Source organism: Symphodus melops, assembly GCF_947650265.1.
Source record: "Symphodus melops genome assembly, chromosome: 2".
Taxonomy (NCBI): domain Eukaryota; kingdom Metazoa; phylum Chordata; class Actinopteri; order Labriformes; family Labridae; genus Symphodus; species Symphodus melops.
This window is the reverse complement of record NC_136692.1, coordinates 16,530,990-16,592,029: the sequence shown is the minus strand read 5'-3', so window position 1 is coordinate 16,592,029 and position 61,040 is coordinate 16,530,990. Positions and strand designations below refer to the sequence as shown.

Sequence of the window (61,040 nt, the reverse complement as noted above, 5' to 3'; positions counted from 1 at the left end):
AGTGCTGAGTAAGACGTATTGCTGCATCGCACGGCACTATTTCGGGTTTTTCGGCCTTAATCCGACGGAGAGAAGCAGGATGATCAGAGCTTAACATTTTGAAATGTATCCACTCACAGGGAATCATATAGCAACTTGTCATGCGATGGAAACAGTTCACAGTTCGGCTAAAAAGCTGAGCGTGGCCGGGGGGTTCATTTGCTAACCTCACTGATTGAATGTCACTCCAAGGAGTCAGACAGCTTTTCACAGTGGAGCACACTGCTGGAGGCGGTTCACCCTGAGCCCAGCTCTGACCACACACACAACGCACCAACAAGACTGAACACCGACGACAAGGTTTCACGTGAGAATGGTCGCCTCCATTGCTAGAGCTGTCCCGGTTTTTTTTAAACGATTCATTTTTTCGATTAATCTAACGACTATTTGTCTTCGGTCATCGATTATTTCCCATCACTTGATGTCAATGTCAGTAGTCACACAATATGTTCTGCTGCCATCCTGACACAGAGCTTCAGGATGTTTTTTTGTCTTGGGATATTCGTTCATTGGTGTCATACTCGTGTGGTCCGTCGTCTGTAAACAATCACTGGACGGCTTAAGAGTAAAAAACTCTTTGAACACTTTTGAAGACTGCAGGTTTTTTTGGCTTCTTGTTGCTCTTTGGTGCTCGTGCTGCTATCGCACGATATCGCCATCGCTGTTGTGTTCTTCTTCTTCCACTGAAAAATATAGCGTCTTTGGCGACTAGCTTTCTGGTGCATTACCGCCTCCCCTGGACTGGAGGGTGAGACAATCGAGTTGTTTGAGACAACGCGTTGGCGCAAAAATTTTAAGTTGATGAATTTACGTCGACGCGTTGTCCCAGCTCTATCCATGGCGAAAAAAAATTTAAAATAAAATAATTGAAACACTACTCTTCGATGAAAAGGCCGAACATAATATATAATGCAAATCGGGCAATATGGCAAAAAAAAAAAAAAAAAAAAAAGATCAGAACACTTTTTTTTGCTACATTGACCCATATTCAAAATATGAAGAAAAAAAATAAAATAAAAAATAGTCCTGATAATAATCCCTCCAGAAGACACGGGAGGATTAGTTAGATGCCTTTTGAGGTAAAGTTTGGACTGCACTAGAGCCGACTATCACACATCTATTTATTTAAATAAAAGATAAGTCAAACAAGTTCAAAGAAGGCTGATACAGTTGAATTTGAAATCTGTGGTTCTCTCTGGCTTGAAGGCATGCTCGGGACGTCAACGCTTTTTCTCTTCTGTCCTCCAGACGTCACTTGGTTACACGGTATGGTTCAGCTAATTATCTCTGCAAACTGACTGCTGTATTCGTGCTAACTTCTGCTTTGTCAAAGGGTCCGCTACGCTAACTCTTATCACGATCCTCAATGGACTTTATGAATATTGCCGAGCCGTGCTCCTAAACATTATTCAACCATAAAAAAACAGTCATTCATCAAAAGTAACTTCTCCACCTACAGCTGCGAGAAATAATAAAAAGATTAAAGTTATAATATTGACGCATATAAAAGCAACCCCAAAACGATGGCGCTCAGATCTTCCAAAGAGATGCCAACATTCAACCATCAGTTTTTGGGCATACGAGGTGAAAATCAACTGGCCAACTAAGCATGACAGAAAAAAGCTGACTTGTGAACCCCACATACAGGCAGGATGTGATGACGTGAGATGTAAAAAATAAATAAATAAATAAAACTCCTCATATGCTAGCTTCCTCAGGTTTGGAAGATGCCGTCTCCCTTTTTAGCAAACCTTTTAAAGATAGTGGACGTGGTGTGGAGCCGGGGTCTGCAGTGTGCGTGCTCTGCAAACCTTCCCTGCTTGTTAATAAAGGTTGGTTGAAAAAAAAAGAAGCCAGCTTAAGCAGTCCTGAGCTCCAGCCTTACGCCTACGTAAGGGCACCACTGAGAATTAAAGGGCCATCAGCATTTCATCATAATTAATTTTAAAGTTTATAGCAACTAATTAATTTGGACAGAATTGGCCATAACAAGTAGAGCAGTGGGCCGAGGAAGAGAGGAACGCTTTTAACAATCCCAGCGCTGCACTTTGCATAAAAAAGGGTTTACATTTTCATTTCAATGTTTCCAGTTGGAAACGATGGATTAGTTTCTACAAAAAAAAGAAAGAAGATGATTTCATTGAGCACCCTGGGGCTCAGCATCATCTTGGTGAGAAGAGGACACTTGAAATTAGCCACAAGCTAATCTTTTTTGGTGTGTGTTCATTTTTTTTAAACCGCCTCTGTAATGTTATTAAGATGAACTAATTGGGCAATCAAAACAATTAGACTGCAGAATCATGATTGGATTGGGGAGCAACTTGTACAATTTGATCTTTAGAGCATCTCTGTCGCATCAGAGTATCGGAACAGGTTTCATTTTCTGCTCATTCAGGTCAAATCAATCCTGTTTGGACATAACTACGTCAGTGTTTGCTCAGGTTATTTGGGCCTTCTAGACACTTTGTCTTGACAGTTGGTGTTTATGTGAAGAAATCAATGGCTCTACTTCAAAATCATCATTATTCAACTCAAGTGGCGGGGAGGGATGATTCTTCTTGTAGTTTTGGATCTAATCCAGGGTTCATTTGCTCCTGCTTTAATGAGTGTGTTACGACGCTAATGTTCTTCATAAGGGCTTCTATCTTATCAAAACAGGTGACAGTACCTGTGTGTGTTTGCTGACAGAGCAGCAGGATTAAGATTCAAAACGGCTGGTGTTTGTGTTTGACCCCTGGTGAGACTGGAGAAAACCCTTGAGTACTAAAAAACATGTTGCATACACACACACACAGCCTAAAGCGTGCAATCGAGCAGACACGTGGAGGGGGGGGGGGGGGGGGGGGCGACTTCAAGGTGTAAATATGTGCAGTGATAAATGATAAATTATTGGCAGAAGTGACAAAGTCTTTCCCACATTAAAAAAAAGAAAAGAAAAGCAAAGCAGTGCACCAATGTCCCATGTGCTAATACCCATCCTGGTACATTCATGAGTCCTGATGTAAAACACAGCAGCACTGGGACTTTCAACGACAGTTAACTCTGAATACCTGTAATCAACGTTACAGTAATTGAGCTTTGTCTAGATTAATCAAGCCGCTAGCCAAGAATCCCAAAAGCAACCCAGAAGAGACTCTTATTCACAGGAAACACCATACATGGAAACACACAGCAAAATATAAAAAATACAAAATAGGTTGAAATTAGCTCACAGACAAATGTGAAGCTAAATGTTGACCCACGGGTTGAAGCCAGATGATAGGTGAACCAGTAATGTTCAACATAAAGACGGAGTTTCCCTCAGTTCGCTTATATGCAGTTAAGTTGAGCGACAGTTATAGCATGATGACTGCTGTCATCGTCCCAGCATGCTAGCATCAGAGAAGATCAGCTTCAATAACAGAGGTACAGTGTGTCCAGTTCTGCAAAGCTAAAAGCCCCATGTGAGCTTTTACTATGAGACATTCTTACAGTCGACCTTGCTTACATGTTAGCAGGCTGAAAGTTGCCTGTCCAAAACATAGACAAAAGCTGTGTACATTTCGTACTCCCTCCATACGCTTTACGTCTGGAGTAAATGTGATGCATGTAGGCGTCTGCGTGACTTCTGCCACGCTGTACATTGGTCAGAGTATGCCAGAGTAAATTCATACGCAGCAACATTATTTTCAGTTACACAAAGACACTTCACATCCAGACTAACACGCCTGGGGAGTAGGCCCAACTTTGACAAATTCAACTTTGCACAATGTCGAACTAGCACGTTTAACATGTGTTTGAAAGTACGGTTTTAGTCGGAACAATGCAAAATATCGTCTTTGACTATAATCTAAACATGTATGTCCATGTCTGTCAATGTACTAACTCTGTCCTTAACCAGGCTGGACTGACATGGCAACTCCTGCAACACACCTAACCTGGCTGAGGGAAGATTATGTTAATAGTTTCAGATTAAATTTGGCTTTCGTAATGCCACCTCTTCACTCACTATTTCTCTGACGAGGAGTTGTAACAACTTGTTCTAACATAAGGTGAGAAAGCCAACTGCACAAACGTTAAACTCCACATGGTGTGGCTGAGCAGCAAACATGCTTCAAATGTAACTTACATACTTTAGATCATTCACACAGGGAAGAATGATGAAGACACAGCATCTACAAACCACTGTGGGTTACATCTGATGCATGGTGAAGATTTCATGTCCATATTATAAGAAAACTTTGTGGTTTGAATGTTATCTTTTATCAAATGGACAGTGACAGTGATTGACACAAACACAGTTCCTGTAAGTTGAAATCGTGTGTATCATGGTGAATAAATAGTATAAGTCCATAAATGCTGCTTATTACAGTAAACAGATAAAAGGTAAGTGTTGAATGTTGTTCTGTTTTTCCTAATATAAGAGCTGATTATCTCCAGTATTGTCTTTTCCGTTCAATAGCACTTCAAGGGTCAGTGCCTTGCTCAAAGGCTCCTTGGCAGTGCTCGAGAAGTGGTCCAGACCTAGTACCATATTTTGATCCACATCAGGACTTGAACCGGCGAACCTCCGAAAGTTCCAAACCCAAGTCCCTACAGATTGAGCTTTTGACGCCTTCTTTTTGTTGATAAAGAGTAAAAAGAAACAACAGTGTTTCTCTCTCATAGTGAAGTGGATGCCTGATTTGTGTTTAATACACTGTGGAGCACTGGGATGACTTCCAAGTGCATCCTATCCGTCACCTTTCACTCCTCAGGGCAGAGGTCACAACAACTTCCCGGAAACATAAAAGGGGCATTAATTCACACCACTTGACCCTTGCCCTGCAGGGCCCCATTATATGACCTGAGCTCTGACTTAAAGCTACACTGTCTGTCTGTGCACTCAGACTTTTACAAATCACCTCTAGAGACACAAACTCTCATTTATCTTATGGAGAGACAAACCAAAAATGCTCCAGCTAGCACACAAGTACCTTAAGTAACGTGATCATTGCAGGCAGCTTGCAGTCATATCATCAATCAAAATCAACTGTTTGTATCGATGCCAACACAGGCTTGAGATATCAACATCTGAATCAGATTCAGTTTCCTGGTTTAGAGAGGTTAAAGGTGGCCCGTTAGCAACTAGCAAGCTAAAGCTAAGGCTAGCATCGAGTAAAACACTTTAACTTAACATTTAACGCTAACATGCCTTTGCATCACATTTTATTAACACCTGCCTCGCATGGCTCTAAGTTTACGACATATTTGAGGCTTAAAAAAAACACAGTTATGGGCACCAAATTGTGGCTATGGAGTAGCCTCCCTGGAGCTCAAACTTCAAAAAGGAAATGTTATTAATACACGTTCATTATACATTAATTATTCTCACATGAAAGTCGAGCAGAGCCGACCTCAAGCCTCCGGAAGACGCCGAAAAAAAAGAAAGAAAGAAGAGCCGGTCAGAAGCGGGACAGCAAGGCAGTGAGACCGGGCAGCGCTGTCTATGCCCCGCCGTGTGCCAGCCTCGATGCCCGGCAGGATTTGGGAGTCCTCGGATGGCCCGGGCCGGTGTGTGCGTGCTTTCCGCGAAGGGAGGGAGGGAAGGAAAGGAGGGAAGGAGCGGGGCGGGCAGCAGCGGTAAAGAAACAAAAAAAAAATGTGTGAGCCAGATTCCCCCTCCAAACACGCACACACGTTTGTCGTCCGAGAAGACACGGAATCTGACTGCCACAAAAATAGTAGAGGAGATGAAATATTTAGTAATTTCGCTCTCTTCCCCTTCTTCCTCTTCCAGCGCAGTGTGTTGTCCGTTTACACCGAGTTCCCTCCTCCTCAGACGGCCAAATGGCAGCTACCGATTCGGGGACAAACACGCGTCGTTGCCCCTTTTTCAAAATGTCGCTTCTGATAAATGACAGTGAATCAATTATTAAAACCCCAATCGAAAAAAAGAAGGATCCAGGAATCCACACGTGCCACAGTCACTTGTCTAAACTCCGTATTTCATCTTTAGCAGAGTGGAACCGAGGGCGAGACTGGCCCTCCATCTTTACCCGACATCAACAGGTCATCCCGGGACACAAATGCGCTGCAACTGTGGGCGAGACAGACGGATGGATACGGTATGGCGAGGCGAGGAGAGAGAGTAGAGGGGGCTGTCTGTAAAATCTTAACCCGTTTACGTACGGGGTATTAGGTTTTATGGCGAATCAATGGCTGCTTAAAGTTATTAAATGCATTAAGTTTTTTTGTTTTTTTTACCCGAGAAAGTTCAGGAATGCGGGCGAATGAAAAAGAGGACTCGTTAGTTCACTAACCGGGGGGAAAGGGGGGGGGGCAACAGCCCACGGCGGAGAGTGAGTGAAGCCGGTGAAGTGGTTAAAGTTTGGTCTGTCCCAATGAGCCCATCCCCCACAGTCACTAGCACAACTTTACCACCCCATCCCCTTAAAAAAACACAACAACATTAAAAAAAAAAAACAATAGCTACAACCCCTGCAGACCATACAGCACAGTTTATGAAGGTACCCCGCCACACACGCGAGCGCGCATGCAGGGACAGTTTGGGGTCTCGGACAACTTGCCGACTTGTCTCAACGGCCGAGCCCGAACCGTTGTCCTCGTTGACCCGCCGTGCTCAACTTACCCCCTCGGCTGTATTCCGCTGGAAAGTGTTTCAATGGAGGACCAGCGTTGACTAAGCGGTCGAGTGTCTCCCTCCGCCTCGCTACCAGCAGTCCTTCATTGTGACTGGTTGTATGTACGCTGTGTGTGTGTGTGTGTGTGTGTGTGTGTGTGTGTGTGTGTGTGTGTGTGTGTGAACCAGCAGCTATAGAGCACGCACACAATTCATGCATACAAGTACAATTGCACGTGCACGCACTCACACATGCAAGGCGATGAGAGAGGAGATGAGCGCGGAGCTATCGAGGAGGGGGGCATCGTAGACTGTAAAGGGGGGGGGGGGGGGGGGGGACGCAGTGGAGCCAGAGCGGGGATTTTTTTTTGTTACTCTCCCAGGGGTTGCAGACAGATCGCAGAGCTACCGATCGGCTCGACAGACAGACAGGTAGACAGACATATCTTATAATACACAGACATGTGGGGACAGTAGGGTGGCAGCATGCATCGCATTAACACTTTTGCCATTAGGCTATACTGAAATTTACAATTCACTTTAAGTAGACTGCAGTTAGGGTATCAGAAATATTTAAAGTAAGATTAGTAACATATAGGTCTGCTTTCTGTGAGACTATATAAAATAATATTTTGTTATAGTCATTTTTATTCAAAGCATGCACTGATGCACATAGGGCCTTTTTTTTAACCTGTTGTGTTTGTCCACTGCTATGGGGAACTACGGGCTATTCATTTAAATTTTACATTAACATGAGTGAAATGTGACTTGCATGGTTAGTCTTTGTGTCCCTATAAATAAGGTTATATGTCAAATGTTCAAATTGATCTCAGCATTTCTAAAAAAAAAAGACAAACAATTGTTTGGCAAATGGCAGAAAAGTTTACTTTTGTGTGTAAGTGGAATGACTGTTAGGCTATTTTGTCCAGTCAAACCAGTGGGGAGATAACTAAAATTGACGTTATTTTGATTTTTTTGTTAGGCTTTATTTTCCGCATTGTTTCAATCTCCCTTAAAATACGCTTTAGATTTTATTTTTTATTTTTATGGCGAGCTTGTCTAATGTAAGGAGGAGGCGAAAAGGCTGCAACTAAATATGTAGACTATTACAACTGGAAGTAATCACATTACTAGCCTACTGAAGAAGTAACGGGATTACTGTTCGATTGAGCCCACGCGCCGCTGCAGGCAGGTAGACAGGCAGCGCGTCCCCAGTCGACCCGTCCGTCTGAGCCCCACCCACTCGACCCACTCACTCTACTCACCGACTTGTCTTCTCCCTTGAGTGGTGAACCGACTTTATCTGTAACGACACCCTCACGGTCAGTCGATCCCAGGTGCCTCCGGTGTGATCCCTGTGTCTGAAGCGCGTGATCGTGCGTCTAGACTCCGGGCAGGTGAGCCCTCCGGGCCCTCAAGGCGTTGCGCAAAGTGAATACTAAACAGGATGAGACTGCATTCAGGCACGGCACTGCGCTCCCCGCTCCCTCTCCTTGTCATGCCAAATACTATTAACTCTATAATTCTCCTGTGTCAGATGTATAGCGCCACGCTCTCTGGGCATTTATTGTCACAGCGCCCCCATCCAGATGTTCAGGCGCGTGTGCATACAGTAAGCCTCCAGGCTGCAGGCACTTTCTGTCTCTCCATCCACAGTATCCATGCCCCATATCATATGAACAGGGTGCAAACCACTGAATAAAACAGTGGCAAGGTGCAGGATATGAGAGCTTGTGTGAAATAGTGTATATTGTGTTTTAATGTAGGTCATGCATTTATGACAGATGTATTATTTGTGAGGTAGTGGCAGAATTCTGCACATAAAGAAGCACCACCGTTTAAGTCCTCACAAGTAGGCACCGGGATTAAGCCACAAGACCCTGAATACCCACCTTCAAGTAATTTCTGTCCATTAGATAGCTCATGTAATATTTGTTATGAAGTCTATGCCATGATTGTTTTTATTACAGAAGGCACAAAGAGTTGCTTTATGTCAGCCTTTAAGCCAACCCCATTTTTTGTCATAACAAACTAAGCCCAAAGAAGTCTGGGATCAGTTTGCAAGCAGAATTTAAAATGTTTATTTTTCATAGTTCTCAGTGAACATGCAAAGATGTTGGGACCCTTGGCTGTAATAGCCACAGTTATTAACTATAAGTGAAATAAAGGGTTATAATCAGGACAAAAAAGTCCCTTTAAAGATTGCCATAACTTCAAAAAAATTGATTTGTTTTGACCGCCTGAAGGCAAAAATGAGCTGCTGGACCCTCATCAGTTGCTAATACCTTCCGTTCCTTATGTAACCTAAAGTTCTCCAATATTTCTGGGGCACAGATTCCCTGAGTGATAAATTGATTATAGGCTTAATTCTTATTACTTTCAAGGATGCAAGGCGAATGGCCAAACCAGTCCAATATTAGACCCGTGAGATAGAGAGCTTGGATACTGTTATGCTAATGAAATTATAATCTATTTTTAGATTAGTTTAGCATTTTGACATGTATACCTTTAAGGTGATAGATAGACAGACGGACGGACGGACGGATGGATGGATAGATAGATAGATAGATAGATAGATAGATAGATAGATAGATAGATAGATAGATAGATAGATAGATAGATATAGGCGTGTGTGTGTATATATATGTATATATATATATATATATATATAACCTTTCCTAAAGATGCACATTTTAGAACATCCTTTTAAGAGAGTGAACTGAAAAGGTTGAAATGAACCTGTATGTACACATACACTGTATTGCTCAGCTGTGTGACCTGCATTGACACTGTTTTCTCTAAGGCATTTCAGCTTCGAACATTGTGGTCCTGTTACTTTTGTTAATCCTATAGGCTATGTTTAGCCTTTTCACCAGAATGCACGGTGAGATTATATCACATTATTCATGGAGGCACACTCATGTGTATTCCAGTCTCCTCACATGTTCAGTGTGGGGGGAAAAGTAGGCCATCAGTGCGTGTTTATGTACGTGTGTGTGTGTGTGTGTGTGTGTGTCTGTGTGTGTGTGTGTGTGTGTGCATGCAGCGGCTGACTGATCGACCCTCTCACTCTTGTCCTTACATTGCACCGTTTCCCTGACAGTACACTCAATTCTCCGGGAGGGGAGGGGATTTGCATTTCACCTCACAGGCTTCCGTAGAAACTCTCCAAACATGGCTGCTCCCATGTGTTAACATGAGAGTTAGCTGGATTTAGAGTACACTAACACTGGCTTCATCAGCGAGGACACAGTTAGCACACGATCAACAGGATCGCCTGTATTAATAAACATAAACCTTTGAAGAAAATCCGTGTGGCTTACTGTTGCTGTCACAGGTAAGTGTTTTTAAAGTGTGCAGCTATTACAGCAAAGCAGCTAATAACATTTAAGTGATGTATGTGACGTTAAAAAATGATCTAGCTTCTTTTTTTTGATCAAATATCAGCAGTTTTCACTCCACTTTAAAGTAGCTGTGTTTACACTGAAACTTCATGTTTAAAGAAACGAGGCTGATAGTACTAAAGATAAACCCAAGGATTGACTTGTTTTATTTAACCAAGAACAAAAGCACTTATTGAATGTCTGATTGTCATGAACTAAAACACACACCATTTGTTTGAGATAGAACAAAATAAACGATAATTATGTTTATTGAAATGTTAATTTAGCTGCTTTCTTATTCAGCTATCAATGACATGATTAGCATTAATTAGTCGTGTTTTAAGGCCTTTTTTAAAATACAGGCTATCACATCTATTTCAGAAATGATCTGTATGTTGTATGGTAGCCTTGGCTCCTAATTTTGGTATTTAAGGTAGCTAGATAATATTTACAGTCTTTGTTTTTATCTGAGGAGGGGGTTAGAAACTAAAATAATGAATCAACACACATCTGCAGAGAAATGAGACCCCATACTTTACTTTAATTTGGTTTTACTATTTATAAGTTTGTTTGAATAAAAAAGCCAAAGAAATACTTACAAAAAATAATATCTGGGATGCGATGAGAGCAAGTTCATATTCATCTTCAAACTACATTATATTAATTTAGGAATATATCAGTATTTGGCCTAATAACCCTGATTTTTGATTATAGCTTGAATGTAGTCTCTTAATTTTGTCCACAGCTGTGTTCAATACTGATTTACCATTAAATGTTTTTATTAAAATGAGGCTACAAATGTCAAGAACTGAATGTTTTTTTGCCTCAAAAACAGAGTTTTTATTTAATCTGTGCATCACAGTCAAAGTCATTTTGACTCTTCAGAAAGATGGTTTTACTTTTTTTTTTACTTTGCAGCATTCAAACCTTCTCTTTGTCTTTTCCAGACTGTGTATCTTTATGCTGGTGAGGACAGCTTGGCTGTTCCCCTTCTACATATCCCGTCATCTTCATCCTCTCCGCACCCATTTGGCCACACAGACGTTTGGTGGCAGCTTAGGCAGAGCTGCTGCTGCCAGCAGGGGGCTGAGATCCATGGAGCCCCTTAAAACTGCTCAGGACCCTGACTCTCCCACCATCAAACCCCCTCCTCACACACCTGACGACTCCTCAGGCCAAGTTGAGACCCCTGCGTCAACGCACGCGCCAGCCGAGACGGAGAAGACACTTCATGAGGGGCTGTTACCTGGGGAGACGGTGGTGAAGGAGGGCAAGGCGTCCATATTGTTTCCCAGCGCTAACGAGGTGTTTTACAATCCTGTCCAAGAATTTAACAGAGATCTGACGTAAGTTTAAACTCCTGCGGCTTCCACCTTTAACCTTGAGACATGGATGTTCTTTAAACTAATTCAAGATAATGTGAGGTAGCGTAAGACACCTTTTGAAGAATGCGGAATTATCTAACAGAAAGAATAAAGTACAGGTTGTTTTTAATGTATTAATCAGAAAACATTTTGAAGACATTGTTATGATATTTAAGAACATGAAAGGTTGTTTAAATAAATCACACATACCCCTACTGATAGTCTAAATGAATGGTTTGGAACCAAACTTTAGTTTCCTTCAATCAGTATGAAAGTGTAGTTCAATTGTATTGAAATACTGAATGTAGTTTAACAAGGATAAAAGCAGAGATGCCAGTTGTATGAGGGCACATACGAACCACTAGGCTACTGGCAAGCATAGATGACTCTCTGCTTCTAACACAAGACTCGGCATGAGAATATTGACATGGTGGTGTTAAGATGAAGGCAGATGTAAAAGTAAGCCGTGTTAGTTATCTGGTTATTATCTGTTGGATACAGTACCTTCATTTTTCCCTCGTTTCCCTGCTTGCAGATGTGCTGTGATCACAGAGTTTGCCAGAGACGTCATGACTCAGCGTGGGGTGAAGGTGGAGGTGCCCGGAGAGAGGGAGAGAGTGGTGGTCTCTCTGTCAGAGGAGACCAACGAGGCCGAGGTCGCCACGGAGCAGAAGAACGGGGCAGAGGAGCCAACTGTTACTGCCACAGTTGGGGAGAAATGTGAGGTCGGTTTCAACGGTTTTACATCCGACTTGAAATTCACCGATTATGACTTACCTTTGATTACGACGAGAGACTGCTGAGGTCACTGATACATGTTCAGAATGTGTATATGCAGATTAGTCAGATCAGGAGCAGTCTCGTTTTCTTGTTTAGCTTATATTTCATTATTATTTTTGATCTACCTGTAATTTATTTACACAGATGTAACGATAAAGTCACAGAATACTGCCTCATTACTACAACTACTTCTTGATGGCATAATTATGTACAATGACTTAGATTCCATTAAAGGGTTAAAAACCGCAGGAAAGTAAAGATGCTTCAGTGTTGGTATGGATGATGGTCTGGTTCTAATGAAACTATTAATACACAGAGAGCTGCATTTTACGTTTTACACTTTGTTGGTTTCTCAGCTCACAAGTCAGCACAAAGGATGAGGGGGGGGAGGAGGATGTTTTATTGATTTTTATAAAGGGACCATTTTTTTAATTTAACATTTTAAAGGAAACCATTCTTGGCAGAAGAGAAGTTGCACTCGGACACAGACAGGGTTCAGGTTTTTGTCCCAACAGTTGGAGTTTCATAGTCTAAAAAAAAGCCCCCAAAAAACACTGAGATGAGTGTGAAGTTGTTTGTATGAGTCAGTCACTGATGAGTCTGCTGGTTTTCCAGTACTGTGCTCACAATCCCCCCCCCCCCCCGCGCTTGTAATTTCCCGTCGAAATGGAAATGAGTGAATTAATATTTTGCTTTAACTAAAAAACCCTTCATGCAGCTTAAAGATTGTGTCTCTCTCTCTCTCTCTCTCTCCCCCTCTCTCTCCCTCCTGTTCCAGCGTGGACTGCGTGTGCTGGAGGGTCTAGCCGCGTCTGGATTGCGCTCGGTGCGTTTCGCTCTGGAAGTCCCCGGCCTGCAGAGCGTCACCGCCAATGACTTCTCCACCAAGGCGGCAGCGCTGATCGCCAGGAACGCTCAGTACAACGGAGTCAGCCACCTGCTGCAGGCCAGCTGCAGAGACGCCAGGTAACAGCCGTCTGAGAGTTGAGAGGAGACCCCCGTCGTTTGTCTGCTTCGCTGCTCTGCTGTCCTCCTCTTGCTTCTCCCAGGTCCATCGCTCTCCAGCCTTCCACCTTTTCTCCTCTTGCTTCAGTTGCTTCTCTCCTGTGTCTTTGCTTTTGTGTCCTTTTCTTCCTGACGTGTCCTTATTCTTTTCTCTATCTGCCTTGTCCTCATTTTTCTCTTCATCTATCGCTTCACTTGATTCTCCTCCTCCTTCTTCTTTCAAATGATCTGCTCTCTTTTTTTGTGCAACCTGCTATACATTCTACACTTTTTATCTTAGTTATCTGTCTTCTTCCAGTGATCATGGATGTGTGGATTTTTCCACTCTTCTTCTTTTTTTTTTTTAAATGCTCTTTTTTCTTCAGTATGCTGATGTATGAGATGCGAGGGAAGAAGGAGCGCTATGATGTCATCGATCTGGATCCCTATGGCAGCCCGTCTGTCTTCTTGGATGCGGCGGTGCAGGCTGTCAGTGAGGGAGGTGTGTAGTTCGGTCTGTCTGTCATTCATGCAGCTGTTTTCTCCACGTGTCAATCCTCAGTCTCTCTGTCTGTTTTGGGTTTGAAACAGTTTGATAATCCGCTGCTGTACTTTTTGTATTTTTATAGAGAATTAAGACAGCTGCTTTTATTATTATTAGAATAAAAAATGAACAAATGGTGGCAGTACAGGCTGAATTATTACTGATATTTGGACTATCTTTAATGTTATTTTACCTATGACAAGTACAGGCAGGGATTTTTAAAGATTCAGAAACTATGTTTAACATTAAAATTAGTAACATAGCAGATTGCTGTGTTTGATGATGGTGGAGGAAATGTTCTATTTTTTTTTACAGTCTGGAAACATTTAAAGGCCTGACTCACTAAGAATTGGATTTGCGGCCTCATTAAACCAACGTCTGTTTATTCTTTTGTTTACTTGTCATTTGTCAGGTTGTTCTTTTTGTCAGAATGTTGCTCAGTGGTAAAAAAAAAAAAAAAAAAAGAATGATTGATTTTTTTTGCTTCAGTTGCAGAAGAAATCAGTGTTACAGGTGGATCAGAAAAGGGGCAGATATTGTTCTTAAAGTTGTTACTCCACATATACTGTACCATTTGAGTTTTTTTTAATATTACAAACTGTTACTTTTTGAATCTGTTCTGGTTTTAAAACAACTCTAGCCAGGTGCAACCAAACCATTCAATTCAATCGTATTTTAAAATCGACCTAACCCATGTTTTAAATGTAGTCCTTGTATTTCCAGGGCTTCTCTTTAGTCAGTGTGCTGACTCTCTCTCTCTCTCTCTCTCTCTCTCTCGCGCCCGCCCTGTTTCAGGTCTGTTGTGTATAACATGCACAGACATGGCTGTGATGGCAGGAAACAGTGGAGAGACCTGCTACAGCAAATATGGCTCAGTGTCCGTCAAAGCCAAATATTGTCATGAGATGGTGAGAACGCACACATGCACACACACTAATCCTTGTCTTCATCCTTGTTGATTCTTGTACTTCGTGTGTGGCTGGATCATATACAGTAAACTTTCATGGACTGTAAGTAGTTAAACGGAAGTTTCGTGTGTCTGTATATTTGTATACACAGTAAGAAAAGTTTTCCCTAAAGGTAGAAATACAGCTGGCTTCTTTAATGTTGAAATATGAGTACTACAGATCCCAGAATTCTTTGGGGCAACAAACATTCCTGCATCAGCAACTTTGTCAGCAATCCAACAAAAATAAAATACTCTCTTCACAGCTTGACAAATATATTCTGTTAAAACAAAAAAAATCTGCAAAAAAAAAAAAAAGCACAAACAACTCCAAGGAGTATCAAAGTACAATAATTGAAAATAAACACTTAGTATATTTCCAAAGTTATCCTCTTGAGCATACATAAAACTTTTTTTTTTTGTCCAGAACTTTAAAGATTAGGTGATGCAGTGAATATTATGTTTGCCTCCTGTTCACTTTTGTGAACGTGTGCATCTCTTTCCTCTCTCCCTGCAGGCTCTCCGTATCATCCTGCACAGCGTGGACCAGAGGGCGGCCGTTTACCAGAGATACATCCAGCCTCTGCTGTCCGTCAGCGTCGACTTTTATATCAGGGTGTTTGTGCGAGTCTTTACAGGACAGGCCAAAGTGAAAAACTCAGCCAGGTATATACACACGCACACGCACGCACACACACGCATACATAAAATATATACTATCTCCAGCAGCGGGTGATATATGAGGAAAGCTGAATGAACTAAAACTAGGTCGTTACAGCAAAAATGCTGGAAAAATAATAGCAGCAGCAGCAGACGACATTTTGTGCTCATGTCATTCGATGTGCTGCATTGTCTAAGACTGTGCAAAGTGCAAACGTGTTACACATGAAGTGGTCTGGTGTTTGCATTCGAAATGTTGCACAATAGATGCCTTTTTATGTGTAGTGTGATGAGCTGGAGGGGCTCATCTTTTTATTTGTGGATTATTAAAAACATTTAAAAGAAGAAAAAAAAACCCAGAAGGTTCTCGCATTTCAAAATTCTGTTAATTCAAATTCAATTAAGAGACTGTTTCATAGTATTTGGCTTCATATTTCTTTATTTTACTTTCAAACTGACAGGATGCAGACTTACTGTCTATGTATGCAAACAGCATCATGTGCTTTTAATCATATGTGGATCTCTACCAAATGTCCCACCTTTAACATGTCTTTTTGTCTTGTATCGCAGTAAACAGGCTCTTGTGTACAACTGCGTGGGCTGTGGGACTTTCCACTTACAGAGAATGGGCACGAGAAGAGTCGATGGAAAACAGTAAGAGAGTCCGCAAGTGTCTTCATTTGAAAGAAAAACGTGCAAAACAGAACGGGTGACTTCCAGAACACAAGTTCATCTGCAGACCACGACTACTTTCAGTTTGAACATGCTAAATTAAGGTTAGCGTCAGTGTGTTAGCATAGCAGCATAATGGAACTGTTTGCATGTTGAAGTTAGCATGAAGCTCAGTGTGATGTCACGTGATGTCTCCTCCGTGGCTGCAGACTTCAGGTATTTGAGACAGATGAGCTGCGTGAGCTCACTGTTGCTAATGTTGAACCGTCTTTGATTTCAGTGTCAAGTATTCGGCTGCTGTCGGCCCCCCGGTGGGACCAGAGTGTGAGCACTGTGGGCAGAGACATCAAGTGAGACACAAACACACACACACACACACACACACACACACACACACACACGCACACACTCCTGTATTCTAACTGAATCAACAGAGAGAATATACAGCACTGTTTAAAAAAAAAAAAAAAGATATATTGTCAATAAACACAAACAAAGGTTGTAGCTGAAAGCATACATTTCTTCACTCGTGCACTCTCTAGAAAACTTCCACACAGCCTTTCCCTCAAGTCTTCCTCAGCTGCTTTGTCAGATTCTGCTGCATTCACACATTCGCTCATTCTGACCACACAGACATTTTACACACATTCTGGTTGACTCCAAAAGACATGAAGGGGGACAACAGGTAATCGATTCAGTCTTTTATTTTCTTGACATTTACATTTTCATATTTTTTTTCCTCAGAATGTTGCATTTTAAAGCTTTCTTGTTGTCTGTAGCCTCGTCTCCACCAAGCGGCCCGGTATGGATCAGTACGGTTTGGTTCGGTGATCCTGTTTGCGTTTCCACAGCCAATTATATTTGGTAGGCGGCGTGTAAGCCGGATGCTGATAGCTGTGTCAGCTACGTAATAGTGTGACATTAAAGCAGCCACAGTGTACACCACTAATAAATTCAACAAAGAAGAAAAACGGTAAAGAAAGACTAACATCCAGCAATTCATCTACTTTGTTATTGCAGTGTTTCTCCTGAATTTAGCAGCGGCGGTGTGCTGCTCCTGAAATATGAGCGTGTATTGGCATGTTGTTTCAGAGAAGGCTGTGTGCCGTGAGGAGAAATACAACCAAAAAAAACCAATCGGCTGTTAAACACGGCCTGGTTGTGTTTGTCTTTTAATGCCGCTGTCGTACAGACCAATCAACGGACTGCAGTGTTTAGCTCCACCTTTTAGGGTCGGATCAGTATCGTCCCAAATACACTCTGTCACAGTGGATTCCCAGATTTCAGCTGCACCTTTCTCTTGTATTTAAGACGTTCCAGACTAAAGATAATGATAGAAATAAACCGGGGTAGTAGTGGCTCTGATTCGTGCCCGTACATTATGTCTTAAATGGTTTCAGTGCTGTTTGTTTCGTGTTAACTGGTGCTTGTATTGTCGATATCATTTGTTGTGTGGAAGAATTAACCATCAGACCAGTGAGTTTCCCTGCTGGCGATTGATAAAGTTTTCTTTATCTTTTCTGTTTGTGTAGAACTGAGTTTGCAAACATGTTGAGTACACAATCTGACGCTTGTGTCTGTTCCTCCTGTAGCTGGGGGGTCCCATGTGGGCAGGTCCTCTCCACGACTTGGCGTTTGTCCAGAAGGTTCTGTCAGCTGTGTCGGGGAACCCATCCAGATTTGGGACGTCCAAACGTATTGAGGGCATGCTCAGCATGGTGACTGAGGTATCCATTTCTCTCTTTACATCCAGAACTCAGGGATGTCATTCTTTCTGATCAATCTGGAATTCAGATTTTTTTTTTTTCTACATCAAAATGTTCATCTACTTTCTACAAGATGGTCCATCTATGTTTGTTAACAGCTTCCAAAGTACCATTTTTGAATGATTTTTTTTATCCCTTTACAATCGCCTTCCAAGATGGATAATCTAAGAGAAAATGCCCTCTCGCTCTCGAACCCTTGAATTGGTGTTGCGAGTCATGTTCGTATGATCAGGTGACCAGAGAGAGAGAGATGGCTATTTTCTCATTTGCTATTCAAATCCCTTAGAGCTCTTTTTTTCCCTCACCTTTTCATCATGTTGTCATGTGGATGCAGTAACGTCACACTGTGTGAACATAGGATGGATTTTTATTTCCTCCCAGAGTGACTCATTTTGACACTTTGACTCACTGTTTGTTTCAGGAGCTGGAAGATGTTCCTCTTTATTACTCAGTGGGCAGTCTGAGCAGCACAATACACTGCACTACTCCACCTCTGCTGCAGTTCAGGTAAACACACACACACACACACACACACGCACACACACACTTGTAGAAGTAAGTAGTTGCACCTCATTAGTCCTCCAAGTTGGTCATCCATGTAGTCCAAAGGCTCGGCTAGTTTGCTTGGGTTGGTGCCGTCAATCAAAGCTAGCTATTAAATTGGGCTAATTATGCTAATAGGCTAATACAACTTCTTGTGATGACATTCATATTTTCAGGGAGTTTCAACTGTTTTCCCATAAACAACATGACACAGACCTAGCAAACAATAACACATTTACAAACAGGCATCTTTACAAATGTAGGCAACTTAACATTCTTTAACGACTCTTAAAGCAAAATCTACTTCATTAACAATTGTTACCAACCTGACAAATAAAAACAAGCTAACAAACATCAATCACATTGTCACAAATGTAACTCAACAGAAATGAAGTTTTTTGGACTTATCTTTTAGTCAGTAATTAAATCAGTAGTTTAAATGAGTAGATGAAAGTCTTATCAGATCTGAAATCCTTCTGAATGAATCTTCTCTCTATCTCTCTCTCTCTCTCTCTCTCTCTCTCCCTCCCTCCCTCCCTCCCCCTCTCTCCCTCCCTCCCTCCCTAGGTCTGCTCTTCTTCATGCAGGTTACAGGGTTTCCCTCTCTCACGCCTGTCAGAGTGCCATCAAGACAGACGCTCCTCCTGCAGCCATCTGGGACATCATGAGATGCTGGGTAAGTGTGACGGTGCGGCTCCTTCACCGACTGCAGGCAGCGCACACGCCAAACTTTTCCCTCCTTCAGCGGCGTTCCTAATCACTCAGTAAATCGTACCATCATCTTCCTTTCCCTCTCCGTTTAACAGCACTACCGAGGGTGCACACACGAGAGCGCTCCACTTCATCCCACAGACAGTTTCTGGCTGTCTTCTTCTTTCACTTCAGTCCGGATCTGTTGACAGAATGGAGCCACAGCTCAAACTGCTTTCTTTAGTGCTCATGCTCACATGTTTGTTTCAAGTTCATGTGGAACGTTTGCCTTTTTGGCATCCTTTGTTGTGTTTATATTATAAATGGTGTTTTTTTTCCCCTGCTCACTTTTGTAAAAACACATTCCACTGCAACAGCACCATATGAGGCCAGACACAATCCTTTACAGCATGTGCTGGGTTGTTTTTTTTTTTGGATGTTTGAAAGAGAACCCCGCCACAGTAAACGGAAATGAAAGATGGTCTGAATGAGTCGAGAGTCACTGTTCATGTTAATGTTGAATGATGAGACTTCATTTCTGCTCGCCATATTGTTCGTCTGCTTTAGGAGAAGTTGAACCCTGTGAAGAGGGAGAAGCTGTCGCAGACGAGCCCCGCCTTCAAGATCCTCTCCTCTGAGCCCAGGTGAGACCTGAGAACATGTAGCACCTGGAGCCGTTCATTTCTTCTTCTTTTTTTCCCACCCAGGCTTCCTTACTCCAGGTCCCATTTAAACTCTTATTTGATGACATTTTAGATCACACAGCCCTTATGTCGTCTTCATTTGCTTTGTCAGAAATGATACAGCGTCTTAGTCCAGTTTATAGCCTCTGTATGTTCTATAGGGTTAGGGTCTTCTTTATCGCATGCTTTTAAGTTTTACAGTCTGGTCCCATGTAGAGTCAAATACACAATAAAGCAGAACATGCTTAAGGGTGTGTCGACCTTGTTTAAGGTGGCGCACCTTATTCCTCAGTAAGTTTTGGACCCTAAATTCACTCTGAGGAGCTTCCTGGTTCGTTTTCAGTACTGAGCTTGTATTTTCAAGGTTTTTAAAAACAAAACAAAAATCAGTTCAACTATGGCTGTTTTTTTTTTTACTATTTGAAAAGTCCAAACAACGTGGTATAGACTGATCAGTGCTATAAAGACTCGACTGAGGAAACTTCCATGTGTCATGACACAGAGAGTTAATCCCTGAAACAGCTGTAGTAGAAATGAAAACTACATCATTGAGAAAGTTTAAAGAAGTGAAAACAAGGAAAATGGTTTAACTGATGTGAAGGATTGGAGGAACTAAATGCTGAAGCTGGAATCAGTGCATAAAATGACAACAATGAACTTATTAGAAAGGCTTTGTCTAGATTGATAAAGTGTTAGGAGTAGTTCATTTACATCATTCAACACTGTTACAGAGATTTGCTTTAAATTGAGTTTTTTTCCCTAAATATATGCTGTTATTGTTATTCTTTTGTTTGTATTTTTTATTAGTCATCATTTTACTTTTTGTGATGACTAAGTCATTTTCTGTAAACCAGAAATAGTCACTACTCTTTGACAGCTTCAGAGAAATACCAGTGATTTGATCACACGAGTGTTTCACACACACGCCTTCATGATCGACTAACGAACAGATAAGTCTCTCTGTTATTGTCTGGTGTTTGTGTATCAAATGCTCAACCACAAAAACGGTAAACAAGTCAGGAGATGACAGCCGAAACATTTCTGCAAGTTTAAACGTTTTTGAAAAGTTCTGCAAATAAATTTTCACTCGCAGAGAATTTCTAAATCTTTAAAATTCTGTCTGGCAGCTTTGTGAAGCAGCTTTACTGCTTTGCTTTAGAGAAGAGGATCTTCCTCTTTGACGAAAAGGTCCATGCAGGGTCATTTCAGTGATAGTGAGAGAAAAAAGAAAAAGTTGATGTACATTTTTTTATTTGTGTTTGTAGCCTACAAGCCTGTTTCACTGTGAGAGAGGACGCCAACCCTCAGTCTCGTAAACGGCACCTGACCCGGTTCCAGGAGAACCCTCAGGCCTTCTGGGGACCTAAAGCTCGTGCCAAAGCAGGGTAACTCTCACGCGTCTGTTCTTTCAGGACGCACACACATAAACAAACGTACGGAGCACTGAAAGGCTGACACACAGTCAAAAAGCAGCCGGAGCCTGGAGGATGATCCGACTTTAAGTGTAATTGTGTTGAAAACTTTGATCAAGAATGAGATTTCATTCTAATTGTTTAAGCTACTTTGAAGTTATTACATTTATAATTACACCAAAACATTAAATTTAGTTTTAGTTGAAACAAGAAATTTAGAATTATTTCCACTAGTTTTCTACTTTTTAAAATTCTAATACCCTGTTTATTTTTTTGCACCAAAACACCAAGAAAGACCCTGAACTAGTCCCCTAAACTTCTCGTATTTAACCTTTCTAGAATGTTCATTTAGATAGAAGCCGTTGAGCACTTTGTTGTTTTTCTCCTTTCACGTTGCTTCAGTTTTTTTTTTTTTTTTTGTATTTTTTTTTCTTCCATAAGTGTTCTCCCCCTTTCAATCTGTCTTCTTGCTTCCCTTTTTTCATCCATTTATAACCTTTCACTCTCTCCTGCAGTGGCGGTGTGTCTTCTAACTTGCAGGACAAGAGAAAGAAGTGCCAGAACAAGAGAACGAACCCGATCACCGACCTTTCTCAGCTCAAAGAGTTTCCCTGCAAGAGATTCAGACGGGTAGGTTCACCTTCTGCTCTCACACACAATCAGGTTGATTTTGGACAAAGTGCAGCCTGTGAATATTTAATCAGGCTCTTTGTTGCCTCCTCATATATATACATGTATTTCCTTACTGACACCCCCCCCCCCCCCCCCCCCCCCAAACATCATCTTATGATTAAACTGATTAAACATCACACACTCTTTTTTCCTTTGATTTTCTCTTGTGTGTTGACACTTTGCTTAACTATGGCATCTCCTGACACGTTTCATTTTGTCCAACAAAACAATTGTCTGAGAAGTCATCTACTCTATATTTTACTGGAAATATAACCTGACTCATTTGTTTTTCCAAGAACAGCAATAGAGACTAATTAACATTTTGTCTAGGACTTTGTAGCTGAAATTATTTAAATCACTTTAATATTGGCAGATAAAATTGTCCTGACGCCTGCCGACTCGCCCTAATCACAACAATTGTTATTAATTATAAATTATTTACGGGTCCTTGTGCTTGAAACACACCAACTAGAGATCATACACAGTCTCAAAACAAATTCAAATGCAAAGTGACAGACAGGTTGAAGAGCCTGTAAATGAAAGCAAATGGTATCAAGAATCGTAACCTTCCCGTGGTGGAGAGGTTCGTGTGTCCTGGTGATGTCGGGGGAATTCAGTCCTGGGAAGGTTTACCAAGGCAGAGTGGTCCAAGGGTAAAAGACCAGACTAAGTTCAACAAAGTTCAAGTTGGGGGGGGGGGAAAGGTTTCTAGTTTGGCCGCCACAAAATCTCAACACTGCTTTTTTCAGATGGTGTGGTTTGGTTGGCTCCCTCATGATGGGACCTCCATCAGAGGGGTTAGCAGCCGAGTGCGAAGCTGGAGTAACGTTTCTTGGGAGGGGAAAGACTTTGGATTAGCAGAAGACAATGGATGGAAGGATGATGTAATTTTTCTATGACTATTGCAGCATGCAAGTCGTACATCTATATGATCGAGGGATAGGATTATGCTGGAATTTTCCGTCTTTTTTCCAATCAAGAAAAAAAACAAAAAACAACCCATAGTTTCAATTTCTTTTAATTCTAATAATTTCCATACAGGGTATCATATTTTTGATAGGAAAAAAATCTTAAAGAGGTACAAAACAGCACTGTGCCATCACTTCCTGTTTAAAAATCAACTTATCTGATGATGTACGCTGGCCCTGTTGAACTCTTCTCACATTTCTGCATCATGTTTTCAATTTTGCTTCTGCTTCAATCGCAAATCTCTAAAGTAGATTTTCTTTTTGTCAGAGGATGAGATCGATTAAACGACATTACATTTGTAACAACGGTGGAGAGTTTTCGGCTTTCATATTTCAACTTTTTTTTTTTTTAATTGGATTTGGTACAAAGTAAATGTTGGCAGAACGTATGACATCATGCTGAATCAGAATCATGAAATAGGGCAAACTGTCCATTGTGCCCATGTGTGGTATACACACAAGGTTTCCCTTGATGTTGAGAGTGGCGTGAAAGTTGTATCTCAGATGTGGGAAAGAAGCACATTTTGTGACACGTCATCAGTAGTCTAGCTCTGAGTCACCTCACCCAGTCAAATTTAAAATAAATAAATCTGAAGAATTATAAAATATCTCAGGGTTAGAAGTGTCCCTACTGAGAAGTATCTTTAAGCAGCAAAGTCTGAAAAGAATGCAACACAATTAAAATACATCACCCACTTATAACAACTGGTAAAAAGTGGAATAAAGCACCGCATGCTTTTCTGATGATGTTGCCCTTGGATGTCTAAAGGGATACAAATAGTTACATGTTGAGGATCAAACAGCTTTCCTGAGACTTGTGCTCTTGTGTTTTTCCTTTGAAGGGAACCTGCGACCATGGCGACAAATGCTGCTACTCCCATGACCTGGAGAAGACTAATGAGCAGAAAATGGAATAATTCAACCATCTACATTTTTTTTAAGAACACTTATTTCTTGTTTTATTAGCTTTATGCAGCCTGGATGAGGTGAAAATGACTAATGGCAATCAAATTCTGTTTAGCTGGAGAGAGAAACCTAAGAGCAGTTCATATGCAAGATGTTGTTCAGCCGGAGCTTTTTTCCCTTCTTTTTTTTTTTAAACTTCTACATCTTGCTGTTGTTGCTGTCCAATAAAGACCATGTCATGTTCTTCTCTATTTCTTTGCTAGTATGTGGTGTTGTATGTTGGATAGGTACATAAGCTTATTGGAGATTGGCCGCATATGCACAGTCTCATGAATGCAGTTGCCTTTTGACTTGAGTAGAAAAGGATTCAGAGGTAAATGCCAAAACAGCATTAAATTGAAGTTCAGGAAGTAAAATTGTCCTGACACTTATTGGATGGGAGTACATTATTGTAGAGACTTGTTGAAAGTCTGAAGGTTTACAGAGGGTGTTTCATCAATGTGTGCACGGACGTGCTGCTGCAATAAGCTGAAGACACAGTTACGAATCATACACTTTTATTATCAGCTGCTTGAGGATCAGTATAAAATCCTTCTCATATATACACACGTTGGCAACAATATAAAGATGAGGGTAATTACACGTCAGAATATCACTGGAAGTTGGCACCAGTTTCATTGAAGAGATTTCAAAGGATTGGTGTGATTGTGGATGTGTTCAGAAATCCGTCACTTGAAATATGAACAATCTGTTTGTGTCAGTTTAAGAGTAGTAAAAGGCAGCTTCATCAAATTTTGTACATGGAGGGAACACTTGTAACACTGCTCATAGACTTATCATTAAGGAAGTGGTCACCTGTTTGTGCCCTCCAAACCAAGCAGTTCGAACTCAGCCTCTCGTTCTTTGTCATCCTTTCTCAAGTGTCCTTTACATGTTATCCTCATTTAATCTCATCAGAAACAAGCGAAGAGACCAAAAGAATTTAGATTGCATTTGCTTATTCATCTGAATCATCCTTGAAAAATAAAAAAAACATGGAGGAATGTGGCTATCTGAGGTGGACTCTGAGCAGGAATGTTCGGATCTCCATGGGCTTCAAGGTCACCTCCCACGGAGAGGGGTCCTCAGACGTCTTCAGCAGGGGCCTCTCAGCTGAAGAAAAAAAGAAGAAGCATAGAACACGTTCATTGACAAAAGCTCAAAATCTGTGGTGACATGGATCCTTTCATCCTAGAATTAACTGTGTATACTTTTTAAACCTGGGCACTGTGTTAAGTTCTAAACGACTCGTGGGCACAAAACGTTTTGATGTCCCTGTATACTGCCACCATCATCTTAAATGACTGCTTTATTACCACCTAAAATAAATGTCCCAGATTAGAGTCCATCCACTGATCGAGCTCAGAATCTTATTTTAAGTGTCTCACAGTTAGCTTGACTAGATCACCCTTTTTAAACCAGTCATTTAACCTCACATCACAAAAAGAGATTTTTGGTATATTCTCATATTTTTTAGTGTTACTTTAAAGAGAGCGATGGAACAGCTGACACTAATCTGAGCTCGTTGGTGTCAAAACCAGCTCCTTTATTTGATGTTTATTTGGCACATTCGCCATTTGAAATAATAAAAAAAAAAACTATAACGTTCCATTATTGAACCATCTGTTGGAACAAACTGGAGAAAAAAAGTCTTAACGAGGCTTGAAAACAGCCCACAGTTACAAGTTATTAGCTATGAGCATAAAAATACATTTATGACTCTTTTTATACCACTGGCTGCTTGATTAGTCCCTGCAGGGGGAAAAAAGGTCTTTCAAATTAAGTTGTCAGTAATTAAGTTGTCTCTGCTTAGCACTGTGGTGCAATAAAAAAAAAAAAAAGCACTTGTGGATTTTAATCAAATGTTCAAACTGAGCGAGGACGGCTGAGTGCTTTATCAGTGATTGGCAGCTGCTAAATACAACAGACACATTTAACGGCCTGTTCATTTTCATGGTGTCAGAGCACAGAGTCTCTTCTGGTGACTCTCCCTCCTCTAACAGGAGGTCAAACTTCCAGGCTCAAAGGTGCTCCGTTAGCACCATGTGCTCAACTGATCTTTGGGATACAGTCTTTCTATAATCCAGCAAGACTGTCACAAAAATGTATGTTTCAAATTCATGATGCCCAGAGGAGGAATCCGAGAGTTTCAACTGAACCCTCTCAGGGGGAATCGTCAACCAGTCTCGTTATGCACGTCAATGTAGCTCATGGAAAATGACCTTTTTCTAGGTTATTCTATTTGGGAGCTTTTTGTATTGAATGAATACGACTGCTGAAGAGAGACAGAAAATGTTGGGAGGAGACAAGAGAGTGGGGGAGACACACAGCAGCCGCTGGGATGACAATGACATCCTCTGTACTCAGGGGGCGGGACATAACTGCTTGGCTACCTGGTGCCCGAAAAAAAAGACCTTTTTTAAGAATCCCCAAAGATATTGACTTTATTTTAGGCCAAGCTGGCAACTTTCGACACCTTGGTGTAGTCATTTTTAAGGTAAACAATATTTCATTTTTTCATTTGTTTGTTCTGTAGAGGAGGAAGTCTTTGACTTGAGCTCTCTTTATTTTAGAGATGCAGTCAGTGACACGTGTAGGTGCTCTGTACCTGACTGTGGTGTCCAGTCAAAACGTTTCATCTCGTCTTTCCACTGATTGGCTGAGAGGTTGAGTTCGGATACGCCCAACAACTCCAGAGTGGAAAACAGCTTCTACAGGCACAGACCCAAAGACAGAGAGATAGAATGAACAGTAATAGTCACTAAGAATCATGTCTCACACACATACACACAACTTACTTGATTACTTTTGTTTATGAAACATGTTTTAAAAAAAACCCAACAAAAACAGCTTTCCTCAAAACAAATTCCTGGGATCTATGAACAGTTTGATATAAGATCTAAATGATTAGCATCATAACTGCCCTTTGACTTTGTCAGAGTGTGATTGAATAACTGACCTGCAGGTTGACAGTAACAGGCTGAGAGTTCACTTTGCTCTCCCAGCTCTGGAACTGATGCTCAAGTCTCAGCAGTACGGAGTCCTTGTCCCACTGAGAGAGTGTGAGCATGTGGACAGCAGGGGGCAGCGCAGCCCGCAGCCCTGAGAACTACACGGGGACACAGAGGAAGGATAATCAACGTGTTGTAACTCCAGTCATAACGGAAGCATAGGAAGAAGAAAAAAAAGAACTGAAGAGCCTTTTTGTTTATTTATTTGCGCCACCAATTATCACTCCCTCTTAAAACCTGTCTGTACAACTCACGCTTAAATCAACAACCAGCTGCGACTGCTCTCCTGAGAGCGCTGACGATGAGAACAACTTGTGAAAATGCTAATATGTACAAAGCAGGACAGAGGTGAGAAAGAACTAGAGAACATAGATCGTGCCAGGCAGTAAAGTGAACTAGAGTAGGAATTTAAAAGTCGCGTTTATTGCTCCAATAATTCAAACACCATTTTTTTTTTAGAAAGATTTTTCTGGTTAAGATTCTATCAGACGACTGAAACCTGACTGTTCATGAAAACATTTGCTCTTCTCTCTTCCTTCTTTAATTCCGGTGCACACAATATGAATGAAAAGAGGAGCACTGATATTTAATTTTCCTGGGATGAAGCAGACAGAGAAACGTGAAACGTATGGTTCAAGGACAAACTTTTCTAATGAATGTTGTTCAACATCAAGATTTTTTTGAGCATGCTTGTCGACCACATTGAACCACAATAAGAATATTTACTTTTATGGCACTAAATGTTCACACTTCTCGTCTTTAATTGTTCTTTGTATGTTGTTATTTTTTTTCCAGACGAAAAAGAAAAGATTTTTTTTTTTTTAGCCAGCTAGCCACCCACGCTAGATCTCTTTAAAAAAAGGTACAAGAGCAGAGGACTCTCCTACAACATCTGGAAACATGTGCTCAATTTAGTCTTCATTTGGATTTAAGGCTAGAGGGATGAACACTTTCAAAAGACTGTTCACTTTATACATCTTTTAGTTTCTGTTCATTTGAAGTCATCATTTTGTTGTAGGTAGTTCTTAAAAAAAAAAAAAAAAAAAAAGACATTACAAGATGGCACCTAATTTACTTTAAATATTAATCTCTGCCCTAAACCTCACTTCTCCTAAAACTAATACATTGCTGGTAATATTTTAAAAAATGTGTAGTATATTGTTGTTTGGATATATTTCTGAGAATTATAGGGAAAGGGAAACTGTACGGTAAAAATGCTTCTTATATGTTAATCATTTTCTTCTGGACTATGGATCAGTCCCTCTTCAAAGTGATAAAGAAACTTGTCACCAGAGCCAGGATGCACTTGACACTTTAACATTGGGGCAGATATGAAGCCCTTTAAAGACCCTGAGTGTGGATAACATAAAGACATCCAATAAGGATGTCGCACTGATCCTCCACCACTCACCTCCAGTTTAGTGTTTGGGTGCAGATCTCCATCAGTGAACGTCAGCAGCGGCTGCAGTACCATCTCCTGGGCCAGTGGGCGGTGTGCGTCAGCTGCACTTGGCGGGCGGTCGAGGGAGAGAAGGAGGCGCCCTCGGACCACAAGCCCCTCAGGGAAGATGTGCGACGTTTCGTTGAGAGGCTCTCCAACGCCACGGACATCATCGTACAGGAGCCGGCGGTGGAGCTGAGAGGGGTCAGAGGGAGAGACTCGGTCATGGCTGCAGCAAAGCTAATATCCTTTTTTTTTTTTTTTTTTTAAACCAGAAGCATCTGTTTCATTCTCTCTTTAAAACCACCAGACTCCATTAATAAAATCAGTCATTTAATAAACTAAACACTGGAGTTACTGGTCTACCGCTGCCTCCATCAGAACAACTGTTTGTGTTATTTTCACACTAATAAAAAAAAAAACTAATCAAGGAAAAGGCAGAGAAGAAACTCCTGTGTTAAGCAAAGTTAAATTAATGATTTAATCAATGGAGTCTGGTGGTTTTTTGTAGAGTAATGCTGTGGAGTTCAAGGTTTGTAAATGACTAACGAGTCAGTCAGAAACGTTAACACGTTTGTCGATCAGGCTGCTGGCACACAAAGTGTGTGTGTGTGTGTTACCATGATCTCTAAAGAGCCATTGTGGAGGCTTCCTCCTCCTTGAGAGCGATCAGTCACCACAGTGAGTTGATCCACGTCATCCTGAAAACACAAAACATTCAAACCTGAAGAGGAAGATCCAAAGTAACATTTGGGAAAAGACCAGAGAGACAAGAATGACAACATTAATCATTCACTTACAAAATAAATAAACGTCTAAAATCAGCACAAAAAGTTAGTAAAAAAAGAAAGAAAAGTGCATTAAAACGTGGAATTACTCAAGGGACACCTTTCATACATACCTTGATGAAAGCTCGAGAGTTGATTGGATAATAGTTTCCAGCGATTGGCTCCGACTGCTTCAGGTTCCAGGTCGGTCGGAAATTTTTCCTTCGGGACAAAACAAGAATCCAAACACATATCTAAATGTCCCGATGAGACCCAGTCAGTCCCGTACCACATTATATCAGCACCATCTGTATTTTTATTCTTATTTTAAATACACATCTTGCTTTCTGCTTGAATATTTTGCCCTCATAGCCTTGACTAACTTTTAAAACCTCATCTAATGTAAGTATTAAGGGCTTCATTTCTTGACTTAGAAAAAAAAAAAGAGTTCAGCATACTTTCTCTGCAGCACCTCTCTGCCATTTGAGTCCGTGTAGAAGTATTCAGCTGTTTGGATGCTGGTGTCGAGGCGAGTGATCACCTCCTTCCCCAGGTCATCACTAACACATAAACAAATAAACGAAGAGTGACAAAAGAAGATTTTTTTGTGTTGTTGCCACAATTGAGATATGCATAAAAGGAAAAAAAATAAAACCCAAGTGTTGAAACTCCCAATAAAACGTTTAAATTTTTTTAACTTTTATTTGTATGTGTGACCTTGTACAGCCTGTGCAGAAAACGCTAAACCACTTTTGTGTGTGTGATGACACACACTCACTCAATGGGCAGCGGTCCCACTGTCCACTCCAGCTCCAGAGCTCTGCTGTCACTGTAAAGACGGACCACCTGAGACACCCAGGGAGAGAACCACTGCCTCACCTCTTGAACTACAGGAGTCTGCAAGAAGGAAGGCACATCAATAATGATCATTTCTCATCATCTCTCATTGTCCTGTTTTTACCAGCTCAGAAATATAGCCACGGTCAAATCCATCATGTCCCAAAACATCTTCAAACAATCCAAAACGCAGCAGCCTGGCTTTTAACAAGAACAAATTGTGCTCATATCACTCCAATCTCAGCATCCCTTCACTGGCTGCCTGTTGATTTTAGCATTGGTTTTAAGTTTCATTTAATTACTTTCAAAAGCCCCTTCTTGTATTTCTGAGCTTTTTAACTCCATATGAAGAAGGACTCAGTCTGAGATCCTCTGGCAGAGCCCTACTGTCGGTTCCAAAGTCCAGGCTAAAAACTAAAGGGGACAGGTCCTTTGCTGTCAGAGCACCCAGACTTGCCAGAGGAGATCAGCCTTGCAGAGTCAGTCCCTTGTTTTACATCACTTCTTATAACTAACTCTGTGATTTTATTGGTTTATTTTCTGTCTGTTGCTTTTAATGTCTCTCTGCTTTTATTGGTCTATTGTAAAGCATTTTGTTACTTGTATAGAAAATTGCTATACAATAAAAAGCATTATTACTATTATTTTACTCTAAACGACACCAAGGTCAAATAAACTAAAACTGTGCTTTAAAAAATTAGATAAAAATAGTGATTGAGAACAATCACTCATTGGTAAAATGTACATCAGACATAAACTCAGTGCTATTCTTGACTTTTTGAGTCTTCAGTTGAGTCTCCTCCTGCTGGCAGTAACAAAGAATGCATTTTCAGTCACTACTAACAGCACTGCATTCATCTGGAAACCCAGAGGCTATGTCCTTATCTTTCTTTCTTTTAAACTAATGTCTATAATTTAAAATCACAGATTCTGGCATCTTGAGCGTCCTAGCAGATACAAACAGCAGGGTCCCTAACGGTTAACGATGTCATACGACCACTACCTTATAAAAGGATTACTCATGAGCGATAGTGAGGTGATGAAGCTGTGGATGTAACCTGTATGGTCTCAGTCTTTGCCGTCTTGCTGATGATGAAAGGTGTGGAGGAGTTGGGTCTGAAGATGTAGGCACCTGAAGGCTGGTTGCTCTCTTCGTTGTTACCGTCACTGGCATTGTACCTGAAACATGCGACATGCATAAACACATTCGAACAAACACAAGACCAGTGTACTGCTGTCACAGAGACACTAACCAGAAGAAATTCTGCGTCAGTTTAATGCTCTGCTTGGTCTCCAGGTTGCTGAGGCCGCTCAAAAGGCCAGTCTCAGGGTCAAAGGTGGCCTGCAGGAACTGGAACACAGATAAAAGAAAAGCCCTTAGTTTTCAGTTAACCAACTTTTTTTTTTTTGCAAGCAAATAAGGCTAAAAAAAATGCACGAGGATCAGTTTAAAATGTACAAAGTGCACATGATTAACTGCTCACTAAGCACTTTTTTTCACTGCTGTGTACTTTCATGACACAATAATTACAATCCTTCTCAAAGTTTCAATAAAGATCGATCAGGTTTTACCTGTTGCCATAACACCCATCTGCTTTTTTTTTGTATTTGCTCTTTTTTTTTGAAGGTATTATACACTTTGCTGCAGCATGAAGCAGATGTCTAACATTGAGGTAAAAACCTTGTTCTGGATAGCTGTGGGTGTTTGATGGAGCATGGAGGCAGGTGGAGGCCCGTCCTGAAGCTGAGTCACAGAGTAAATGGTGAAGCCCAGAGGAGGAGCCTGCACCTGGAACAGCAGCTCGTTGACAGCGAAGCCTCGGTTTCTCCTCACGTCCCGCGTGGCTGCAGACACCGGAACCACCTGGAACACAGAGAACAGGGGAGACATTTATAAATCAATCCAAGCTTGAGCTTTTGTGACTCTCCCCTTTGGTAAGAGGCGGCGGTCCATCAGGAACAAAACCTCTCACCACAAGAACAGTTGCTTCCCCTCAGCTGTCAGCCTCATGAACACTGGTCCTGCCCTTCCCCGACATAACACAGACTCTCATCAGCCCCACAGTCAGAAAACATCAAATTAATGTGAAGGCTCAAACTGTTTCTTTATGCGGTACATTAACGTTCACTGGACTTTACATTAATTTTCTTTCATGCACCCTTTGTACATTTTGTATTTTTTATTTTTCTCTATATTTTACCTTTTTTTTATTTTTTATAAATTGGTAATTGCTACTTATACTTGATTTTATTTAAGTACTTGTTATTTTAGCCTTGTTTTTTTTTTTCCTTTCGCACCAATACACCAAGACAAATTCCTCTTATATGTAAATGTACTTGGCAATAAAAAACGATTCTGATAAAAAAATAAAGTTTTCCATATTTAAAGTGCTTGTTTCTACGGCAGCCCTGAAGGACAAGCCAACTGAAACTTTAAATTCTTGTGTTCAGGATGTAGAATTTTTCTTGCTATCTTTGTTTTCACCTTTAAAATCTATTTGAAACAAATCACAAATCGAGAACTTCACACATGTAGAAGTCAGAAAGCAGAAGTTCTTCAGTCCCTTTTCGGCATGTATTGTTTTGGTTCACAGCACTCTCTAGTGGTCAAAATTAGTATTTCAACAACAAACAGATATAATTAATTGTGTATTAGTGTTGTTGGTTTTTTTTTATGAGCAAACTAGTTTTTCAACAGTAACAGAAGTGACACAGATTGTTAGGGAATTGCTATTATATAAACTATCCACCTGCTCTTAAGTCATAAACACTAGAGTGAAAAGTGTTTAATAATGAATCATCTGATCTGTGTTGCCTTAAGATATGTTGTGTTAAAAGCTGGCAGAGCAGCTCCAGTTTATTACTTATTCAAAGACAGTGAATGCAGATTGGGGATAAATTACTTCCATCATGTGTCTGATGCTGATGCTAACTCTGCCAGACACACCCACTTACCTGGCAGTCAACAGTTTTGCCGTTAGCATCCGATACAGCGTACGCTGTTCCATTCACTGGCAACCTGACCGACCAAGTGACGGGGTGAGCGAGAGGGTTGTACACATTGACTGAGAACTGACAGTGAAACAGAGAGAAGGGGTTAGCATTGAGCATCAGAATGTTTATTTTTACATTAAGTGGGAAAAAATTAACAAAAGGGGTCCAATGACCTGCGCGAGTGTGTGCGCGTCACCTTTTTGCTGGATTCAGTGAGAGGACACACACTGATGTTGAGGTTGTCACAGTAGACTCGCTCAGCAGACGAGCCGCTCAGAGCAGCCAGACTGTTACTGACTAACACCTGACGGAGAAATCAAAAACAAAACATGTTATGTCTTCCACAAGCAGAACTACAGAGACAAACACAAACAGAAGTTTCACAATTTGCTTGGTTTAAAAAAAACCCAAAACAATTCAGCTTGATAAGTCCAAAAACAAAAGGTGCTGATTATCTTAATTGAAAACAATTTCAACTCAACATACCACCAATTGTTCCCATACAGAAAGAGCTTTAGTTTCTTTGTGCAGCTTTAGCTACCTGACAATGCTGCCAGCCAGCAGCGAGCCTCCTGGCGTAGTCGTTGGCTACATGTTGTTTCTCCGTGCCAGACACAGCATCATGGTGCTGAGCCACAGCCATGGCTTTCTCTGACAGAGAAGAATTCAGAACTTTTCAGGTGAGTTACTCTGCTATTTGTCAAACGGCAGAATGTACGAGTATAGAAATGAGCACTAGCTTGAAACAACGTCCCTCCTGAGTGCTCTGTGCAATTAGTAATAAAAATTAGTAATACAAAAAAACTAATCTCACTCATGGTCTGGCTGTCTCCGTTACCAAAAGGCCCGTTCGTGGAGACTGGACCACCGAGTACCTCCAGCTGGTTACACGTCTGCAGAAAAGAATTCACAGTTACACTGTCTCAAGAGTCTGGAGACCTTTTTCAGCAAAGAACAGTGTATTTATAACTTTTACATCAAGTTAACTAACAAATACCAACCAAGGGCTCACTCCTAATAAATAACAACTGAAGCCAACACAGGTGGAAAAAATGGAAACTAAACTTCACTCACTGCATAACCTCAAGTAAGTAAAGCAATTTACACAGTATGTCATTTCACATGGAAGCATAACAACATGCTAACTGTAAGAAGAAAAGACAGTAGTAACAAATAACCTATACCATAAATGTTGTGTCTAAGCTGTAGTGCAGCTGCCCGCCACTAGCTGGAGCTAACGCTCTTCTCCTCTAATAAAGTAATACAAGCACAGTGAACAGGCGGAATCTCGTAGCACGCAGCAGTTTGGGAGTATTTTGACCTGGAACATGAAGATCAAGTTGCATGTAGCCTGTGTGAGGACTGTATCTACCATAAACAGGTAAGCAGCCTATCATATGTCATTCTCTTTATATTCTACTCTTCGTCACATAGGGGCTCCTAAATCTTGTTTGGGGGATTATTGTATACAGAGGGGGGGGGGGGACAGCGGGTGTGTATTGTAACTAATGTCTTGTGTCCTGCCTGTCTGTATACTGCTACTGAATGCCTTGAAGTTCCCTCGGGATCAATAAAGTATCTATCTATCTTGTCAGTGTTGTGACAGGCTTTGATAACAATGCTTATCAATTCGAGGAATGCAACTAAACACTACCTGCAGGTTGCTGTTGCTGACCCTCTCATAACGTTTCAGTGCTGGTCGGCTGGTAAAGTAGCCGGTCCAGAAGTCATGAGCGTCGTCTGCATAGGGGAAGAAATCATCCGTCTTCAAAGCCCTGCGTTAAAAGGAGGAAGACGTTATAGCACAACGGGTCCCATTCAAAAAGAAATTGTTACTCAAATGAGCGAGTTCCCTCAGAGTTGTCCGTACCAGCTGAGGTTAGCTCTGTGCAGCTCCTGCAGGTAGCAGGAGGGCGTGGAGTAGAGCACGTTGACTTTGACGCCATTGGCCTGTTGGGCGTTGACATAGTGGATCAGCTTGTCCAGATTTTTGTACCACAGGTTGGCGTTCTCGTACTGGAAGTCTGAGCCCATGGTCATGATGATGTGATTGGTCTTATACACCTTAGACTGAAGGAGGAGAAACATGAAGTGAAATTAAAAAGGTGATCAAACGTGAGAATGGCCACGAAGTGAATGGACAAAATCAAAGATATCGCTTAAAATGTTAAAAAAGTTTGCATGACTACTTCCCCTTTAAATAAATTGTGAGCTGATGTCATACCTGTTATTGTTAATATCACAGGCAGGTGTAACAGAAACACTGAAGATCAAACTAAATGTGATGTCATCATTTATTAATGGGCTCCTTCTTTTGTTTGAATCACAGCACAAGAAAAGACTTTCTAGCGCTCACTGTGTATACGTTTCACAATTTGTTACTTTTAATTGGAATAAAATCCACAAATATGAGGGTGCATGTGTTTTTTCCTTATACTAGATGTCAGGTCAGGTTTGATGTTGTGTTATAAATATCATATTTCTACACAGAGATTTGTCCCCTGACCTGTCTTTCCAGTAAAATCCAAAATGTTTCCTCATAACTAATTTACTTCAAAGCAGGGACTAACTTTTAGAGTGAAAGGATTACTATAATATGTTCTTTTTATTAGCCTTTGTTATCATTTCAAAATAAAGTGCATCTTAAAGACGAGTCTATAGATCACTAATTACAAATGTTATTGAACCACTGATCATTACACAAATACTGACTCCAGCTCAGAGCTCTTGCGCTGTCGTATTTGTTCGGCGTACTGTGGCTTTGAGATGTCGTGTTAAAGTTAAAGTGAGTAGGTGTGTCTCTAACCTGAGTGTCAGCGATGGTGAGGAAGCGATTCACCACATCATTGACATTATAGTCCTCCAGGTCAGGGTCGTCTCTGATTGGTGGGTCATCACAGGACTGATCCCAACAGAAGCCTTCAGGGGGGTTGTACCCATTGGGAAGGATCCCTTTGAAAATAAAAACGTATATAAAACTGTGTCACGCACCTCTTTCCAACAGTGAATAAAAAGACTTATTGTGAAAGGTTTGAGTGATGTAACCTTTAAAAAAAAAAAACAAACAAACAAACAAACAAAAGGTTTAACAATGATTTGATTATGTGCAGGGATTTTCTGACCAGTGAAGAGGTCTGCCATGGGGGGCGTGAGGCTGTCAGAGGCCCTCCACAGAAGCTCCTGCTTCTTCGCCGTCATCCTGTGAAGCCGATCCTGGTAGTCCAGACGACCAAAGAAGAAGCCATCATACCCCATCTTGTTCAGAACACACAGGAAACGGTTAGCCCGAAGCTCAGATAGCTAATAAACTTCAGTGAATTTACAGGAAAAGGAACCACTGATGTTGGTAAAAATGCAGATTTGCTTACTTGATGAGAATCAAAGTAGAATTGTAATACCAACCACTGATCTGTACAGATAATTAAAGGCTAAAACCTACAGTTTATTAGCTTAGCATAATAACTGGAAACAAGTGGAACCCTAGCTTAGCTCTTTGTGCAGGTAGAAAAATCTGCCCACTAGCACCTTTAATACTCAATAATTATTTTTATTTTCACCAAATACAAAATCTGATCTAATTGGACTTTTCTATTTTCATTCATTTAAAAAAATCCTGTGATGTTGTCAGGATTCAAAAAGTAATCACTCAGCCAAGCAAAGGTCCAGTTGATGATAACCAAAGTCTCTCAAATGAAACCCTTTGCAGGAGAGCGGCCTTCCTGTGTGTCATTAAAATGTTGGTCTGCTCTCCTTCAGACGAACTACCTGTGCGAACATGGAGGCGTGTTCACGAGCGTGGCCGAAGGGGTCTATGTGCCAGGCGACACGAGGGCGACCACAAGGCCCGAAAGTCTCGTTGAGGAACCTCAGGCCCATCGTCATCTGGTCGATGACGGCGCTGTAGTGGGTGGTGGCCTCGTCACTCATGCACCAGCCACCGTTCACAAACTCCAGACGACCTGAAGGACAGGATGGGAGGGGAGGGAAGCATTTTTTATATGCCAAGTACATTTCCACGTAGAAAGAATTCGTCTTGGTGTATTGGTGCAAAAACATTTAACATGGGAAATAAAGCCAAAATAACAAGAACTTAAATCAAATAAAATATAAGAAGCAATTACCAATACATGAAATACAATTTTAAAAATGTAAAATATATATGGTCAAAATGTTTCTTTAGGTTACTGAGGACAACCCTTGTAGCGGGAGTGTACAGTTGTGGTTTGCCGTACCTTCGTTAACAAGCTGTTTGACAGTCTGCTGCATGCTGGCGCTCTGCTGTTTCCACCAGCGGTAGAAGAACGACGTCTCCACATAGATGAACCTCCGGTCCGGGTTCTTTAAGAGCTGATCCACCACAGAGTCCAGGATGTACTGCACTCCTGCATGCTGGATGTCATTACGATCTACACACAGAAACACACAGCAGATAAAAAGAAGATAAAAGTGTGTTGAAAGTTTGACTGATTACAATAATGGATGTAACATCTGTGAAACCTTTCATGTAAAGATTTTTTTTTTCACCATAGACCTTTACACTCATTGCTTTGTTTATACTGGATAACATTACTGGGGAAAAAATAGATGAAAATGTGCACCCTATGCACTTTTCCACAGCAGATGACCTCAGTTTATAGAATTACTAAAGGTCAAAAAACAGTGAGTGGATCTCTATAAAAAGGAAACATGTGATGCTGAATGACTCTAGCTTCATAAAGAAGTATTATGACAGCCGACAGAAGTCATATAACAGGAAGTTAAAAGGACTGTTTTCAACCAGCTTTTTAAGGTTTGGTGCTGCATTTAACATGATTCTCTCTCTCTCTCTCTCTCTCTCTCTCTCTCTCTCTCTCTCTCTCTCTCTCTCTCTCTCTCTCTCTCTCTCTCTCTCTCTCTCTCTCTCTCTCTCTCTCTCTCTCTCTCTCTCTCTCTCTCTCTCTCTCTCTCTCTCTCTCTCTCTCTCTCTCTCTCTCTCTCTCTCTCTCTCTCTCTCTCTCTCTCTCTCTCTCTCTCTCTCTCTCTCTCTCTCTCTCTCTCTTCAGCAGACTTAAAAAAAAATTGAGCAGAAAGTTTCAGGACTTTGACCTGTCGCAGAAAAAAAGCTGTCTCCGCAAACAGACGTTCTGCAGGATTTCACTTTTAGCCTCATGTTATTTTCTTCTTCTTCTCTTATTTCTCTATATAAATACAAACCATTATCACTCATTATTTTCATAGTCATTATTTTTCTTTTTTGTAAAGCTCTTTGTTGAGTGAACTAGTACAGGAAACAGACACTTCATTTATCATTTATGTTACTGACCTCCATAGTAGTACTGGTCAACAGTCTTGAGCCAGCCGACGTCATCGTGTGTGTGAGGGACCAGGTGGACGTTCAGCATGCCTGGCTTGGTGGCATGACATGACTACACACACACACACACACACACACACGTGTGCAAACACACATACACTAGTAAAGGCTACAGTACTGTACCACACATCCAGTACAAATAATATAGAGATACACGAAGAGAAGTTTAATTTTCGTTCCCCAAAACAAAATGGCAAAGCAAATATTCTTATGAAACTGAAAGTAGCTCCAGCTGGAAATCAAAAACTTCATTCTGGCTTAAAATTTTTTTTAAAAACATAAATGACAAATAATACATTTAAAAAGAGCTGACCTCGTATCCGCAGGTAGACGTTTGTTGAGGGTCATGGCCCAGAGGAAAACTTAAAATCCCATTGAGGAAGAAGAAGTAAAGAGCAACAACCAGCCGCTGCTGCCTGGCCGCCATGTTAGAATATGAAAACTTATCATATGACTTCTGTTTATGTTCGGTCAAGTCACGTGACGGGAGATCCCGCGTATCAGGGGGAGTTTGTGCCCAAAGTTCAGACTGTCAGGCAACAGGGACGAGAAACGAAACTGCGGGCAGAAGGAGGCTGAAGTCAAAGATGTTCTTTGAAATAAGATGTGTCACTCCAAAATATAAAGTTATGTTGCTGGTGTCTTCTTTAGTGTCTACTCTTACTGCTGAAAAGTTTTTGTCGAAAATATTGAATGAAAATAATACTTATAGTACGTTTTGAGTTCTATGAATGACAGAATGTCAGTTCAAACTGTATTTCATTTATTCAATTTTTAATCAATTATCGTTAAAGTGTTCATATTTGTCTTTATTATTATAATATGCATGAAAATGTAATGTACACATTGATAAGTTAACCATGTGAAAATAAAAAATATATGTATTTTTTTTAATCTAAATGAATTTAAAAGAGGAAGGGGGTCTATTGGTAAGAAATAATGTGTCTGTCCAGATGCTATAGCCTAAGAAAATATGTTGAGGATACGTTCGGGAAAAAAATGGCCTTTTTTAACATCGATTTATACCTTAAGACTTGTCCTCACCTCCATGCCAGCAGCTCTCGCTGCACTGTGGCCTCTTAATTAACCAGAAATTAGAAATGAAAATTGTAAAAAAAAAAAAATCACAGGGATAATAGTCAGGGCCCTTGGGTACCAGGGTCCATTGAAAGATCTTTGTCACCTCTTTTAGATTTTTCAAAAATAAAACACTGAATGTGACCAATATGTCTCATCTCTCAATGAAAAATTGGCAGAATTCACCTTTAATTTTCCCAAAAACTATACAGTAAAATCTGCTGAAGATCACAGGGGTAATCGTCAGGGCCCTTGGGTACCAGGATCCATTGAAAGATCTTTGTCACCTCTTTCAGATTTTTCCAAATAAAACACTGAATGTGACCAAAATTTCACGTCTTATTGAAAATTTAGCAGAATTCACCTTTAATTTTCTTTAAAAAATTATACAGTAAAATCTGCTGAAAACTAGAGGGCTAATAGTTAGGTCCATCAGGTACAATGATCCATTGAAAGATCTGTGTCACCTTTCACAGATTTTATATTAAAACACGACGTATGTAACAGACGTTAAGTCAGACTATGCTGCTGTTAAAGAGAGACTGGGCTTGGCTTTTGGACAGAGACAATATATGGACCGCTTCAGAGCTAACCTATCGGCCTGGGCACAAGCTCCCGGAGAGAGCTTGGAGGTGTATGCAGCTGATGTGAGCCGGCTCGTCGCTGAGGTTTTCCCGGATTATGGCGCCATTGCACAGAGAGAACAGAAGTTTCATCATTTCCTCGCTGGACTGGATCCGGTGCTGAAAGCCAAGTGTCTTAAACAGGGTGCTACTGATTTAGAGGAGGCTTTGACCATTGCAAAGCATTGTGCCAGAGAAGCTCTGCAGAGGGAATGTGTGGGTACATATCCAGTTGCCCAGCTACCTGGAGGTTCTTTAACAGTGCAGTCTGTTTCAGTGACCGATAATCTGCAGAGGGCTGTAAAAAAATTAACGGAGGAGATGTGCTCCATGAGAATGGAAATGAAAGAGATTTGTGAGGAAAACCAAAGACTAGACTAGACTAGCCCTGGGTGTGTCGGGCGCCAGACCAGAAAAGGAAACAAGGAGGTCTGGCGTGCGCTTCTTGCCTTAGCAGCAGAATGCTGATAGGGGACAACAGGGAAACAGACAGTAGCTGGAGTTGAGGCCCCGACATCAGCTCATCAGCAAAAATATGCCATATATATATATATATATATATATATATATATATATATATATCTGGGGAGAAAGGACAGTCAAGTCTTCAGATCAGATTTTCTGTGTAATCATATTCCCTGTCCTTTACAGGAGAATCACAGTCCAATCAAGTGTACTGTAAGAGAAAAACTTCACACCACCCTCATCGAGAGGGTCATGGACAGACGACGCAGCCCCAACATCCAGTTCAAGATGCCAACCTCCTCACTTGCCCAGCCACAACCTGCCAACCCAACACCCAACACTGTCCCTGTACCTAACCCATCAAAGGAGGCTGCTACATATTTCCAAAGCGGCTCTGAGACATGACTTAACTCGTCTTGAGCTTTTTTTAAGATAAGATATAACTTTATTGATTTCCAATGAGGAAATGCAGTGTTTATATTCATTTCTTGTTTATTTTTTTTAGTACTTTTGATTCATATTTAATATGTAGCACCATGGTTCAGAGAGAAACACATGTATGGCCATCAAATGTGAATAAAGATGACTTTGACTTGACTATATAATGCATAGCTTTTTTAGATGAATTTGCCTGTTAAATTTAATTTGCGTCTACAGTTTATAATGGCAAAAATATTTTTATTTGTCTATAAAAACATTTACATTACATTACATTATCAAAAACATGATGCAGGTAGGACCATTAGTGCACTGTATTTTATCGTATCAGGCAAGAGTAATTTAGTAACTCAAATAACTTTATCTAATACAGTATATATTTGTATCAACCACAAAATGAACTACAACCAACATGAATTTAAACTTTTAATCAAAAATAAATATACAAAATATATTTATATAAATAAAGCAAATGATAGTTCTTCCTGAGCATCCAAAGTCTCTTGGTATCTGCTGTACTGGCCACCTTGAGCTGGATATTGTCTTCTGATGGCCTGCAGGAAACAGGTGGGAAGAACAACGCAACAGTCTTTGCTAAGTCTCTCTCCTTGCAGGATTCATTCCAGATAGTGACTGAAGGCTGTCAGGCAACTTGTCTAGAAAACATTCAAATTCAAAAAACTATTAGTCCCCGGGGGGCAAATCAAGGGCACACAGAGCAGTACAGTGCAACGATGCTAAAACATTTAACCAAGATAAGAGTCAACAAAGAATAAAGTGTCAAAGAAGAATAAGTATCAAGAGTGTTAGTACAAAGTTAGAATACAAAATTACAAAGTTAGATAGATGGAATAGCAGAGAGTAAGTGTCTAGACATTAGCACAAGTAATAGTAACAGAAAGAAAATAAAAACACTCACTTCACAGACGTCCATTAAATCCTGCAGGCTTTGGCTGACGTTTCCAGTTCAATTCAGGGATTTTAAAGTATGTTTCGAGGTGTCCCCACAGCTGCCGACATAGAGGCCCTCCATCAAGACTGCAGCCGCCGCCTCTCCCCCTCGGAATGGCCGACATGCAGGCTCTGTCTCTGGGGTGCAGCAGTCGCAGCAGCTGCCTCTCATTGCCCCTTCAGCCTCAATGGCTTGTCATCACGGCTTGTAGAGAGAGTAATGAACATTTGATTAGAGTACAACACCTCCTTCAAAATCCCCTTCATCATAAGTTTGAAGTTGAAACATCCTTTTTCACTGTTGCTTTATACACAAAACAAGTTAGCATATAGTTGCTTCCTACCAATATGGTTGACGTTAAGTTTTGATTCTGGCCGTGAGATCCCGCCCACGAATCTGTGATTGGTCTGTAGCCTCTGTGAATGAAAACATGAGAACTAGGTGTCTATGGCGCTTTTTTCATCACGAAAAAGACTACGTTCTGGCAAGAAAATAATATTTCTCTCGTCTCAGGGAAAAATGAGGGCTGGATTCACAACCATTACATACTACTAGCATGTTTCTAATGATACAAAGCTTAATGCAAATGGGTGAAGTATCCCTTTAATTAAACACATATCCAGCCATTCGTACAGTGGTTTTCCTTCCAGTACAGTTGAGAGCATTCCTGGCTCTCCACAGGAATCATGTATCCATGAGGCTGATGTACATCTTCTGCCAGCTGGTATATCTCAATGCCCTCTGCCTGCTGTTGATGCTAGAGCAGAGATGTTCGATGGAGATCCATCTGGAAACACAAAAACATTTCAGTACGCAAATGTCAAGTAAACATTACCTGATCATTTACTTCATTAAATCTCTGGTTTATATGCTTGATTGGAAAAACAGAAACTACATACTGTATAAATGTACAGAACATGTATGATTATTACTTGTGAAATGAAGGAAACATATATCCTCCAATAGTGTGTATAACAAAAGTACTGAAAGCATAATTGAATACATACCCGGCCATTCTTACAGTGGATTTCCTTCCAGTACAGTTGAGAGTATTCCTGGCTCTCCACAGGAATCATGTATCCATGAGGCTGATATACATTTTCTGTCAGCTGGAATGTCATCATGCCATCTGCCTGCTGTTGATGCTGGAGAAAAGGAGGTAGATGGAGATCCATCTGGAAACACAAAAACACTTCTGAACGCAACTGTCAAGTAAATATTGCCTGATCATTTACTTCATATAAACTCTGGTCTAAATGCATGATTGGATAAAAAAAATAAAATAAAAAAAATAACACTACATATTGTGCACATGTACAGAACATGTATGATTAGGACTTGAGAAATGAAGGAAACATATATCCTCCAATAGTGTGTATAACAAAAGTACTGATCTCTCCCTGCCATCCCCTGCTGATGCCTTAGGTGTTAGCCCCCCAACCCTTCTGCTTCCTTTTTAGCCACAGCCAGAAGCTGCCTTTCTCCGCCTCCTCTGCCAGCTCTTTCAAGGCTTTCCGATGTCTCGGTCCTGTGCATCCCATGTCGCGGAGTAGGCGAGCAGTTGAGGAACCTACGAAGCCCCTACACCCCACTTCCACAGGGCAGATAACAGCTTTCCAGCCCGCCTCCCTGCACTCTGCCGCCAGATCAGAGTACTTGGCTCACTTCCGCTCGTAGGCGGCCTCCACACCTCCCTCCCATGGTACGGTGAGTTCCACCAGGAGGACTGTCTTGCTAGCCTCTGACCACATGACGAGGTCTGGCCGCAGGGATGTTTCTACAATCTCCCTGGGGAACTGGAGCTGTTTTCTCAAGTCGACCCTCATGGACCACTCACTTCCTGGTGAGAGGAGCCTTGCTGTATCTCTCTGGCGGGAGGGTCTGACATTCTCTCCAGCCCTCGCAAACTGGATGGGATGTCGTCCTCGAGACCTCTGCCAGCTTCTTCAGCACTTGGTCGCGTCACCACCTATAGCGGCCCTGGGACAGCGCTGTCGTGCAGCCCGACAGGATGTGCTGGAGGCTTGCGTTGATGGTGTTGCAAAGGGGACAGTTCTCTTTGGCACCAAACCATTGGTGGAGGTTTTGGGGACATGGCAAGGTGTCGTATGTTGCTCTGATCAGGAAGCTGAGCCTTGCTTGGGGGATCTGCCATAGGACGGACTATGACATGGACCTATCTGTGAGACCTTCCCATGACGTCCAACGTCCTTGCTGGCCCTGGAACACCGCTCTGATGTTCAGGCGTTCCTGCTCAGTTCTTGCCACTTCCGCCACCACCATGGCTTTCCGGTCTTCTTTGGAAGCCTTTGACCAGAACAAGGGAGTATCGCCCCTCCCAAGGCCTGCTCGACCCTCCTGGACTCTGCCGACCACCTCGCGGTGCTTCAGCCTGCCGATTGCCATGTCGACCTCTTCTTGGGCTTTCCACTTTTTTCCCGTTCTTATCTGGGTGCCCGCTGCTCTCACCAGCTGGTCAGTGGATTCCCTCAGCTCCAGCACCAGCCGAGCCTTCTCTTGCTTGTATCCCAAGCTGATGCATCGCAGTGGTAGTTGTAGTGTGTTCCTACCAAAGAGGCCGAACCTCCGAGAGGCATCTTGGTAGTCCCAGCCACTTCCTGATGAACGAGTTTGCCAGCCCGTCCATCTTGCCTACCACTGAGGAGGGGATTTCGCTCATCTTCAGTGGCCACACCACCCTTTGGTACAGTATGAACTGGTAACACCAAACTTTGTACTTTCCGGGGAGTTGGCTTTGATTGATCTTGGTCAGGCCATCTGCGAGCTGCTTCCTCACCGTCTCCCCCATCTGCCTGTCAGAGAGCTTTGCTGTGTAGGTGCGACCCAGGCTACGGACAGGTTGATCTGCCAGCAATGGGATATTCTCACCGCCTGCGACAAAGATGGTGTTGTCGTTTCTGACTCCTTTCCTGATCGACAGGCTGCGTGACTTGGGGGGTTTGATCTTCATACTCGCCCAGCCCACAAGCTCTTCGATCCTCTTCAGCAGTCTTGTTGTACATGCTGCTGTCTGGAGTATGGTGGTGAAGGAATCATGTATCCATGAGGCTGATATACATTTTCTGTCAGCTGGAATGTCATCATGCCATCTGCCTGCTGTTGATGCTGGAGAAAAGGAGGTAGATGGAGATCCATCTGGAAACACAAAAACACTTCTGAACGCAACTGTCAAGTAAATATTGCCTATTCATTTACTTCATCCAAACTCTGGTCTATATGCTTGATTGGATAAAAAAAAAACAATGAAACAAAAAAACAACTACATATTGTGCACATGTACAGAACATGTATGATGAGTACTTGAGCAACGAAGGAAACATATATCCTCCAATAGTGTGTATAACAAAAGTACTGAAAGCATAATTGAATACATACCCGGCCATTCGTACAGTGGTTTTCCTTCCAGTACAGTTGAGAGCATTCCTGGCTCTCCACAGGAATCAGGTATCCATGAGGCTGATGTACACTTTCTGCCAGCTGGTATATCTCAATGCCCTCTGCCTGCTGTTGATGCTGGAGCAGAGATGTTCGATGGACATCCATCTGGAAAAACAAAAACATTTCAGAACGCAACTGTCAAGTAAACATTACCTGATCATTTACTTCATTCAATCTCTGGTTTATATGCTTGATTGGGAAAAAAACACTACATAATGTACACATGTACAGAACATGTATGATTATTACTTGTGAAATGAAGGAAACATATATCCTCCAATAGTGTGTATAACAAAAGTACTGAAAGCATAATTGAATACATACCCGGCCATTCTTACAGTGGTTTTCCTTCCAGTACAGCTGAGAGTATTCCTGGCTCTCCACAGGAATCATGTATCCATGAGGCTGATATACATTTTCTGTCAGCTGGAATGTCATCATGCCATCTGCCTGCTGTTGATGCTGGAGAAGAGGAGGTAGATGGAGATCCATCTGGAAACACAAAAACACTTCCGAACGCAACTGTCAAGGAAATATTGCCTGATCATTTACTACATCCAAACTATGGTCTATATACTTGATTGGAAAAAAAAAATCGACTACATACTGTACACATGTACAGAACATGTATGATGAGTACTTGAGAAACGAAGGAAACATATATCCTCCAATAGTGTGTATAACAAAAGTACTGAAAGCATAATTGAATACATACCCGGCCATTCTTACAGTGGTTTTCCTTCCAGTACAGTTGAGAGCATTCCTGGCTCTCCACAGGAATCATGTATCCATGAGGCTGATGTACACTTTCTGCCAGCTGGTATATCTCAATGCCCTCTGCCTGCTGTTGATGCTGGAGCAAAGATGTTCGATGGACATCCATCTGGAAAGACAAAAACATTTCAGAACGCAACTGTCAAGTAAATATTACCTGATCATTTACTTCATTCAATCTCTGGTTTATATGCTTGATTGGAAAAAAAAGAACACTACATAATGTACACATGTACAGAACATGTATGATTACTACTTGTGAAATGAAGGAAACCTATATCCTCCAATAGTGTGTATAACAAAAGTACTGAAAGCATAATTGAATACATACCCGGCCATTCGTACAGTGGATTTCCTTCCAGTACAGTTGAGAGTATTCCTGGCTCTCCACAGGAATCATGTATCCATGAGGCTGATATACATTTTCTGTCAGCTGGAATGTCATCATGCCATCTGCCTGCTGTTGATGCTGGAGAAAAGGAGGTAGATGGAGATCCATCTGGAAACACAAAAACACTTCCGAACGCAACTGTCAGGGAAATATTGCCTGATCATTTACTACATCCAAACTATGGTCTATATACTTGATTGGAAAAAAAAACCCGACTACATATTGTACACATGTACAGAACATGTATGATGAGTACTTGAGAAACGAAGGAAACATATATCCTCCAATAGTGTGTATAACAAAAGTACTGAAAGCATAATTGAATACATACCCGGCCATTCGTATAGTGGTTTTCCTTCCAGTACAGTTGAGAGCATTCCTGGCTCTCCACAGGAATCAGGTATCCATGAGGCTGATGTACACTTTCTGCCAGCTGGTATATCTCAATGCCCTCTGCCTGCTGTTGATGCTGGAGCAAAGATGTTCGATGGACATCCATCTGGAAAGACAAAAACATTTCAGAACGCAACTGTCAAGTAAATATTACCTGATCATTTACTTCATTCAATCTCTGGTTTATATGCTTGATTGGAAAAAAAAGAACACTACATAATGTACACATGTACAGAACATGTATGATTACTACTTGTGAAATGAAGGAAACCTATATCCTCCAATAGTGTGTATAACAAAAGTACTGAAAGCATAATTGAATACATACCCGGCCATTCGTACAGTGGATTTCCTTCCAGTACAGTTGAGAGTATTCCTGGCTCTCCACAGGAATCATGTATCCATGAGGCTGATATACATTTTCTGTCAGCTGGAATGTCATCATGCCATCTGCCTGCTGTTGATGCTGGAGAAGAGGAGGTAGATGGAGATCCATCTGGAAACACAAAAACACTTCCGAACGCAACTGTCAAGTAAATATTGCCTGATCATTTACTTCATACAAACTCTGGTCTAAATGCATGATTGGATAAAAAAAAAAGAAATAACACTACATATTGTGCACATGTACAGAACATGTATGATTAGGACTTGAGAAATGAAGGAAACATATATCCTCCAATAGTGTGTATAACAAAAGTACTGATCTCTCCCTGCCATCCCCTGCTGATGCCTTAGGTGTTAGCCCCCCAACCCTTCTGCTTCCTTTTTAGCCACAGCCAGAAGCTGCCTTTCTCCGCCTCCTCTGCCAGCTCTTTCAAGGCTTTCCGATGTCTCGGTCCTGTGCATCCCATGTCGCGGAGTAGGCGAGCAGTTGAGGAACCTACGAAGCCCCTACACCCCACTTCCACAGGGCAGATAACAGCTTTCCAGCCCGCCTCCCTGCACTCTGCCGCCAGATCAGAGTACTTGGCTCGCTTCCGCTCGTAGGCGGCCTCCACACCTCCCTCCCATGGTACGGTGAGTTCCACCAGGAGGACTGTCTTGCTAGCCTCTGACCACATGACGAGGTCTGGCCGCAGGGATGTTTCTACAATCTCCCTGGGGAACTGGAGCTGTTTTCTCAAGTCGACCCTCATGGACCACTCACTTCCTGGTGAGAGGAGCCTTGCTGTATCTCTCTGGCGGGAGGGTCTGACATTCTCTCCAGCCCTCGCAAACTGGATGGGATGTCGTCCTCGAGACCTCTGCCAGCTTCTTCAGCACTTGGTCGCGTCGCCACCTATAGCGGCCCTGGGACAGCGCTGTCGTGCAGCCCGACAGGATGTGCTGGAGGCTTGCGTTGATGGTGTTGCAAAGGGGACAGCTCTCTTCGGCACCAAACCATTGGTGGAGGTTTTGGGGACATGGCAAGGTGTCGTATGTTGCTCTGATCAGGAAGCTGAGCCTTGCTTGGGGGATCTGCCATAGGACGGACTATGACATGGACCTATCTGTGAGACCTTCCCATGACGTCCAACGTCCTTGCTGGCCCTGGAACACCGCTCTGATGTTCAGGCGTTCCTGCTCAGTTCTTGCCACTTCCGCCACCACCATGGCTTTCCGGTCTTCTTTGGAAGCCTTTGACCAGAACAAGGGAGTATCGCCCCTCCCAAGGCCTGCTCGACCCTCCTGGACTCTGCCGACCACCTCGCGGTGCTTCAGCCTGCCGATTGCCATGTCGACCTCTTCTTGGGCTTTCCACTTTTTTCCCGTTCTTATCTGGGTGCCCGCTGCTCTCACCAGCTGGTCAGTGGATTCCCTCAGCTCCAGCACCAGCCGAGCCTTCTCTTGCTTGTATCCCAAGCTGATGCATCGCAGTGGTAGTTGTAGTGTGTTCCTACCAAAGAGGCCGACCTCCGAGAGGCATCTTGGTAGTCCCAGCCACTTCCTGATGAACGAGTTTGCCAGCCCGTCCATCTTGCCTACCACTGAGGAGGGGATTTCGCTCATCTTCAGTGGCCACACCACCCTTTGGTACAGTATGAACTGGTAACACCAAACTTTGTACTTTCCGGGGAGTTGGCTTTGATTGATCTTGGTCAGGCCATCTGCGAGCTGCTTCCTCACCGTCTCCCCCATCTGCCTGTCAGAGAGCTTTGCTGTGTAGGTGCGACCCAGGCTACGGACAGGTTGATCTGCCAGCAATGGGATATTCTCACCGCCTGCGACAAAGATGGTGTTGTCGTTTCTGACTCCTTTCCTGATCGACAGGCTGCGTGACTTGGGGGGTTTGATCTTCATACTCGCCCAGCCCACAAGCTCTTCGATCCTCTTCAGCAGTCTTGTTGTACATGCTGCTGTCTGGAGTATGGTGGTGAAGGAATCATGTATCCATGAGGCTGATATACATTTTCTGTCAGCTGGAATGTCATCATGCCATCTGCCTGCTGTTGATGCTGGAGAAAAGGAGGTAGATGGAGATCCATCTGGAAACACAAAAACACTTCTGAACGCAACTGTCAAGTAAATATTGCCTGATCATTTACTTCATCCAAACTATGGTCTATATACTTGATTGGAAAAAAAAAATCGACTACATACTGTACACATGTACAGAACATGTATGATGAGTACTTGAGAAACGAAGGAAACATATATCCTCCAATAGTGTGTATAACAAAAGTACTGAAAGCATAATTGAATACATACCCGGCCATTCTTACAGTGGTTTTCCTTCCAGTACAGTTGAGAGCATTCCTGGCTCTCCACAGGAATCATGTATCCATGAGGCTGATGTACATTTTCTGCCAGCTGGTATATCTCAATGCCCTCTGCCTGCTGTTGATGCTGGAGCAGAGATGTTCGATGGACATCCATCTGGAAAGACAAAAACATTTCAGAACGCAACTGTCAAGTAAATATTACCTGATCATTTACTTCATTCAATCTCTGGTTTATATGCTTGATTGGAAAAAAAAGAACACTACATAATGTACACATGTACAGAACATGTATGATTACTACTTGTGAAATGAAGGAAACCTATATCCTCCAATAGTGTGTATAACAAAAGTACTGAAAGCATAATTGAATACATACCCGGCCATTCGTACAGTGGATTTCCTTCCAGTACAGTTGAGAGTATTCCTGGCTCTCCACAGGAATCATGTATCCATGAGGCTGATATACATTTTCTGTCAGCTGGAATGTCATCATGCCATCTGCCTGCTGTTGATGCTGGAGAAAAGGAGGTAGATGGAGATCCATCTGGAAACACAAAAACACTTCTGAACGCAACTGTCAAGTAAATATTGCCTGATCATTTACTTCATCCAAACTATGGTCTATATACTTGATTGGAAAAAAAAAATCGACTACATACTGTACACATGTACAGAACATGTATGATGAGTACTTGAGAAACGAAGGAAACATATATCCTCCAATAGTGTGTATAACAAAAGTACTGAAAGCATAATTGAATACATACCCGGCCATTCTTACAGTGGTTTTCCTTCCAGTACAGTTGAGAGCATTCCTGGCTCTCCACAGGAATCATGTATCCATGAGGCTGATGTACATTTTCTGCCAGCTGGTATATCTCAATGCCCTCTGCCTGCTGTTGATGCTGGAGCAGAGATGTTCGATGGACATCCATCTGGAAAGACAAAAACATTTCAGAACGCAACTGTCAAGTAAATATTACCTGATCATTTACTTCATTCAATCTCTGGTTTATATGCTTGATTGGAAAAAAAAGAACACTACATAATGTACACATGTACAGAACATGTATGATTACTACTTGTGAAATGAAGGAAACCTATATCCTCCAATAGTGTGTATAACAAAAGTACTGAAAGCATAATTGAATACATACCCGGCCATTCGTACAGTGGATTTCCTTCCAGTACAGTTGAGAGTATTCCTGGCTCTCCACAGGAATCATGTATCCATGAGGCTGATATACATTTTCTGTCAGCTGGAATGTCATCATGCCATCTGCCTGCTGTTGATGCTGGAGAAAAGGAGGTAGATGGAGATCCATCTGGAAACACAAAAACACTTCTGAACGCAACTGTCAAGTAAATATTGCCTGATCATTTACTTCATACAAACTCTGGTCTAAATGCATGATTGGATAAAAAAAAAAATAAAAAAAAAATAACACTACATATTGTGCACATGTACAGAACATGTATGATTAGGACTTGAGAAATGAAGGAAACATATATCCTCCAATAGTGTGTATAACAAAAGTACTGATCTCTCCCTGCCATCCCCTGCTGATGCCTTAGGTGTTAGCCCCCCAACCCTTCTGCTTCCTTTTTAGCCACAGCCAGAAGCTGCCTTTCTCCGCCTCCTCTGCCAGCTCTTTCAAGGCTTTCCGATGTCTCGGTCCTGTGCATCCCATGTCGCGGAGTAGGCGAGCAGTTGAGGAACCTACGAAGCCCCTACACCCCACTTCCACAGGGCAGATAACAGCTTTCCAGCCCGCCTCCCTGCACTCTGCCGCCAGATCAGAGTACTTGGCTCACTTCCGCTCGTAGGCGGCCTCCACACCTCCCTCCCATGGTACGGTGAGTTCCACCAGGAGGACTGTCTTGCTAGCCTCTGACCACATGACGAGGTCTGGCCGCAGGGATGTTTCTACAATCTCCCTGGGGAACTGGAGCTGTTTTCTCAAGTCGACCCTCATGGACCACTCACTTCCTGGTGAGAGGAGCCTTGCTGTATCTCTCTGGCGGGAGGGTCTGACATTCTCTCCAGCCCTCGCAAACTGGATGGGATGTCGTCCTCGAGACCTCTGCCAGCTTCTTCAGCACTTGGTCGCGTCGCCACCTATAGCGGCCCTGGGACAGCGCTGTCGTGCAGCCCGACAGGATGTGCTGGAGGCTTGCGTTGATGGTGTTGCAAAGGGGACAGCTCTCTTCGGCACCAAACCATTGGTGGAGGTTTTGGGGACATGGCAAGGTGTCGTATGTTGCTCTGATCAGGAAGCTGAGCCTTGCTTGGGGGATCTGCCATAGGACGGACTATGACATGGACCTATCTGTGAGACCTTCCCATGACGTCCAACGTCCTTGCTGGCCCTGGAACACCGCTCTGATGTTCAGGCGTTCCTGCTCAGTTCTTGCCACTTCCGCCACCACCATGGCTTTCCGGTCTTCTTTGGAAGCCTTTGACCAGAACAAGGGAGTATCGCCCCTCCCAAGGCCTGCTCGACCCTCCTGGACTCTGCCGACCACCTCGCGGTGCTTCAGCCTGCCGATTGCCATGTCGACCTCTTCTTGGGCTTTCCACTTTTTTCCCGTTCTTATCTGGGTGCCCGCTGCTCTCACCAGCTGGTCAGTGGATTCCCTCAGCTCCAGCACCAGCCGAGCCTTCTCTTGCTTGTATCCCAAGCTGATGCATCGCAGTGGTAGTTGTAGTGTGTTCCTACCAAAGAGGCCGACCTCCGAGAGGCATCTTGGTAGTCCCAGCCACTTCCTGATGAACGAGTTTGCCAGCCCGTCCATCTTGCCTACCACTGAGGAGGGGATTTCGCTCATCTTCAGTGGCCACACCACCCTTTGGTACAGTATGAACTGGTAACACCAAACTTTGTACTTTCCGGGGAGTTGGCTTTGATTGATCTTGGTCAGGCCATCTGCGAGCTGCTTCCTCACCGTCTCCCCCATCTGCCTGTCAGAGAGCTTTGCTGTGTAGGTGCGACCCAGGCTACGGACAGGTTGATCTGCCAGCAATGGGATATTCTCACCGCCTGCGACAAAGATGGTGTTGTCGTTTCTGACTCCTTTCCTGATCGACAGGCTGCGTGACTTGGGGGGTTTGATCTTCATACTCGCCCAGCCCACAAGCTCTTCGATCCTCTTCAGCAGTCTTGTTGTACATGCTGCTGTCTGGAGTATGGTGGTGATATCGTCCATGTAGCCTCTCACTGCTGGTAGCCGTTGTCCTGACGGCAGTTTCACTCCCCCGACCATCTTCCTAGCCCCTATAAGGATGATCTCAAAGGCTGTGACAGTTTAGATGGAGATCCATCTGGAAACACAAAAACACTTCTGAACGCAACTGTCAAGTAAATATTGCCTGATCATTTACTTCATCCAAACTCTGGTCTATATGCTTGATTGGATAAAAAAAAAAACAATGAAACAAAAAAACAACTACATATTGTGCACATGTACAGAACATGTATGATGAGTACTTGAGCAACGAAGGAAACATATATCCTCCAATAGTGTGTATAACAAAAGTACTGAAAGCATAATTGAATACATACCCGGCCATTCGTACAGTGGTTTTCCTTCCAGTACAGTTGAGAGCATTCCTGGCTCTCCACAGGAATCAGGTATCCATGAGGCTGATGTACATTTTCTGCCAGCTGGTAAATCTCAATGCCCTCTGCCTGCTGTTGATGCTGGAGCAGAGATGTTCGATGGACATCCATCTGGAAAAACAAAAACATTTCAGAACGCAACTGTCAAGTAAACATTACCTGATCATTTACTTCATTCAATCTCCGGTTTATATGCTTGATTGGGAAAAAAAACACTACATAATGTACACATGTACAGAACATGTATGATTATTACTTGTGAAATGAAGGAAAATTATATCCTCCAATAGTGTGTATAACAAAAGTACTGAAAGCAAAATTGAATACATACCCGGCCATTCTTACAGTGGATTTCCTTCCAGTACAGCTGAGAGTATTCCTGGCTCTCCACAGGAATCATGTATCCATGAGGCTGATATACATTTTCTGTCAGCTGGAATGTCATCATGCCATCTGCCTGCTGTTGATGCTGGAGAAGAGGAGGTAGATGGAGATCCATCTGGAAACACAAAAACACTTCCGAACGCAACTGTCAGGGAAATATTGCCTGATCATTTACTACATCCAAACTATGGTCTATATACTTGATTGGAAAAAAAACCCCCGACTACATACTGTACACATGTACAGAACATGTATGATGAGTACTTGAGAAACGAAGGAAACATATATCCTCCAATAGTGTGTATAACAAAAGTACTGAAAGCATAATTGAATACATACCCGGCCATTCTTACAGTGGTTTTCCTTCCAGTACAGTTGAGAGCATTCCTGGCTCTCCACAGGAATCATGTATCCATGAGGCTGATGTACACTTTCTGCCAGCTGGTATATCTCAATGCCCTCTGCCTGCTGTTGATGCTGGAGCAAAGATGTTCGATGGACATCCATCTGGAAAGACAAAAACATTTCAGAACGCAACTGTCAAGTAAATATTACCTGATCATTTACTTCATTCAATCTCTGGTTTATATGCTTGATTGGAAAAAAAAGAACACTACATAATGTACACATGTACAGAACATGTATGATTACTACTTGTGAAATGAAGGAAACCTATATCCTCCAATAGTGTGTATAACAAAAGTACTGAAAGCATAATTGAATACATACCCGGCCATTCGTACAGTGGATTTCCTTCCAGTACAGTTGAGAGTATTCCTGGCTCTCCACAGGAATCATGTATCCATGAGGCTGATATACATTTTCTGTCAGCTGGAATGTCATCATGCCATCTGCCTGCTGTTGATGCTGGAGAAAAGGAGGTAGATGGAGATCCATCTGGAAACACAAAAACACTTCTGAACGCAACTGTCAAGTAAATATTGCCTGATCATTTACTTCATACAAACTCTGGTCTAAATGCATGATTGGATAAAAAAAAAAAATAAAAAAAAATAACACTACATATTGTGCACATGTACAGAACATGTATGATTAGGACTTGAGAAATGAAGGAAACATATATCCTCCAATAGTGTGTATAACAAAAGTACTGATCTCTCCCTGCCATCCCCTGCTGATGCCTTAGGTGTTAGCCCCCCAACCCTTCTGCTTCCTTTTTAGCCACAGCCAGAAGCTGCCTTTCTCCGCCTCCTCTGCCAGCTCTTTCAAGGCTTTCCGATGTCTCGGTCCTGTGCATCCCATGTCGCGGAGTAGGCGAGCAGTTGAGGAACCTACGAAGCCCCTACACCCCACTTCCACAGGGCAGATAACAGCTTTCCAGCCCGCCTCCCTGCACTCTGCCGCCAGATCAGAGTACTTGGCTCGCTTCCGCTCGTAGGCGGCCTCCACACCTCCCTCCCATGGTACGGTGAGTTCCACCAGGAGGACTGTCTTGCTAGCCTCTGACCACATGACGAGGTCTGGCCGCAGGGATGTTTCTACAATCTCCCTGGGGAACTGGAGCTGTTTTCTCAAGTCGACCCTCATGGACCACTCACTTCCTGGTGAGAGGAGCCTTGCTGTATCTCTCTGGCGGGAGGGTCTGACATTCTCTCCAGCCCTCGCAAACTGGATGGGATGTCGTCCTCGAGACCTCTGCCAGCTTCTTCAGCACTTGGTCGCGTCGCCACCTATAGCGGCCCTGGGACAGCGCTGTCGTGCAGCCCGACAGGATGTGCTGGAGGCTTGCGTTGATGGTGTTGCAAAGGGGACAGCTCTCTTCGGCACCAAACCATTGGTGGAGGTTTTGGGGACATGGCAAGGTGTCGTATGTTGCTCTGATCAGGAAGCTGAGCCTTGCTTGGGGGATCTGCCATAGGACGGACTATGACATGGACCTATCTGTGAGACCTTCCCATGACGTCCAACGTCCTTGCTGGCCCTGGAACACCGCTCTGATGTTCAGGCGTTCCTGCTCAGTTCTTGCCACTTCCGCCACCACCATGGCTTTCCGGTCTTCTTTGGAAGCCTTTGACCAGAACAAGGGAGTATCGCCCCTCCCAAGGCCTGCTCGATCCTCCTGGACTCTGCCGACCACCTCGCGGTGCTTCAGCCTGCCGATTGCCATGTCGACCTCTTCTTGGGCTTTCCACTTTTTTCCCGTTCTTATCTGGGTGCCCGCTGCTCTCACCAGCTGGTCAGTGGATTCCCTCAGCTCCAGCACCAGCCGAGCCTTCTCTTGCTTGTATCCCAAGCTGATGCATCGCAGTGGTAGTTGTAGTGTGTTCCTACCAAAGAGGCCGACCTCCGAGAGGCATCTTGGTAGTCCCAGCCACTTCCTGATGAACGAGTTTGCCAGCCCGTCCATCTTGCCTACCACTGAGGAGGGGATTTCGCTCATCTTCAGTGGCCACACCACCCTTTGGTACAGTATGAACTGGTAACACCAAACTTTGTACTTTCCGGGGAGTTGGCTTTGATTGATCTTGGTCAGGCCATCTGCGAGCTGCTTCCTCACCGTCTCCCCCATCTGCCTGTCAGAGAGCTTTGCTGTGTAGGTGCGACCCAGGCTACGGACAGGTTGATCTGCCAGCAATGGGATATTCTCACCGCCTGCGACAAAGATGGTGTTGTCGTTTCTGACTCCTTTCCTGATCGACAGGCTGCGTGACTTGGGGGGTTTGATCTTCATACTCGCCCAGCCCACAAGCTCTTCGATCCACTTCAGCAGTCTTGTTGTACATGCTGCTGTCTGGAGTATGGTGGTGAAGGAATCATGTATCCATGAGGCTGATATACATTTTCTGTCAGCTGGAATGTCATCATGCCATCTGCCTGCTGTTGATGCTGGAGAAAAGGAGGTAGATGGAGATCCATCTGGAAACACAAAAACACTTCTGAACGCAACTGTCAAGTAAATATTGCCTGATCATTTACTTCATCCAAACTCTGGTCTATATGCTTGATTGGATAAAAAAAAAACAATGAAACAAAAAAACAACTACATATTGTGCACATGTACAGAACATGTATGATGAGTACTTGAGCAACGAAGGAAACATATATCCTCCAATAGTGTGTATAACAAAAGTACTGAAAGCATAATTGAATACATACCCGGCCATTCGTACAGTGGTTTTCCTTCCAGTACAGTTGAGAGCATTCCTGGCTCTCCACAGGAATCAGGTATCCATGAGGCTGATGTACATTTTCTGCCAGCTGGTGTATCTCAATGCCCTCTGCCTGCTGTTGATGCTGGAGCAGAGATGTTCGATGGACATCCATCTGGAAAAACAAAAACATTTCAGAACGCAACTGTCAAGTAAACATTACCTGATCATTTACTTCATTCAATCTCTGGTTTATATGCTTGATTGGAAAAAAAAGAACACTACATAATGTACACATGTACAGAACATGTATGATTACTACTTGTGAAATGAAGGAAACCTATATCCTCCAATAGTGTGTATAACAAAAGTACTGAAAGCATAATTGAATACATACCCGGCCATTCGTACAGTGGATTTCCTTCCAGTACAGTTGAGAGTATTCCTGGCTCTCCACAGGAATCATGTATCCATGAGGCTGATATACATTTTCTGTCAGCTGGAATGTCATCATGCCATCTGCCTGCTGTTGATGCTGGAGAAGAGGAGGTAGATGGAGATCCATCTGGAAACACAAAAACACTTCTGAACGCAACTGTCAAGTAAATATTGCCTGATCATTTACTTCATACAAACTCTGGTCTAAATGCATGATTGGATAAAAAATAAAAAAATAAAAAAAATAACACTACATATTGTGCACATGTACAGAACATGTATGATTAGGACTTGAGAAATGAAGGAAACATATATCCTCCAATAGTGTGTATAACAAAAGTACTGATCTCTCCCTGCCATCCCCTGCTGATGCCTTAGGTGTTAGCCCCCCAACCCTTCTGCTTCCTTTTTAGCCACAGCCAGAAGCTGCCTTTCTCCGCCTCCTCTGCCAGCTCTTTCAAGGCTTTCCGATGTCTCGGTCCTGTGCATCCCATGTCGCGGAGTAGGCGAGCAGTTGAGGAACCTACGAAGCCCCTACACCCCACTTCCACAGGGCAGATAACAGCTTTCCAGCCCGCCTCCCTGCACTCTGCCGCCAGATCAGAGTACTTGGCTCGCTTCCGCTCGTAGGCGGCCTCCACACCTCCCTCCCATGGTACGGTGAGTTCCACCAGGAGGACTGTCTTGCTAGCCTCTGACCACATGACGAGGTCTGGCCGCAGGGATGTTTCTACAATCTCCCTGGGGAACTGGAGCTGTTTTCTCAAGTCGACCCTCATGGACCACTCACTTCCTGGTGAGAGGAGCCTTGCTGTATCTCTCTGGCGGGAGGGTCTGACATTCTCTCCAGCCCTCGCAAACTGGATGGGATGTCGTCCTCGAGACCTCTGCCAGCTTCTTCAGCACTTGGTCGCGTCGCCACCTATAGCGGCCCTGGGACAGCGCTGTCGTGCAGCCCGACAGGATGTGCTGGAGGCTTGCGTTGATGGTGTTGCAAAGGGGACAGTTCTCTTCGGCACCAAACCATTGGTGGAGGTTTTGGGGACATGGCAAGGTGTCGTATTTTGCTCTGATCAGGAAGCTGAGCCTTGCTTGGGGGATCTGCCATAGGACGGACTATGACATGGACCTATCTGTGAGACCTTCCCATGACGTCCAACGTCCTTGCTGGCCCTGGAACACCGCTCTGATGTTCAGGCGTTCCTGCTCAGTTCTTGCCACTTCCGCCACCACCATGGCTTTCCGGTCTTCTTTGGAAGCCTTTGACCAGAACAAGGGAGTATCGCCCCTCCCAAGGCCTGCTCGACCCTCCTGGACTCTGCCGACCACCTCGCGGTGCTTCAGCCTGCCGATTGCCATGTCGACCTCTTCTTGGGCTTTCCACTTTTTTCCCGTTCTTATCTGGGTGCCCGCTGCTCTCACCAGCTGGTCAGTGGATTCCCTCAGCTCCAGCACCAGCCGAGCCTTCTCTTGCTTGTATCCCAAGCTGATGCATCGCAGTGGTAGTTGTAGTGTGTTCCTACCAAAGAGGCCGACCTCCGAGAGGCATCTTGGTAGTCCCAGCCACTTCCTGATGAACGAGTTTGCCAGCCCGTCCATCTTGCCTACCACTGAGGAGGGGATTTCGCTCATCTTCAGTGGCCACACCACCCTTTGGTACAGTATGAACTGGTAACACCAAACTTTGTACTTTCCGGGGAGTTGGCTTTGATTGATCTTGGTCAGGCCATCTGCGAGCTGCTTCCTCACCGTCTCCCCCATCTGCCTGTCAGAGAGCTTTGCTGTGTAGGTGCGACCCAGGCTACGGACAGGTTGATCTGCCAGCAATGGGATATTCTCACCGCCTGCGACAAAGATGGTGTTGTCGTTTCTGACTCCTTTCCTGATCGACAGGCTGCGTGACTTGGGGGGTTTGATCTTCATACTCGCCCAGCCCACAAGCTCTTCGATCCTCTTCAGCAGTCTTGTTGTACATGCTGCTGTCTGGAGTATGGTGGTGAAGGAATCATGTATCCATGAGGCTGATATACATTTTCTGTCAGCTGGAATGTCATCATGCCATCTGCCTGCTGTTGATGCTGGAGAAAAGGAGGTAGATGGAGATCCATCTGGAAACACAAAAACACTTCTGAACGCAACTGTCAAGTAAATATTGCCTGATCATTTACTTCATCCAAACTCTGGTCTATATGCTTGATTGGATAAAAAAAAAACAATGAAACAAAAAAACAACTACATATTGTGCACATGTACAGAACATGTATGATGAGTACTTGAGCAACGAAGGAAACATATATCCTCCAATAGTGTGTATAACAAAAGTACTGAAAGCAAAATTGAATACATACCCGGCCATTCGTACAGTGGTTTTCCTTCCAGTACAGTTGAGAGCATTCCTGGCTCTCCACAGGAATCAGGTATCCATGAGGCTGATGTACATTTTCTGCCAGCTGGTATATCTCAATGCCCTCTGCCTGCTGTTGATGCTGGAGCAGAGATGTTCGATGGACATCCATCTGGAAAAACAAAAACATTTCAGAACGCAACTGTCAAGGAAACATTACCTGATCATTTACTTCATTCAATCTCTGGTTTATATGCTTGATTGGGAAAAAAACACTACATAATGTACACATGTACAGAACATGTATGATTATTATTGTATGGGGCGGCAGTAGCTCAGTCTGTAGGGACTTGGGTTGGGAACCGGAGGGTCGCCGGTTCAAGTCCCGGCACGGACCAAGTCCGGAAACTGGTCTGGTAAATGGAGAGGTGCCAGTCCATTTTTCCTGAGCACTGCCGAGGTGCCCCTGAGCAAGGCACCGAACCCCAAAAACTGCTCTGGAGCGCTCGCTGTGGGCAGCCCCCTCACTCTGAGACCTCTCCATTAATGCATGTCACTAGAACCCTTTTTGTGCATGAGTGTGTATCTCGGCCTATGTGTGTGTTAGACAGAGTGTAAAAACTGAATTTCCCCTCGTGGGATTAATAAAGTGTAAATTATTATTACTTGTGAAATGAAGGAAAATTATATCCTCCAATAGTGTGTATAACAAAAGTACTGAAAGCATAATTGAATACATACCCGGCCATTCTTACAGTGGATTTCCTTCCAGTACAGCTGAGAGTATTCCTGGCTCTCCACAGGAATCATGTATCCATGAGGCTGATATACATTTTCTGTCAGCTGGAATGTCATCATGCCATCTGCCTGCTGTTGATGCTGGAGAAGAGGAGGTAGATGGAGATCCATCTGGAAACACAAAAACACTTCCGAACGCAACTGTCAAGGAAATATTGCCTGATCATTTACTACATCCAAACTATGGTCTATATACTTGATTGGAAAAAAAAACCCGACTACATACTGTACACATGTACAGAACATGTATGATGAGTACTTGAGAAACGAAGGAAACATATATCCTCCAATAGTGTGTATAACAAAAGTACTGAAAGCATAATTGAATACATACCCATTCTTACAGTGGTTTTCCTTCCAGTACAGTTGAGAGCATTCCTGGCTCTCCACAGGAATCATGTATCCATGAGGCTGATGTACACTTTCTGCCAGCTGGTATATCTCAATGCCCTCTGCCTGCTGTTGATGCTGGAGCAAAGATGTTCGATGGACATCCATCTGGAAAGACAAAAACATTTCAGAACGCAACTGTCAAGTAAATATTACCTGATCATTTACTTCATTCAATCTCTGGTTTATATGCTTGATTGGAAAAAAAAGAACACTACATAATGTACACATGTACAGAACATGTATGATTACTACTTGTGAAATGAAGGAAACCTATATCCTCCAATAGTGTGTATAACAAAAGTACTGAAAGCATAATTGAATACATACCCGGCCATTCGTACAGTGGATTTCCTTCCAGTACAGTTGAGAGTATTCCTGGCTCTCCACAGGAATCATGTATCCATGAGGCTGATATACATTTTCTGTCAGCCGGAATGTCATCATGCCATCTGCCTGCTGTTGATGCTGGAGAAAAGGAGGTAGATGGAGATCCATCTGGAAACACAAAAACACTTCTGAACGCAACTGTCAAGTAAATATTGCCTGATCATTTACTTCATACAAACTCTGGTCTAAATGCATGATTGGATAAAAAAATAAAAAATAAAAAAATAACACTAC

At 42.7% G+C, this 61,040-nt stretch overlaps 3 protein-coding genes across 5 annotated transcripts; 1 reads left to right on the top strand and 2 right to left on the bottom strand.

The window, feature by feature from the left end:
- The first annotated feature begins 5,757 nt into the window (after positions 1-5,757).
- On the top strand, positions 5,758-23,864 carry trmt1 (tRNA methyltransferase 1). 2 transcript variants are annotated; one of them, XM_079336646.1, is made up of 16 exons: positions 5,758-6,125; positions 10,971-11,369; positions 11,923-12,112; positions 12,946-13,133; positions 13,538-13,653; positions 14,491-14,603; positions 15,159-15,307; positions 15,872-15,955; positions 16,254-16,323; positions 17,566-17,700; positions 18,161-18,246; positions 18,850-18,958; positions 19,540-19,616; positions 20,921-21,040; positions 21,583-21,697; positions 23,550-23,864. In XM_079336646.1, the coding sequence occupies exons 1-16, from the start codon at positions 5,848-5,850 to the stop codon at positions 23,622-23,624; spliced, it is 2,304 nt and encodes a 767-aa protein (XP_079192772.1). In that variant the 5' UTR covers positions 5,758-5,847; the 3' UTR covers positions 23,625-23,864. The 2 variants fall into 2 exon arrangements, with proteins under 2 accessions (XP_079192772.1, XP_079192773.1); XM_079336647.1 differs by lacking the exon at positions 5,758-6,125 and adding an exon at positions 9,714-9,977.
- man2b1 (mannosidase, alpha, class 2B, member 1) lies at positions 23,639-38,513 on the bottom strand. Its single transcript, XM_079336635.1, has 23 exons — positions 38,369-38,513; positions 38,005-38,107; positions 36,935-37,108; positions 36,468-36,661; positions 35,825-35,957; positions 35,509-35,654; positions 34,573-34,772; positions 34,357-34,477; positions 33,517-33,595; positions 33,244-33,353; positions 32,899-33,006; positions 32,664-32,780; positions 31,390-31,572; positions 30,962-31,059; positions 30,767-30,887; positions 29,650-29,768; positions 29,330-29,431; positions 29,006-29,093; positions 28,725-28,805; positions 28,075-28,299; positions 26,612-26,761; positions 26,261-26,363; positions 23,639-24,765 (listed from the first exon to the last, which is right to left on the bottom strand). Exons 1-23 carry the CDS (start codon positions 38,480-38,482, stop codon positions 24,662-24,664), a joined length of 2,973 nt encoding a protein of 990 aa, XP_079192761.1. The 5' UTR covers positions 38,483-38,513; the 3' UTR covers positions 23,639-24,661.
- A 2,558-nt stretch (positions 38,514-41,071) lies between these two features.
- On the bottom strand, positions 41,072-46,755 carry LOC306820734 (uncharacterized protein). Of its 2 annotated transcripts, XM_079338676.1 has the most exons (5): positions 46,566-46,755; positions 45,394-45,561; positions 41,954-42,026; positions 41,574-41,814; positions 41,072-41,314 (listed from the first exon to the last, which is right to left on the bottom strand). In XM_079338676.1, the coding sequence occupies exons 1-4, from the start codon at positions 46,749-46,751 to the stop codon at positions 41,795-41,797; spliced, it is 447 nt and encodes a 148-aa protein (XP_079194802.1). In that variant the 5' UTR covers positions 46,752-46,755; the 3' UTR covers positions 41,072-41,314; positions 41,574-41,794. The 2 variants fall into 2 exon arrangements, 1 of the variants encoding a protein (XP_079194802.1); XR_013778697.1 differs by lacking the exon at positions 45,394-45,561 and having other exon boundaries at positions 46,566-46,742.
- Positions 46,756-61,040: the final 14,285 nt, after the last annotated feature.

Coding starts and splice junctions, on each gene's coding strand:
- trmt1 (XM_079336646.1), top strand. CDS start 5,848: ATGGCAGCTACCGATTCGGGGACAAACACGCGTCGTTGCCCCTTTTTC. Junction 12,113..12,945: donor CAGTTGGGGAGAAATGTGAG/GTCGGTTTCAAC, acceptor CTCCTGTTCCAG/CGTGGACTGCGTGTGCTGGA. Junction 17,701..18,160: donor TGCTCAGCATGGTGACTGAG/GTATCCATTTCT, acceptor TGTTTGTTTCAG/GAGCTGGAAGATGTTCCTCT.
- man2b1 (XM_079336635.1), bottom strand. CDS start 38,482: ATGGCGGCCAGGCAGCAGCGGCTGGTTGTTGCTCTTTACTTCTTCTTC. Junction 34,773..35,508: donor TCACCATCGCTGACACTCAG/GTTAGAGACACA, acceptor CTCCTCCTTCAG/TCTAAGGTGTATAAGACCAA. Junction 30,888..30,961: donor CTGACGCAGAATTTCTTCTG/GTTAGTGTCTCT, acceptor CGCATGTTTCAG/GTACAATGCCAGTGACGGTA.
- LOC306820734 (XM_079338676.1), bottom strand. CDS start 46,751: ATGTTTTTGTCTTTCCAGATGGATGTCCATCGAACATCTTTGCTCCAG. Junction 45,562..46,565: donor ACCACTATACGAATGGCCGG/GTATGTATTCAA, acceptor TTGTGTTTCCAG/ATGGATCTCCATCTACCTCC. Junction 42,027..45,393: donor ACCACTGTAAGAATGGCCGG/GTATGTATTCAA, acceptor TTTCATTCACAG/AGGCTACAGACCAATCACAG.